The 72,089-nt window shown below is 44.3% G+C and overlaps 2 protein-coding genes across 2 annotated transcripts in view; one reads left to right on the top strand and one right to left on the bottom strand.

The window, feature by feature from the left end:
- The first annotated feature begins 28,368 nt into the window (after nucleotides 1-28,368).
- On the top strand, nucleotides 28,369-58,838 carry CLU (clusterin). Its single transcript, XM_040427099.1, has 9 exons — nucleotides 28,369-28,525; nucleotides 36,289-36,394; nucleotides 48,524-48,672; nucleotides 49,347-49,517; nucleotides 50,953-51,361; nucleotides 51,595-51,702; nucleotides 53,263-53,492; nucleotides 58,058-58,224; nucleotides 58,570-58,838. Exons 2-9 carry the CDS (start codon nucleotides 36,310-36,312, stop codon nucleotides 58,580-58,582), a joined length of 1,332 nt encoding a protein of 443 aa, XP_040283033.1. The 5' UTR covers nucleotides 28,369-28,525; nucleotides 36,289-36,309; the 3' UTR covers nucleotides 58,583-58,838.
- Nucleotides 58,839-66,352: 7,514 nt separating this feature from the next.
- The window catches only part of SLC35F6 (solute carrier family 35 member F6), a 15,116-nt gene continuing 9,379 nt past the window's right edge, over nucleotides 66,353-72,089 (bottom strand). Inside the window, exons 4-6 of the mRNA XM_040427095.1 lie at nucleotides 70,699-70,911; nucleotides 70,052-70,162; nucleotides 66,353-68,802 (exon numbers count right to left, since the gene is read on the bottom strand). Coding sequence (XP_040283029.1) covers nucleotides 68,345-68,802; nucleotides 70,052-70,162; nucleotides 70,699-70,911 — 782 coding nt within the window. The 3' untranslated portion in view covers nucleotides 66,353-68,344. The remainder of the gene's footprint in view (nucleotides 68,803-70,051; nucleotides 70,163-70,698; nucleotides 70,912-72,089) is intronic.

The following is a 72,089-nucleotide window of genomic DNA, read 5'->3' as shown; positions in this document are numbered from 1 at the left end:
GGGAATATCTTAGGAACGGTACGTCCTAGAGAGCTGTGACCCAGTCTAAAACCTTCCCGGACACCTGATCTACATGTGTGCCAAAATTGGTGAAGATCGGTCCAGTTGTTTGGTCGCGTATAAAGAACAGACGTCCAGACAGACAGACAGAAACTCATTTATATATATATAAGAGATAGATAGACTATATAGTCAATACAGTTGGACACTTAACGAACTTAAGATCCACAAACAACAGCTGGTTGACAAATAGAAACGACAGATTTTTTGTTAAAATTTTAAGAAAACAAGTTTATGAAGATTTTTTAAAAGCTGATGGCGTTTATATTTGTAAAGGGACTTTTCTGTCTTGCACAAAATGATACTGTATAATATCCAAAATAGAGGGAAAGGGGTGAGTTCCAGTGCACCCATAAATGTTATATTGGAAATTAAAACAAACCTCAAGCTGATAATCATTACCCATTGAGAGAACATACAAAAAATTGTGGCTATAAACTTGTTTTCTGCTCCCATTGTTGCACTTGCATTACCACCCCTGACCATATGGTGTGCTGTTCAGACAACATATAGTCCAATACTCTCAAGTTCCACATACATGAGCAAATATGTAGTCATTTGCATTTTTGCTCTGCATGGAAAACCCTACATCCTATACTCTAAAGATACACACCCCCAGCAGGACAACGTCAACTACTGGAAGGGCCTGAACAGATTATGAATGCAAATTTCCATTTTCTCTGAAATCTGGAAAAACTTCCAGTTTTGTGATGGTAAAGGTGATAAAATGAAACCATGTGTATGCCCACAGCTGACCCTGGCTATTTCATACATTCCATTCCTGAAAGCATGCAAGAATGGCGTTAGGATTCTACCAGGAGAAGCTAAGAACTAAGAACATCTGACTATATTCTTAAAAACACAATTGGCCGGGAGCTTTGTGAAAACACAGATTTGGAGGACAATTACAGAGGCAGCAGGTTGCCCATTGCCATACACAGTCAGGTCCATAAATATTGGGACATTGACACAATTCTAACATTTTTGGCTCTATACACCACCACAATGAATTTGAAATAAATCGAACAACAAGATGTGCTTTAACTGCAGACTGTCCGCTTTAATTTGAGGGTATTTACATCCAAATCAGGTGAACGGTGTAGGAATTACAACAGTTTGCATATGTGCCTCCCACTTGTTAAGGGACCAAAAGTAATGGGACAATTGTCTTCTCAGCTGTTCCATGGCCAGGTGTGTGTTATTCCCTCATTGTCCCAATTACAATGAGCAGATAAAAGGTCAAGAGTTCATTTCCAGTCTGCTATTTGCATTTGGAATCTGTTGCTGTCAACTCTCAAGATGAGATCCAAAGAGCTGTTCTATCAGTGAAGCAAGCCATCATTAGGCTGAAAAAACAAAACAAACCCATCAGAGAGATAGCAAAAACATTAGGTGTGGCCAAAACAACAGTTTGGAACATTCTTAAAAAGAAGGAACGCACCGGTGAGCTCAGCAACACCAAAAGACCCGGATGACCACGGAAAACAACTGTGGTGGATGACCCAAGAATTTTTTCCCTGGTGAAGAAAACACCCTTCACAACAGTTGGCCAGATCAAGAACACTCTCCAGCAGGTAGGTGTATGTGTGTCAAAGTCAACTATCACGGTCGGCGTGGCTATCACATACGTGACACAGAGGGAGGGAACGAGGAAGGCCCTGCCCAAGTGAGAGGGAAGGTGGTGACCCCTGACTCACCTGGCGGCTGGCACCTGGCTGCCCTGACGTCCCTAGACGGGTTCCTCACCCGTACGCCGATCACGTGCCTAAAGCCCTGGCTTTCCCTGAGCTGAGCCCTAGATAGTGAACAGGGCGATGGGAACACTAGTCCGCACCACTAGCTCTAAGGGAAAACACCAAGGGGAGGACAGACAACACAGACTCAACATATAATCCCAGGTGGGCGACAACAGGAGACAACAATAAGCCCAACAGGGATCCGGAGGGTAGCACTCTGGAACGACAACCAGGATTCACAACTCCAGTGGGTCAGTATAGATGTCCAGGCAGGAAGCTCTATAACTGGCAACTAGAGAAGTGTGAGGGGAGAATATAAGGAGGTTGGGAGTGGCAGACAAGAAACAGCTGAGGAGGAGAAGCTACGGATCCCTGAGTGAGACAAAAAGGATAGCAAGGCAAACACAGAAAACAATCACTAAGAAACAACGTGATCTTTAGATATAGAGCGCGCAGCCACCCGCTGCGACTTCCTGACCCCGGGTATAACGGAGTCAGACGTGGCTCTTGATACCCTCGTGACATCAACAATCAAGAGAAGACTTCATCAGAGTGAATACAGGGGGTTCACCACAAGATGTAAACCATTGGTGAGCCTCAAAAACAGGAAGGCCAGATTAGAGTTAGCCAAACGACATCTAAAAAAGCCTTCACAGTTCTGGAACAACATCCTATGGATAGATGAGACCAAGATCAACTTGTATTAGAGTGATGGGAAGAGAAGAGTATGGAGAAGGAAAGGAACTTCTCATGATCCTAAGCATACCACATCAGTGAAACATGGTGGTGGTATGTCATGGCGTGGGCATGTATGGCTGCCAATGGAACTGGTTCTCTTGTATTTATTGATGATGTGACTGCTGACAAAAGCAGCAGGATGAATTCTGAAGTGTTTCGGGCAATATTATCTGCTCATATTCAGCCAAATGCTTCAGAACTCATTGGACAGCGCTTCACAGTGCAGATGGACAATGACCAAAAGCATACTTCAAAAGCAACCAAAGAGTTTTTTAAGGGAAGGAAGTGGAATGTTATGCAATGGCCAAGTCAATCACCTGACCTGAATCCGATTGAGCATGCATTTCACTTGCTGAAGACAAAACTGAAGGGAAAATGCCCCAAGAACAAGAAGGAACTAAAGACAGTTGCACATTGGCTTAGCAGAGCATCACCAGGGATGAAACCCAGCGTCTGGTGATGTCTATGCGTTCCAGACTTCAGGCTGTAATTGACTGCAAAGGATTTGCAACCAAGTATTAAAAAGTGAAAGTTTGATTTATGATTATTATTCTGTGCCATTACTTTTGGTCCCTTAACAAGTGGGAGGCACATATGCAAACTGTTGTAATTCCTACACTGTTCACCTGATTTGGATGTAAATACCCTCAAATTAAAGCTGACAGTCTGCAGTTTTTTCATTTCAAATCCATTGTGGTGGTGTATAGAGCCACAAATGTTAGAATTATGTCGATGTCCCAATATTTATGGACCTGACTGTAGTTCTGACTGTAGTGCCAGTACAAAGACATTGACCAGTTGGCAACGTGTTACCGTAACACCCTGTCATCTGCAGGTACAACTGGCTATACATAGTTAATGAAGGTGTCATATGTTTACAATGCATTTATAAAATCTTCAGACCTCTTTGCTTACTTTTATATTTTGTTATGTTGGGTCCCAACATAACAAAATGTGCTACAATTTAAAAAAATTATAATAATTTTTTTCCCTATCATTCTGCACTCAGTGCTGTATAATGAGAAAATAAAAAAAATAATGTTTAAAATCTTTGCCAATTTTTTGAAAAAGAAAATCTAAAATCTTGCATTGACATAAGTATTCAGACCCTTTACTCAAGACTTAGTTGAAGCCACTCTGGCAGTGATTACAACCTCCAGTCTTGGGGATGACGCCACAAGGTTTCACAGCTGGATTTGGGGATTTTCTGCCATTCTTCTCTGCAGATCCTCTCAAGCTCTGTCAAGTTGGATGAGGACCTCCGGGGGAAGGCCATTTTCGGGTCTCTCCAGAGATGTTACATTGGGATCAAGTCAGGGCTCTGGCTGGGCCACTCAAGAACAATCACAGAGTTGTCCCTAAGCAGCTCTTTAGCTCCTTATCTTGGCTGTGAACTTAGCGTCATTATCTTGTAGGAAGGTAAACCTTTAGCCCAGTCTAATGTCCAGAGCTCTGGATCAGGTTTTCATTAAGAATTTCTCAGTTTATTTCTCCATTCAGCTTTTATTTAACTTTGAGCAGTCTCCCTGTCTGAGCCGCTGAAAAACACCCCATAGCATCATGCTGCCACCACCATGCTTCACTGTAGGGATGGTATTGGGCAGGTGATGAGTTCTTCCTGACATGACGCTTAGAATTGGGACCAAAATGTTCAAACTTGGTTTCATCAGACCAGAGAATCTTGTTTCTAACAAGAGAGTTATTGGGAGTCTTAGACATCAGGTGTTTTTTTTTTTGCAAACTTTCATGTGTCTTTTACTGAGGAGAGACTTCTTTCTGGCTACTCTGCCATAAAGCCCAAATTGGTGGAGGATGCAGTCATGGTTGAAATTCTGGAAGTTTCCTCCATCTGCACAAAGAACCTTTGGAGCTCAGCCATAGTGACCATTGGGTTCTTGGTCACCTCTCTTATCAAGGACCTTCTCCCCAATTACTTAGTAGGGTGGGGCAGCCAGTTCTAAGAAGAGTCCTGGTTGTTCCAAATGTCTTCCATTTAAGAATTATGGGGGCCACTGTGCTCTGAAGAACTTTCAGTGCAGCAGAAATTTCTTGTCACCTTCTCCAGATCTGCACCTCCACACAATCCTGACTCTGAGCTCTACAGGCAGTTTTATTTTCCTCATAGCTCGGTTTTTGCTCTGATATGCATAGTCAGCTTTGAGATCTTATATAGACAGAGATATGTATTACCAAATCATGTCCAATCCACTGAATTTACCACAGATGACTCCAATAAAAGTTTAGAAACATTTCAAAGATTATCCAGAGTAAAATGGGAAGTGTCATAGTAAAGGGTCAAAAATTCTAGTTTATCCTTTTAAATAAATTCTGTTTTCACTTTCTTATTTTGGGGTATGGAGTTCAGAATGATGGGGATAAATTTAGTACAAGGCCGCAACATAACAAAATGTGAAAAAAGTGAAGGAGTCAGAAGACTTTCCAAATGCATTGTATAGATTTATATATTTTCCATCAAAATAAAAATCATCCTCCAAAAATTTTTGAAAAATGTAAGATCGGCCGCTCTAATTGCTAACATACAGTTGCAAGAAAAAGTATGTGAACCCTTTGGAATGCTATGGATTTCTGCACAAATTGGTCATAAAATGTTATCGGATCTTCATGTAAGTCACAACAATAGACAATCACAATCTGCTTAAACTAATAACACACAAATAATTAAATGTTACCATGTTTTTATTGAACACACCATGTAAACATTCACAGTGCAGGTGGAAAAAGTATGTGAACCCTTGGATTTAATAACTGTCTGAACCTCCTTTGGCAGCAATAACTTCAACCAAACGTTTCCTGTAGTTGCAGATCAGACGTGCACAACGGTCAGGAGTAATTCTTGACCATCCCTCTTTACAGAACTGTTTCAGTTTAGCAATATTCTTGGGATGTCTGGTGTGAATCGCTTTCTTGAGGTCATGCCACAGAATCTCAATCGGGTTGAGGTCAGGACTCTGACTGGGCCACTCCAGAAGGCATATTTTCTTCTGTTTAAACCAGTCTGTTGTAGATTTACTTCTATGCTTTGGGTCGTTGTCCTGTTGCAACATCCATCTTCTGTTGAGCTTCAGCTGGTGGACAGATGGCCTTAAGTTCTCCTGCAAAATGTCTTGATAAACTTGGGAATTCATTTTTCCTTTGATGATAGCAATCCGTCCAGGCCCTGACGCAGCAAAGCAGCCCCAAACCATGATGCCCTCACCACCATACTTCACATTTGGGATGAGGTTTTGATGTTAGTGTGCTGTGCCTAATTTTCTCCACACATAGTGTTGTGTTTTTCTTCCAAACAACTCAACTTTGGTTTCATCTGTCCACAGAATATTTTGCCAGTACTGCTGTGGAACATCCAGGTGCTCTTGTGCAAACTGTAAACGTGCAGCAATGTTTTATTTGGACAGCAGTGGCTTCCTCTGTGGTATCCTCCCACGAAATCCATTCTTGCTTAGTGTTTTATGTATCGTAAATTCGCTAACAGGGATGTTAGCATATGCCAGAGACTTTTGTAAGTCTTTAGCTGACACTCTAGGATTCTTCTTTACCTCATTGAGCAGTCTGCACTGTGCTCTTGCAGTCATCTTTACAGGACGGCCACTCCTAGGGAGAGTAGCAGCAGTGCTGAACTTTCTTCATTTATAGACAATTTGTCTTACCGTGGACTGATGAACAGCAAGGCTTTTTGGAGATACTTTTATAACCCTTTCCAGCTTTATGCAAGTCAACAATTCTTAATCGTAGGTTTTCTGAGAGCTCTTTTGTGCGAGGCATCATTCACATCAGGCAATGCTTCTTGTGAAAAGCAAACCCAGAACTGGTGTGTGTTTTTTATAGGGCAGGGCAGCTGTAACCAACACCTCCAATCTCATCTCATTGATTGGACTCCAGTTGGCTGACACCTCACTCCAATTAGCTCTTGGAGATGTCATTAGTCTAGGGATTCACATACTTTTCCCACCTGCACTGTGAATGTTTACATGGTGTGTTCAATAAAAACATGGTAACATTTAATTATTTTTGTGTTATTAGTTTAAGCAGACTGTGATTGTCTATTGTTGTGACTTAGATGAAGATCAGATCACATTTTATGACCAATTAATGGTTAAATCAATTTCCTGGATTTAACCATTAAAATTCAGAATAACAAAATACTAACCCAAACTTACACAAAACCTACAGATAGCAATGGCTTCATCGCTCTAGATAGTTGCCACCTCCCAGTTTGGCTTACTAATATTCCACGTAGCCAATACATCCGCTTACGGAGGAATTGTACCCAGAATGAACGGTTCGAATACGAGGCAATTAACTTACAGCAAAAATTCCTGGAAAAGGGGTATAATGCCACCAAACTAGAAGAAATTAAAAACGAAGTTATGAAAATAGAGCGGCAATCACTAATTCAAAAACACCAAACAAAAGAAAAAAAGAAAGATACAATCTCTGATAGCGAAAAACACACACCGGAAGAAAATAGCGATTTTGATATACCCATAATAACCCAATATCATGAAAAAGAATACCAGTTCAGACAAATAATAAAAAAACATTGGGACATCCTCAAGCACGATAAAATCATTGGGGAGAAATTACCAAAGGCTCCTAAATTCATTTTTAGAAAATCAAAAAACTTGGGAAATTTAATAGCCCCATCAATTAGAACCACAACCAAAGGGAAAAACAAAATGGCAACCATACCAGACGATAAAAAGGTTTTTTTCCCCTGCAGAACATGTAAGGCCTGCCTAGCGTCCAAACAAAAAGACATTATTAAGGAAATTATTAGTGAAAATAATTCATACAAAATAAAAAAACACCTGTCCTGCTTTTCAAAGGGGGTCATTTACTATATCAAGTGCCCGTGCGGGAAGGTGTACGTAGGGAGAACGAAACGCGAGCTAAAGGTCCGAATATGGGAACATGTAAAAAACATAAGTAAAAAATTTGTGGGGCATCCACTATCACGTCACTTCTCGGAAAAACATAAGGGCAAATTCGAAGGCTCATCCTTCGGAGGTATAGAGCAAGTGAGGCATGATGCCAGAGGAGGTGACTATATAAAAGCAATGTCCTGCAAAGAAAGTGAGTGGATCTACAACCTAAATACCCTGGCCCCTACAGGCCTGAACCAAGAAATCGAATTGTTCGCATTTCTATAATTTCTTTATATATTAAGTAACAAGACACTACTATGTAAGGAAAATAATAATAACAAAAGGACTATTTAAATATTCAGGCCCTTTCCCTATACTAATTAATATATACCCCAACCACATTTTGGAGTCTGATAATTTGGGGAGTAATAGTTCAAAAGAACCAAAAGGACTTAAACTAACACTATATAGATTCTAAAACAACTGTATATGCCCTTTTTTCCTATGTCTCCTCATACTCCTTGAAGTTTTTATATCGCTTCTCTAGTGTCCTGTAAACAAAAAAGCTTAAAGATCGGCTGAACAGGCTCTACAATTATCCCTGAGGAAGGAATACGTCTATTCCGAAACGCGTCAGAGGAATTGTGGACCCTAGAGGCTTCCGTAGCTTCGGGTGTGACGTCACACTGCAGGTCTCCAGGACAACGAACCTAACAACGGCTGCTCTGTGCGCGCGCAAGCTACCGGCCGGAGCTGCGCACGCAACACAAAGCACGCTGAAGATAGAACGGGACAAGAGAAGAGGATCATCAGTATCTTTATCAACAACAGCAGATTTTTCAGGAACGGACTGAGCGGGGCACATAACAGTAAGTGCAAACTACTGCCACAGCAGACCGTAATAGTATTACAATATTGTGCAATATTCTCTGCATGTACTTTGAACAGGACAAATGCTCCAATTGACTAAGAACCAAGGAGAATAGAGGTACTCAAATAGCCACTAGAAATTATAAGGCAATATCTACCACATCCAGTGTGACATTAGTAATATACTCATAGGTAGAAACAAGGTCAGCGCGGGTTCTTTCTTCTTCTGTTTTCCATTACTAGGTCTTCTCCTATTCTGTGGGCTGTTTTTTGGCAATTAACCCCACAGCAGAACCCAGCAGCGACGGGGCGCACACATAGTCCGTTTGTGTGAGCTCACCTCCACCCCACTTTACCCAGACGGCAGCGCGAGTGTTTATTCATCGCTTCTGTACATTTTATGACCAATTTGTGCAGAAATCCATATCATTCCAAAGGGTTCACATACTTTGTCTTGCAACTGTACATACACTACTCACAAAAAGTTAGGGATATTTGGCTTTCAGGTGAAATTTATGGAAAACTTAAAAAGTTCCCGCTCCAGTGATATCATATCATGAAAGTCAGGCATTTAAGTAGAAGCAGCAATGAACAGTGTTGGGTATACCCCCACAAGATGTCAGTGTCTCAATAACTTGTCATGTGGCCTTGAGCACCAATTACAGCTTGACAATGACGTCTCCCACTGTTCACAAGTCGACTTATTGTCTGCTGAGGCATGGCATCCCACTCTTCTTGAAGAGTGGCCCTCAGATCATTGAGGTTCTGGGTTACAACATTACGAGCCTCTACACAGCAACTCAGCTGATTCCATAGGTTTTCAATGGGATTCAGGTCTGGAGAAAGTGCAAGCCACTCCATTTGAGGTCCCCCAGTCTTCAGCGGCCGTTCACTAATGATGTGACCTCGATGAGTTGGCACATAGTCCTCTATGAAGATGAAATTAGGCCTATGCTGTTTATGCAGAGGCACAATGACTGGATTACTGATATTAATCAAGTAGTATGGGCTTGTCACTGTACCATTCACAAAGTGTAGGGCAGTTCTGTATTGACTAGACACACCTGCCCACACTGTAACACCATTACCAACAAAGGCTCACTTGGTGACAACAGTGGCAGATGCATATCATTGTCCTTGACGTCTCCAATATCGTTGGTGGCCATAATTTCTGCTCAGCATATATCGACTTTCATCAGTGAACGGCACTTAGGTCCACTGGTTCCTCGTCCAGCGTAGATGCTCCCTGGCCCATGCAAGACGATGACGCCTGTGGTCAGGTACCCTTGCAGGTCGTCTAGCATGCAGACCATGCTGATGTAAACGGTTTCAAATGGTCTGACCTGACAGTTGAGTGCATCTCACCTCCCTTAAATGTGCCTGGAGTTTTGTTGCATTAATCATGCGGTTTCACAGGGCATTGAAGTGATCATCAGTGTGGGATGTGGCCAAAGAAAGTCTACTTCTAAGCTTTTCTATGATTCTACCAGTCTCTATGTATCTCTGTTGCAACCTTCTGATGACACTCTGTGACACTCTAAGCTCATTGGCCACTTCCGTCTGAGAACATCCTGCTTGAAGCCTCACAATGGTCAGATACCGTTGATCAATTGTTAGGTGTCTTCTTGGTCTTATGATGTCAAAATGTGAACAGCATGATGCTGGAGGACTGTTAAATACCAATTCTAATTGAACCAGGAAATGTATTGTGCGATTCATGGATCAAACACCTGTTGTGAATTTTGCTGTTAAATTCCTTGTTAGAGAACAGCAAGTTGTGCAAAAAGTACTGAAACATTGAACAGTTGGACATGTGCATTCAAGAGTTTAGAGAAGGTCACATTAAATTCAACTGTAAAGGTTAGAGTGCATTTTAGGTTCATCCTGAAATTTCACTCACATGCCAAATATCCCTAACTTTTTGTGAGTAGTGTATTTAGGTCCATTCTTTAGCTCTCAATAGCAGGAAATTTCTCTTTTTGACCTCACTCTATAACATGCCACAGGTCTGTGCCAACAGGCATCTACCCTCTCCTGGTAGGCATGGTTGCTGGAATATTGAGTCAGTGGTCCGTGCCTGCAGGCATCTCTATACTCCCAGGAGTATTTGTAGTTCTGTCTGCTCTATTCTCTGGGCCTCTTTTGGCCTCTCTGCCTCTTTTTCTCTGTTCCATTGGAATGTACGTGCTCTCCCCGACTTTTATCGGGCTGCGCTCCTAGCCTAATCAGTCCAAAACCAATTCTGGCCCTTAGTGGGTTATAGTAAAATGATCTTCTCTTCCGTGCCTGACCTCTGCCTGTTTGCTAGATTAACTCTGCACTGCCTATGCTGACTCCATACTGACCTTGTGCCACCTTCCCTGCTTGTTTACTGGATTGAATGAACTGTGCCTGACCTGAGTCTGTACTCTGACTTCTGCCTGACCTCAGCTTGTCCTCTGACCTCGTTCTAGTCTGTTCCTTAGGTGCCACTGAATGGAGATTACTCCAAGAGGTAGCTGCCTGGTGGTTACGCTGTATAAGGATGAAAGGTATGAGAAGCACATAGCAGCCCTAAGTCACAACCGTTCAGTGACACTGTGGATCCACATCCTGCCAATACTATTGTAAGGACCTGACTACATGCTGCTATATCTAGTCTTTTTTATAATAGAGGGGTCCGTAACACATGATAAGTATAGTATGAAACTACACTTTCTCTCCTAAACAACATTTTGTGTTCTGAGAACATACTGAGAAGATGATGTTAGCAGGAACCTAACTATGGACTACTCTAATTTTTATCTTCTGGAATAGTAATTCATTCTATAGTATTATTCTATTATCTGTATACCACCAGCTGTATGCTGAAAATATAGGTGGAACCTGACTTTAGGCTGCTCTAATTAATTTCTCTTATATTAGATTGGTTATATTATCTTATTATTTTGGTAGAACGCGACTACAGGCTATCAAGTAACATAGATGAGTTTTTACACTTACGTTATATCCTCTCCTTCTCTCTTTTTAGATACACGCACTTGCTTCATGACATAAGGCAGGTAATATTGCTGGTAACCTGCCTATAATGTCACAAAGCAGATGAAGACCCCCCTGTGTCCCTGAACAGATATGCCATAGAGCTACTGTACATCTAAGAGCATTATATGGGTGGCCCACTTGGTCTTCACCCTTTAACCCCAGCACAGGGATCTATACTCTGCTGCAGGGAAACCACCAGGTTGCTACATCTTGGAGAGATGGTTGGTCCACAGACTTCAAGAGACACCGGCCTATCGCACTGAGATGGACAGGCAGAACAGTAGTCAATAGAGGATCCGAGTTTGGGACAGGCAGAGTAGGTTTAATCAAATAATCAGGCCAAATGTCAGGGCAGGCAGCACGGGGTCAACACAAATATCAAGCAGAGGTCAGGTAAAGCAGCAGAGAGTTAAATCTAATAAACAGGCAGAGGTCAGGCTCAGGAAGTCAGAACAGAATATAGTGCACCTTTGCAGACACTAGCAAGTTAGAGAATCTGTTGCTCAGGCACTCTTCCATGGGTAAGGAGCCTTATAAACCCTAGGAAGGCTATCCATAAACTGGACAGATTACAGTGTGTGTGTTCATTGCATATGACCGACTAGGGCATGTTTAGGGCATTAAAGAAACATTCCAGACAAAACTGATAACTTTGTTTTGGCTGAGGGGGTGGAGCATGACACAGGGACTGTTGGTGCCATGCTGCTCCCCTATGGCCCTGCACTAGGAATAGCACATGATATCAGTGGTTGTACTGCTGTTCTTCACACACTCACACTGCCAGTTACAACTAATCAATGGGGATCCCAATTTATGAAAAAGAGGAACAAGGCAAAGTGGACAGGGGGTGCAAAAGCAGAAGCAAAACTGTCGGCAACGTAACTGATATTAGATTGTGGTAGATTAAGGGTTAAGTGGCCCATTTATTAAAGGATTGCACAATATTTTGAGGAATCGTCTGACCTTCCCTTTAATCCAGCTGAATCCACTTTCCTGCACCGCGGCGGCCGCCGTCTTCATTTATCACTCAGATATTTGGAAATAAAAAAGATTCTGCAAATCAGAACAACATTTTGAGGGTCACTGGGGTTCAAGGGCTTTCCGTTTCCTGTCTGGAGACTTAAAAACAAATGTGAACTGACCTTCCCTTTGGCTCAGGGCTTGCAGGCATTTGTGTAAGGCGTATACAGTGCATTAATCATCAGCGGCGTACTGCAAACTTAACATCTGTCCCAAGGGTCTCTGTAGATTGCAGATACAGGACCGATACTCTGACTCCTAGGCTATTTTTTTCAGCACACCATGTACATTCATGTAAATCCATACAGCCTTCCTCTAACAACATAGAACTCGTGTTCATCCTAATCTTCCTGGTTTATGAATAGAATGCCAAAGCGGCAGTGAAGCCTGACATAGGAGACATGCAGGACAGAGAAAACAGGTCTGATGTAGATCTTTATAACAAATCCCTGATATAAGCTATTCACCGTCTGTGGGTGACAAGAACTATGGGCACTGTAATGGGCACCATTGTTGGCCAGCAGGAAGGAGACAGAAGATAGAGAGAGATGGAGATGAAGAACTACTTAGATTAAGTAAAGGATGCCGAAGTCAAGATGGACTAGCCGAAGAATATCTTCAAATCTGATGGATACCAAAGCTGAGGAATTTTCTGTGGCTCTTTATCAAAGGAAATGGGGGGGGGGGGGGGAGAATCGGGCCAGGAAATGGCATAGTACCACATTAGCCACATAAGTAGAAAATGTGAGATGGGCAGGAGAGATGTCAAATCCCAGACAAGAACCTAAAGCAAAATCAGGCCCCTTAATGAATTCAGACTCCAGACCAAACCCATAAATCAGATTCCAGACCAGGCCAGGCTAGGATATGCCATCAAAGTCAGATAGGTGTGGGCCCTACATGCACTTATCTTCAAAGCAGGCGCCCAAAAGTGTGCATGCTAAGTCAGGGGCGCACCATTTTTTATTTTTATTTTTTATCACTCAGGGCTGAACCACCGATCACCACAGGCGGCGTCGCCATGAATCTAAGTGGCGGCGGGCAGTAGGAGATGAGCGCCTCCATTGTGGAAGCGCTCATATCCATATTCATCTGTATCGTTGTCCTCAGGACGGCGATACAGATGATTGCTGCGGTGGGACAGGGAGAGGCGTCTCACTTCGCCGTTCTTCACTAGTGCCTACAGCCTATCAGAGGCCAGCTCAGACGGCGCAATGACATCATTATCATCGCGCCGCCTGAGTCAGGCAGCATACAGCGCGGGACACAGGCCGGAAGAGGCCTGCATCACATCGCTGACAGCCGCATACAGATATATATTAGTGGTTGGGTTTTTATTTTTTATTTTATTTTTTTTATACATTGCATAGTATTAGAAGGAAGAACCATGGGGCATCTAGGGGCATTTTTTTTTTACTGGTACATTATAGGGGGCACCTGGTGGCACTAAAGGGGCATTTCTTACTGGCCCATTTGGGGGGGGCACTATGGGGGCATCTGGGGGCATTTCTTACTGGCACATTACAGGGGGGGCACTACGGGGGAGAGGAGCACTATGGGGGCATCTGGGGGCATTTCTTACTGGCCCATTCGGGGAGGAGGGCACTATGGGGTCATGTCTTACTGGCACATTATGGGGGGGGCATTTCTTACTGGCACATTATGGGGGAGAGGAGCACTATGGGGGCATATGGTGGCTCTAAAGGGGCATTTTTATTACTGGCACATTATCGGGGGCACCTGGTGGCACTAAAGGGGCATTTCTTACTGGCCCATTTGGAAGGGGCACTATGGGGGCATCTGGGGCATTTCTTAATGGCCCATTTGGGGGGGGCACTATGGGGGCATCTGGGTGCATTTCTTACTGGCACATTATGGGGGGACACTATGGGGAGAAGAGAACTATGGGGGCATCTGGGGGCATTTCTTACTGGCACATTACAGGGGGCACTATGGGGGAGAGGAGCACTATGGGGGAATCTGGGCACATTTCTTACTGGCACATTTGGGGAGGAGGGCACTATGGGGGCTTTGGCACATTATTTGGGGCACTATGGAGGCATACGGGGGCATTTCGTACTGGCATATTATGGGGGGCACTATAGGGGAGAGGAGCACTATGGGGCATCTGGTGGCTCTAAAGGGGCATTTTTTTACTGGCACCTTATAGGGGGCACTATGGCATCTGGTGGCACTAAGGGGGCATTTTTACTGGCACATTATGGGAGGCACTATGGGGCATCTGGTGGCACCATAGGGGCATTCTTTACTGGCATATTATAGAGGCACTATGCTCGCATCTGGTGGCATTAAAGGGACATATTTTTTACTGGCATATTATGGGGGCACTATGGGGGCATCTGGTGGCACTAAAGGGACATTTTTACTGGCATTTTATGAGGGAGAGAAGCACTTTGGGGGCATCTGGTGGCGCTAAGGGGGATATTTTTACTGGCACATTATGGGGGTGTCACGGTTATTTTAGTGTTTGACCGTGACGCGGTTGCCGTGCAGACTCGTTGCTTGTGGCAACGTGTAGTTTGTTGTTTACACGTGCACTTTCCTTTTATATGGTGTTTTCCCTGTTTTGGTTGGCACGAGGTTACTAGTGGTGTGGTGGGTGTGACCTCAGGCCTCCTTATATGTTGGTGTGTTGGAGCCTGAGGTCATAGTTTGTTGGTTGTCAGTCTGTGTAGGAGCTTTGCTCCCTGGCTGAATGTGGTGTCTGTGTGAGTCACCCTTATTTATTATATGGTTTACCTTGCCCTGGCTGTGTGTCCCCTCCGGTGTGTCTCCGTTATTCCTCCCCCACCTGGTGTATGTTGTTTTGGTGTGGTCTGTGTTTGGAGGTTTATATGTTGGTGTGCCTGCTCCGAAAGGGGCTTGCTTTCCCGGAGGGGTTTAAGCAATAGCAAGACTGTGGGCTTCCCAGCCTGGAGTCGTCCTTCCATCTCGGCTGCGGCAGGTAAGTGTGGATAGCATTTGTTTTGTTGCTGTGTTACTTACCTGCCGTACTGCTTATCCCATAGTCTTGCAACCTGCCAGCTACTGGGCCTCTGGGGACACCATTCATCCGTGGTGAAGTATGAATGGGTGGTCTCTGCCCTGTCATCAGGCCTAGGGCATAGCAGGGATACCTAGGGCACATTATGGGGGAGAGGAGCACTATAGGGGCATCTGCTGGGGGCACTAAGAAGCGACCTTTTTTCTTACTGGCATATTATGGGGGGCACTATAGGGAAGGGGGAGAGGAGCACAATGGAGGCATGTGCTGGGGGCACTTAGATGGGGTATTTTATACTGGCACATTATGGGGGGCACTATGGGGAAGGGGGAGAGGAGCACTATTGGGGGCATTTACTGGGGCACTATATAGGGGTATTTTATACTGGCACATTATAGAGACATTAGCTCAACTGCGGGCACTAAGAGGGGGTATTTCTTGTACTGTCATATTAAAAGAAGATTTATTACTACTTGGGACATTATGGTGAGCTTTACTACTACTACTACTAGGTGGCTATGGGGAACATGATTACTAGTATGGGCACTATAGGGCGCATTATTACTACCAAGTGTGCTCTGGCAGAGAATTATTTCTACTGGTGGGATTTTGGGGAGCACTGTTACTTTAGTGGGCACCCTGGCACAGTATCAGCTTAGCACAATTATTTTTGGGGGACATTATGTTTATACTATTAGTGTCGGGGACACTATTTGCTGGGTGCAGTTATATTTTTAGAGCACTGTGTGCCAATAATTGTTGAAGGGGGCACTATCTGTGTGGTACTAATATTTTCAGGGAGACAGTTTTTGCAGTATAGTATTGGGGAGCACAGCGGGCATGGTATCGGGGGAGGCAGGAAAGGGTGTTCAGAAGAGACGGGAGACGGCTGAAAAATCATCATGGCGGTCTGGTCTGAATGGGGAAAATGAGGAAAGAGAACATCAACATCAAAGGTGACATCACTGGATGTAAGAGGTGTGTGGCTCTATGTAGGAGAGGAGATGCTCCCCCCCCCCTTTCCCCCTGACATTTGCAGAAGGAGGATTCAGAGCTGGGCAGCTATAAGCATGGTGGTGGCTGGAAATGGGGCAGGGGGCTTCGGCCTGGTGAGGACGGCCGAAGTGGGCAGCTGATGGTGGGGGGAACCACAGGCCGCGAGCAGGATCCGGGGAGGAGCTTCCTGGCTGTAGCCTGCTGTTGTCTATTTTATAATGTGAAGCAGGCAGTGCAGCCAGGACACCCTCCCCTCTCTGTATGAAGTGTAGAGCCGGGTTCCTCCACCTGGACCTACACATCTTAAATCTCACGCAGCTCCTCCTCCACTCCTTTTTTGGCGCCTTCAGGACTAGGAGGGAGGAAGTGAAGCTGCAACAGCTCCTGCCACAGAGCTACGTGGTGGGCAGTGTGTGACACAGAACTGGGTGGTGATTCCTGTCACAACCAGGGAAGAAGAAAATTTTGAGTACAGGAACTTTACGTCGGGGCCTGGAGTATTGAGTACAGTGTGTCTATGTAGGATGAGGGTGAGACTCTTACCTTCATCTTCAACAATGTAATTTCAGCTGTACAGTGCTTGTTGGGTGTGGCCTATTAAATGTAGGAGTGGCTTATAACAATGGGCGGGGCCAAAAAATTGCGCAGCGCAATAAGCACACCCTATTTTTTTTTAACCTCGGGCCTCCCCTTTGCAAAATCTCTGGGTGCTCCCCTGTGCACAGTGTGCTCTTCGTTAATTTCTATGGGAGTTCCAAAACCAAAGCTAAGCAAATGCACTTAGCCATTTTCGGAATTACCATAGAAATGAATAGAGAGCTGAAAATTGGAGATAGCTGAGCCAACGCTTGGCTATTTTTGACAGTCCCATAGAAATTAGCGGAGGGTAGCTGCGCATGCACTGCTGCTCTCTGTTCACTTTGAGAGTCCCTCTCTGGAGATAGGTGCTGGTCCCAGAAGTGGGACAACCCCTTTAAATTTAGCTCCTCGACTGGGAATGCAAAATTGATTATGTGCCAATCATGTCCCTAAATCAGACCCAAGACCAGGCCCCTTACCAGACCACTAAGTCCACTTTCAAATGCAAACCTAAACCAAACTAAAAATCTTATCTTTTTCTAGGAATAAAATGATCAGTGAGGGTTTGGCTGTTTCACCAAGCATCTTCCAGGCTTTGACACATTATTAGGCCACAAATATCCAGTGGAAGACAATCCTTTTGCAGCTATGTCTTTAAGGATGAGTCACAAAGAACCTATTGGACCTTAGTGGTCACAATTTCTGTCTGTGGACATGTTCTGTATAGTTGGAGGGTGGCCCTTAGAATCAGCACCTATGGTGGGCCCAAGGAACTTCACTCCGACACTGATAGGAAGAGATGAAGGCTAAAGAGGAGAACCAGCAAACAATGGGTAGAGAAATTTACAGGAGTCATAAAGACAAAGGCCGAAGAACCGAGGAACATGAATCATATGGTCCCAGGGGCCCAAACTGTATTAACATCATGTAGTTGTGGTTGTTACTACTATGGGATAAATCAAGAGATGTCTTTGCTGCTAAAATATGAGGTTGATCTTTGATCTTTGATATTGACTCAGATATTAATATTGGGATGGAGTAACTCTCCATCTGAATGACCACCACTGCTACATCTCTATAAGATCTATTACTATCTTTTCTACACTTAAAGGGGATTCCTGTTTAAGCATTTTTTTGGAATATCCACTTCTAAGACACTTTTAAGACTATTTCTAGAACATGTGTGGCCACCTCTCCATACACTGCAGCATGCAAACAGAGCCCCGTTCTGAAGATAGATGCTCATCCCAGTGGTGAAACCCGCATCTATGGGACAAGACATGTTTAGTGAACTCTGTTTTGTTCCAGTAAAAAGTAAAATGTTAAATAATATCGAGAATGTGGACCTGACATAAAAATAAAATAGACCTCTAGTGTCATCTGGTGGCCAAGTATGGTTACGATTTAAAAGAAACAAACATTGGGACCCATGTGATCCAACTGCCTTGCAGGCCCACTTCTACTTTGTACCTAAACAGGTGGATAGTACGAATATTTATCCTCAGCATTAGGAATAGGTTTCTGCTGTAGGCAGTTGGTCGGGAAATTCCTGAGGAGTCACAGCCCACCTGGACAACCAGAGTAGATCAGAGTTACAGGGACAATTTGGGGCAGTCTATGTAATCCCACCCTGATCCTCTGTCTTTTGGAATAATACTGCTAGAAACCAACGGACTGGGTAAGATCGCATCGTTTTGCATCTTCGAGCACAGGGAACTGATTTATCACTTTCACTATGTTCAATTTTTTTAACCTTTTAATGATACTAATAAAAGTTAAGTCTTAATTAAGATTGTCCTTCCAGTGGTGGCATGCTTCTGGTTCATTGTATCTGAGAATGATGTAGGATACCATTGTGATTCTGGTGCCATTGGACCATTGGCTGCGGCAGAATACAGTCAGTACTTTTTGTAAAAAGAAATATTGCAGCTACGCATTTCATGGCAAAAAAGAGAAGCACAAACATAACAAGTAAGACACAGGTTTTATCAGCATGTTTCAGAACTTGGAGAACTAAAGTTTTATCTGGTTCATCAGGACCTGGAACTGAAGGAAAGCCATGGTCTTGGCCACCATTTCAGTTGCTCATGACTTTGAGAATGTGGGGCAGTTATCAAGGGAGTTTGCAACGGACAGGGTACTACCTGGGGTCCCTTTAAGGTGTTATAAGAGTTTTTGTTGTGACGCCAGTTGCATTTCAACAACGAGGGACGGAATCCCTCTAAGTAGATGGTGATAGTGGTACCCAGGTGTAGGAATGCCAGAGTGGTGTAAGGGTTGCCTATAATGTCCCTTAAGGTGTGGCTGTGCACTTGTCATGGTGCTCCTACCTGGATATCCTGGAACCCCAGGCAGTGCAAATAGGGTGAATGGTTGGTGAAGGGGATGATGAAAAGAATTGAGTCCAAACTTGGCAAAACGTTGAACAGCAGCTTTACTTGAATAAACTTGCATCAGAGAACAATCTTCCAACTTTATCTTGGTCACTAGCAGGCTTTGGCTTAACTTCTGGCAGGCAAACACTTTATGCTCTGCTACATCTGTCACTTTCTCTAGCTTTGCTGTGCCGACAGGATTAAATAGAAACTTTTCCTTTCTGCTGTACTTAACTTTTTGTAGTCTGGTCTGTCTTTATCTTTATCCAGTGAACTTAACTCCTGGATTGTGAGGCTTGTTGCTTGGGCCTCTATGCCCAGCAGGGCTGAAGGTGTGCTCTTCTGGCTTGCACACACCCTTCCCCTTGCCGGGGGTACTCTAAACTCAACCTATTCCCTAGGAAGGGTAGGTTAGACTGACCTTCACTAACTAACACTCCTCCGTCTATAGAGAGGGCTAGAATGGGTAGAAGGTTCCATTACAGGCAAAGTAACTCTGCCATATCTGCCGCCATCTGCTGGTGAACCAGGTACATTACATGTTAACAGTTGCAATATCAGAACTACAAATACACAATATGCAGGACCTGGCAATAAATACACTGATGACAATATACTAACCATAGAAGAAAGAAAAGGGGCACAAAAGGTGGTAATGCCACTCTGGGGCGTTACAAGTTGTCCAGCATATTCTTCAGGAGAGTCCATCACTATCTGATAGGTGGGGGACCAACAACCGGCACCTCAGCTGTTTCAGTGTGTTCTGCCATTGACATGGCACCAATCACTACTATTTACTTCAGTAGGAACAGTGGATGAAGCTGTGTAGTTTTGGTGCTGGTGGATGGGGTGCCAGGTGTGGAAACCCTGCAGATCAGATAGTGATGGCTTAACTTGAGGATACGCCATTGCTTGTAAAATCCTGGGCAAACCCTTTAAAGGCTATGGACACCTTTGGGGCAATTACTTTATGATTGCTTTTTACTCGTTTTGGGAAAATGATTTTTGGAATTGGTCTTTATTAAAAATGCTCAGCCGTTTCTGAGAAACAGGGGTTAAAAATCAGTCTATTTGCAAGCTGTCACAGTCTGCTGTCTTTGACTCCCATCATCTCCTGACCTCATAGACACTCATGATAGTTCAATTCTGATGAAACTGATACAAATATGGCTTAAATAAGTGTTTATGAGGTCAGGAGATTACAGATAAGAGCTACACATGAGCTATCAGACGAAGGGATTAAAAAAAAAACGCTTGCAAACTGGCTGATTTTTAACCTTTGTACCTCAGAAACGGCTGAACATTAGAGATGAGCGAATTGAAGTTTACAAAGTGGAATTCGATTCGAATTTCAGGAAAAAATTTGATCGGCTCCGAATTTCCTCACGCTTCGTGGTAATGAATCGCATTTTTTTACTAAAATGGCTGCTGCATGTGTGAGGACATGGAGCAAAGAGCTCTGGGAAGGCGGAATCACCCACAATGCCATGCATGCAGCCAATCAGCAGCCAGCCAGCCCTGTGATGTCACAGCCCTATAAATAGCCTCAGCCACCGTGGATTCAGCCATTTTCCAGTGTACTTAGTGCAGGGAGAGACGTCAGCAGGCGCTAGGGACAGTGCTAGGAAAGACTTCATTGTGCTAAAAAAAAGATTTACAAGTGCAGGAAAAGGATAGGGAGGAATCATTCCACAGCATTTATGTTGAACAGGGTTCAGTAGGAGAGGTTACAGCCTGGGTAATAGGAACAATCCTATTACACCTTGCTGCACTGACTGGGGACCCAAATTACCATTATACAGCTCTGTAATTCCAGCAAACTGTTCTTGTTATTGGGGTGCAAGTGCTGTGTGATACAGCCATTATTAACATTCGAAAGCTCAATCAAATCCAGGATCTGCCATCCAGTTAATCTGTAGCAAATCTACCTTACAGCAAAATGAAAAAGCTGCTAGAAATGTAGCTTAAAGGGAACCTGTCACTGGGATTTTGTGTATAGAGCTGAGGACATGGGTTGCTAGATGGCCGCTAGCACGTCCGCAATACCCAGTCCCCATAGCTCTGTGTGCTTTTATTGTGTAAAAAAAAAAAAAAATATTTGATACATATGCAAATTATTCTGAGATGTGTCCTGTCCCTGACTTATCTCACGTACAGGACACATCTCAGGTTAATTTGCATATGTATCAAATCGTTGTTTTTTTTTACACAATAAAAGCACACAGAGCTATGGGGACTGGGTATTGCGGATGTGCTAGCGGCCATCCAGCAACCCATGTCCTCAGCTCTATACACAAAATCCCGGTGACAGGTTCCCTTTAACAGAATGAAAGCTATTACTGAAGCAGAATATGCTTCTACCAAGCAGTAGCCTGGGGTTGAATACTTATGCAAGTATCATAGGACTCTCCAAAAATTTGCTGACAATAAATATACAGCATGCAACCATCTGAGTGTCATTTGTAATTCATCGAGGGTAAACCTGTTGACTTACTGGGGGTGTTGAATAATTATGCAATGCCCTGTATATGTCGTGCAGATAGCCTCTGGGTTGTCTGTATGTGACTGGCAATCCTTGCAGTACGTTTGCAGGTCTCAGCTCGGCCTGAGGTTACCATTGATCAGGGAAGTTCATGGAGGTCAGCGCCTCGTTAAATATAAATGAGTGACTAGATTCATGCAGACAGCTGATGGCCAAATGTCAGCGGGGAAGCGGCCGCTCCATGTGACGCAACTGCGGCTGCCGGCTATTAATCGAGTTCCTCTTTTTATTTCTGGACTGGCTGGGGGCCAAAATACCAACTCATTATGCAGATGTTGGATGAGTCCTGGAAGTGATGAAAAGCTGGCGTTCCTCATTGTCATCAAACTTTCTCCTTCTCAAGTCCTTTCTGCTGTTCATGATAGTTCAGTACTGGTGATGTAGCAGTGCTGAGTGTGCGGTACTGTAGCAGGTAGTTCAAGATGGTAGTCAGATGAGTCAGAGGGTTTACCAACACTGATGTGGCAGAGCTGAATATGTGGTGCAGAGGTGATGAAGCTGATGAGCCGTCAAACAATATGCAGCAAGTAACCGGCAAAGACAAGCCTTGCCAAATTAAAAGGGCTTTCCCGGGGTACAGTACTGATCGCCTCTCCTTGAGATAGGTCATCAATATCAGACCTGAGATGTTGGAAAGGGATGAGCGCTGCGGCCTCCTCACAGCTTACCGAGCACAGCACCATCCATTGGAGAGTGGCAGTGCTTGGTATTGCAGCCCAGGCCCATCCACTTAAATGGGACAAAACTTCACATAGGCCACATGACTGATGAATGTTATGTCACTGGCCTAGAAAGAGGAAAAAGCTTCAGCCTCTTCAAACAGCTGATCGGTGGGGGTGCGGGGAGACAGACCCCCCCCCATCGATCTCTGAGGATAGGTCACCAATAATATACTCCCAGAAAGCCCCTTTAAACGCAAGCCTTTAATTCTGATTGGCCAGGCACTAAGTCCATGTGCCTGGTTCTGGAATGAACAAGTACTTGACAGCACCTTGGCAGTGTAAAGTGTAAATAGAAGATTTAGGGCCCCAATGCAAAATCTGTAACAGGGCCTCCACCTGACATCTATCATTTATGGTTCTGGTGTCTTTTTAGGTAGTAGAGGGGCATTTGGCCCCAGAGCTCCAGTGTGATTACCACCTCCACGCCCTTTATAACCATGCTCCCTGCACCTGGAGAAATATCCACCTCTAGAGCCAGTGCACTGAATACACGGAGATCTGCTGTTCAAGAGATACGCGGGAAATGGGGAGAAGATTGATAAAAAAATTTGCGGAAATTTAGCTAGCTTCTATAAATAAGCAAAAAATTAGGACACGTAACATGACTATAATAATGTAAGGTATAAGCATCACTGAGTATGTAGATGATTTCTACTTGCCCAGCTACCGACAATAGGGAAGGCTATGGGGTCCCCCACCACCCCTGGCTATGTAAATTGATGGAGCTCATAAAGTAGAGGCTGATAGTGAAAGTAATCGTGAGAAGGGAAAAGAGATGAAAAAATGAGAAATAAGAGAGAGAAAATAAAATACATATATGAGAAAGAGAAAAGAAAGGCTATGGGGTCCTCCCCCACCTCTGGTTATGTTACTTGATTTAGGTCATGAAGTAAAGGCTAAGATGAGAGAAAGCAAGAGGAAAATGAAAAAGACAAGAGAGAGAGAAGAGATGAGAGAAATAAAGGAATGACTATGGGGTCCTCTTCATCCCTTGGTTAATTTGCTTTATATAGGTCGTAAGTTAGAGGCTGGGATGAAAGTAATCAAGGAAAGGTGAAAAAATAGGGCGAGAGAGAAATGAGAAAGGAGAGAGAGAAAGTAATAGTATGAGAGTGATGACAAAAGGAAGGCTATGGGTCCTCCACCAACTCTGGTTATATTACTTGATATAGGTCATTAAGTAGAGGCTGAAGGTGAGGGAAAAGAAGGGGAGAGGGAGAAAGAGAGAGGGAGAGAAATGATAGACAGAGAGATATGAGAAAGTAATAGAAAGTAATAGCTTTGGGGTCCTCCATCACCCCTGGTTATTGTAATCGATATAGGTCATAAAGTAGAGGCTGAGATGGGAGTGCTTAAGTAGAGAAAAAAGAGTGCTGGGGAAAAAAACTTAAGAAAGGAAATACATAGACGTGAGAGAAACAGAGGGATAAGAAGGGGAAGGCTATGGGGTCCTCCACCACCCCTGGTTATTGTAATTGATATAGGTCATAAAGTAGAGGATGAGATGGGAGTGCTTAAGTAGAGAAAAAAGAGTGCTGGGGAAAAAAACTTAAGAAAGGAAATACATAGACGTGAGAGAAACAGAGGGATGAGAAGGGGAAGGCTATGGGGTCCTCCACCACCCCTGGTGGTTTTACTTAGTGTAGGTTATTTGTAAGAGGCAGAAGGTGAGAAATGAAAGGGCCAGGCTGAGGGCAAAAAAAGAGAGTAAGAGAAAACACAGGAGAGAGAAAATGAAAATGAAAGAGCATAAGTAAGAAAGAGAAGAGCGAGAAGGAAGGCAATAGGGTCTGCCATTGTGTTGCTTCCCTTTAAGTAGGGGATAAAGGCTGTGGGGTCCTCCACTTCGCAATGTTGTTTTTCATAATGTAGATGATGAGGTAGAGGCTGCGGGTGAAAAAGCAAGTGGAAAGTAAGAGTAAGAAAGGAGGGAAAGAAAAGAGAAACTGAGAGAAAAGGGGAAAGAGGAGTGGAAAACACAGAGACAAGGAGAAGAGCCATGTGCATCAGTCAGCAACTCCACTGATCAAACTGTGAGCAGCAGGAGCATAGCCAGGCCTGGTGATCTGCATGGTCGCCATACCTCACAACTTTTTGGATGGTCAAAGATGGACACTTATGGTTCATTATGTGAAAGATCCATTTTTCCTGCATCTCTACAGACTTCAATGGTTTCTTTTACACTAGCGCACTAATTATCTAAATATAGAAATTTCTAAAACCCAAATCGCATCAAATAATGAAATAATATACAAGGCTCTAATATACAGAGGTGAACTAAACACTTTCTGGATCAATATTGTAGATGTATTTATGTAAATCTATACCTTAGATCAAAAAGAGGGACATTTATTGAACAAAGAGGGACAGAGGGACTTGGGTTAAAAACTAGGGACTGTCCCTCCAAAAGAGGGACCTTTGGGAGGTCTGGGTTTCCATAGGCGAGGGACCTCCTACAGAGGCCACCATGGGTCTCTGCTCTATATCACAGCCCCTGCCTGTTTTCACTTGTGGGGTTGAGCCAGTCACTTAGTTACTCTGCATCTTCATAGGCCCTCGTAGATGCTACTGGAGGGAGGGAATTATACTGTTTACATGGGACTGTATGTTGGAGGGGGCTGGAGAGAGGGAATTATGTAATTTATATGGGAGGCGGCGGTAGATAGCGAGTGATTTCATGTGCATGGGACTGTATATTGGAGGTGGCTGGAGGAGGGAGTGATGTTATTTACATGGGACTGTGTTTTAGAGGAGGATGAAGGCAGGGGAGTAATGTTATGTACATGGGACTGTGTTTTAGAGGTGGCTGGAGGAGGGAGTGATGTTATTTACATGGGACTGTGTTTTAGAGGAGGATGAAGGCAGGGGAGTAATGTTATGTACTTGGGACTGTATATTGGAGGTGGCTGGGGGAGGGAGTGATGTTGTTTACATGGGACTGTGTTTTAGAGGAGGATGAAGGCAGGGGAGTAATGTTATGTACATGGGACTGTGTTTTAGAGGTGGCTGGAGGAGGGAGTGATGTTATTTACATGGGACTGTGTTTTAGAGGAGGATGAAGGCAGGGGAGTAATGTTTTTCACATGGGACTGTATATTGGAGGTGGGTGGGGGAGGGAGTGATGTTGTTTACATGGGACTGGGTTTTAGAGGAGGATGAAGGCAGGGGAGTAATGTTATGTACTTGGGACTGTATATTGGAGGTGGGTGGGGGAGGGAGTGATGTTGTTTACATGGGACTATATCCAAAAAGAAGAGCAGAGATCCAGCTTCCAATACAAACGTGGCAGCTTTTATTGAAATAGTGCATTAAAAACCAAAAAGGAAGTCCATGTTTACGCGTTTCGGATCATAGCATACTGATTCTTACTCATGACAAGGATAGACTTACACAGGCTTGGATTTCTACAGTGACCATCTGAAAGAATCAGGTGACCACAATTAACCTTTGCCTCACCTTCGTGCAAATAAAGCACGCAATGTTCTTCTGCTTTAACGTTTCAATAAAAAAACAATCCTAAAAACAATGTTGCACAAAAGAGTCAATAATGAAGAATCAAGTCGTGTCCGCGATTTAATCCCTTGGGAATGCATGAGCCCATACAAAAGATCCAAAAGGATTCCCTATTCAACAATTTCCTCCTCGAACTGGGGGATTAACTCTTTCAAGTCCCTGAACACCCGCATTCCCGTAGCATCACCTCCATGAACAGCCGCATAGTATGAACTGACCGCAGACAAATTTCTCACTCTAGAATGAGGAATGTCCGAAATGTGTCTGCAGATTCTAACCTTGAGGCTGTTGGTGGTGCAACCCACATATTGGAGGTGGCACAGGGAGCATGTAATGCAGTAAACCACAAAATTAGTATTGCAATTGATGTATTGCTTTAATTCAAAAGATTGTTGGTTGGCAGTAGAGACGATGTGACACCCAGTTTGAATTACATACCCCATGGCCACATTTGAAATTCCCTTATGTCTCAGCCAAGTGGGTCGACAACGCTTTATATCAGAAAACAGGGAAGGACTCACTTTCTGTGCCAGAGTAGGTGCTCGACGAGCTACACATTTAACACTGGCAATGTCAGCCCACTGCTCGTCACAACTAAGAACAGGTAAATGCTTCCTAATTATTTGGCAGATACATGAGCATTCCAAGCTGTAGCTAGCGGCGAAGACCGGGACTGACCGATTCTTGTGATAGCGGGACTTATTTACAGGGAAAATCAGGTCGGATCGGGATTTACTGAGGGCATACTCTCTGGCTGATTTTAGTGCATAACCAGAGAATTGTCAGAGAGGTCAGAGAGGCTGCACCATTGGAGCAATTACGTCTTGCTCGAATAAACTCGCCCTTAGGTATGTTTTGAATAACATGGCGGGGATGGCCGGATGTCGCTAAGAGTGTGGTGTTGCCTGCTGCCTCCTCGCGGAAAGTGTGGGTGACTACGATTGATTTTTCCGCAGAGCCTGTTAATAAAAGGTCCAAAAATGGGATGGTGGAAGCGTCGTCACTGAGAGTGAATTTAAGATTGCCTATATTATCGAAGAGCGGCACGGCCGTCCGATCGCCCGACCATACAAACAGCAAATCGTCGATATAACGGCCGTACCACTCCAAGGAGGCCCCCCCCATAGATTGCTAGATGAAAATAAATAGAGGCCAGATAGATATTGGCCATGGATGGTGAACATTTGGCTCCCATCGAGTTGCAGAAAAAAACGGCGATTGAACAGGAACACGTTGTGTTTTAACAAGAAAAGGACAACTTGACAGATGTATTCCCGAAAATTAACAGAAAAAATCTGAGTAGATACTGAGAAACCATTTGATGGAAGTTATAACTAAATCATGTGGCATCACAGTATAAAGTGCAGCAACATCAGCCGTGATACAAATCAATTCCGGCTTCCAAGCTTGTAAAACAGCTGTGGTATCACGCAGGAATGGTTTGAACCAAGGGTTGGAAAATACCTTTAACCCAAGCAGATAGTTTCTCAGTAAAATAGCCGAAGCCGGACACTATCAGGCGCATGGGAGGGGGAGAACTTCCCTTATGAATTTTGCGTAGGGAATGAAAAATAGGGATAACAGGATGGGGAACATGGATGAAATCAACCTGCTTCTGGCTCACGTCCCCTCCCTGTAAACCAAGAGACAGAAGATCCCTTTGATAGAGGGGCGTGGGGTCATGGGCAAGCTCAAGATAAGTACTGGAATCCTACAGCATGTTAAGGTTTTGGGGATTTATATATGAGCTTGTCCATGACAACAACAGCCTTGATCAGCCTGCTTTATCACAATATCAGGCAGCCTCTCCGATTCCTGCAAAGAAGTGCGTTCTGGAAATGATAAATTGTTATCAGGAAGAATGGATAGACGCACGAAGGTCAAACAAATCCCGCTCTATCAGATCCTGAAACCAGTCCAATGCAAACGAATGTGACAAAATTATGTAAAAAAAAAAAATCTAAATTTTTTTTTTGTTTGTTTTTTTAAAAGACAGAGCAGAAGCGAGTCATCCATTGCTCAATCCACATAAAAGGTTGAAATTTAGAATGCGGCTGTGACATTTAGTTACCGCTCATGTTTTTGCACACATCCTAATCCTGCAGACCTCACCCACGTGACTACAACACAAATAGAAGGTTTCTCAAGACCTTTTCTGAGAAGTGATGCATAAAAATGACTTTCTCCTGTCTGCCATCTAGTGGCGTTCTGGTGCTGCTGCAGCCATAGGAATCATTACAATGGTGTTTATGTACAGTCTCTAGAGCGCCCTCTGGCGGCCAGCTGGCTGTACTGCTGCTGTGAGCTCAGACTCTCTTCCAGAAAGCTCTGCAGACTGTTTGCTGCTGGTGGTACATTCCTTGCTGATGACTCAGGATCCTGCATAGGAGGCCCTGCATATATATCTGAGCATCTCAGGACTGTCTGCAGACCCTGCACATCAGGCGGCCGGACAGCATCCAGGTAAGAGGCTCTGCCTTGTGGCACCACCAGTCTTCATGGAGAAGAACCTGTTCAGGACCAGGTCACCATATGTATCAGTAATATGATATGTCATGGCTAGGAGATTTCTTAGTCATTATTTATGTGGCGCTGACATATTCTGTAGCCATGTACACAGCCTGCCTCCCATCACTGATACATTGTGCATCATTACATAAGACACATCAAAGATGGAGTTATAGAAACCTATTCAATGTTTTCAACTTTAGTTTGGAGAACTACTTACAGATGTAGCAGTGCTCAACTTGTCATATGTCAGTTTTCTGTGTGCACTATAATGAATGATGTTACCTGCAGTCCTATGTAACACCACAGATAACACGGTGATAACTCTCTGAGTACAGATAATGTAGTAGATGTCACCTGCAGTCCTATGTAACACCACAGATAACACGGTGATAACTCTCTGAGTACAGATAATGTAGTAGATGTCACCTGCAGTCCTATGTAACACCACAGATAACACGGTGATAACTCTCTGAGTACAGATAATGTAGTAGATATTACCGGCAGTCCTATGTAACACCACAGATAACACAGTGATAGCTCTCTGAGTACAGATAATGTAGTAGATGTCACCTGCAGTCCTATGTAACACCACAGATAACACAGTGATATCTCTCTGAGTACAGATAATGTAGTAGATGTTACCTGCAGTCCTATGTAACACCACAGATAACACAATGATAACTCTCCGACTACAGATAATGTAGTAGATGTCACCTGCAGTCCTATGTAACACCACAGATAACACAGTGATATCTCTCTGAGTACAGATAATGTAGTAGATGTCACCTGCAGTCCTATGTAACACCACAGATAACAAAGTGATAACTCTCTGAGTACAGATAATGTAGTAGATGTTACCTGCAGTCCTATGTAACACCACAGATAACACAGAGATATCTCTCTGAGTACAGATAATGGAGTAGATGTCACCTGCAGTCCTATGTAACACCACAGATAACAGTGATAGCTCTCTGAGTACAGATAATGTAGTAGATGTCACCTGCAGTCCTATGTAACACCACAAATAACACAGTGATAGTTCTCTGTGTACAGATAATGTAGTAGATGTCACCTGCAGTCCTATGTAACACCACAGATAACACAGTGATAACTCTCTGTGTACAGATAATGTAGTAGATGTCACCTGCAGTCCTATGTAACACCACAGATAACACAGTGATAACTCTCTGAGTACAGATAATGTAGTAGATGTTACCTGCAGTCCCATGTAACATCACAGGTAACACAGTGATATCTCTCTGAGTACAGATAATGTAGATGTCACCTGCAGTCCTATGTAACATCATAGATAATACAGTGATATCTCTCTGAGTACAGATAATGTAGTAGATGTCACCTGCAGTCCTATGTAACACCACAGATAACAGTGATAGCTCTCTGAGTACAGATAATGTAGTAGATGTCACCTGCAGTCCTATGTAACACCACAGATAACACAGGATAACTCTCTGAGTACAGATAATGTAGTAGATGTTACCTGCAGTCCCATGTAACATCACAGGTAACACAGTGATATCTCTCTGAGTACAGATAATTTAGTAGATGTCACCTGCAGTCCTATGTAACACCACAGATAACACGGTGATAACTCTCTGAGTACAGATAATGTAGTAAATGTCACCTGCAGTCCTATGTAACACCACAGATAACACAGAGATAACTCTCTGAGTACAGATAATGTAGTAGATGTCACCTGCAGTCCTATGTAACACCACAGATAATACAGTGATAACTCTGAGTACAGATAATGTAGTAGATGTCTCCTGCAGTCCTATGTAACACCACAGATAATACAGTAATAACTCTCTGAGTACAGATAATGCAGTAGATGTCACCTGCAGTCCTATGTAACACCACAGATAATACAGTAATAACTCTCTGAGTACTGGTTATGAATAGATACACAGTGGGCCAAATGAACTCACCTCCGCCATCTTCACCTTTTTTACCTGAATGGGAGGTTAGTGTGACATTAAGGGGCCATGGGGGGGGGGGGCTATAGATTTTTTTCCTGTTTTGTGGATCAGGATGCGGATTGCCTTGTTCCCAGTGGTGTAACTAGAGTTCTATGGGCCCCAGGGCAAACTATGAATTGGGCCCCCCACCCCCATTAACCCGCAACCCCATTACCCCGCCCCCCCCCGCCACTCGTTCTGTATATATATCATTAGGCCCCCACCCAGACTGTATATATTTCATTTTGACCCCTGTATATAATTGAATGATTAGCTGCCCCTGCCCCCCTCTCACTCTGTATATATTTTATTTATCTGTGGCCCCCTCTTATAATGGCTGGTGCGGCCCCCTTTTCTAAATTCAGTTCATAGGGCCACTACCAGGTGCCCCCGCCAGGCTACCACCCTCTCTGTATCGATTTTACTTTCTTTTTGTGCCTCCCCCCCCCCTCCTTGGCACTTTCTAAATTCAATTCATAGTGCATACCTAAAATAAAATAAATAAATACTTACCTCCACAGTACCCCAGGTCTCTGTTAAGGGAGCGGGGTACTGTGGAGGTCACTGTTAAGGGAGCGGGGTACTGTGGAGGTCACTGTTAAGGGAGCGGGGTACTGTGGAGGTCACTGTTAAGGGAGCGGGGTACTGTGGAGGTCACTGTTAAGGGAGCGGGGTACTGTGGAGGTCACTGTTAAGGGAGCGGGGTACTGTGGAGGTCACTGTTAAGGGAGCGGGGTACTGTGGAGGTCACTGTTAAGGGGGCAGGTTACTGTGAGGTCACTGTTAAGGGAGCGGGGTACTGTGGCAGTCACTGTTAAAGGGGTGGGGGACTGTGGAGTTAACTGTTAAGGGGGCAGGGTGCTGTAGAGGTCACTAATGTCGATATCTTCTAACGACACACAGAAACACTAAATCAAATAGATGAAATATAACCCGTGTGAAGCCGGGTACTTCTGCTAGTCATTAATAAAAAAAAAAGCTAGAGCATTTCTGACAACATTTTATTGTCTTCTATGCTTTTAATGTGTCAGACACTTATAATGATATAGTGATTACACTATCATCAGTCTCCGATGTCCAGCGGTTGTGCAACGTCTCGTCAGATCTCTGACTGAGGCAGAAGTCTCTGCCTCAGCAGCCAAGGTCACCCGCAGCCCCCTCAGGGAGAACATCTGTGGATCACCCCCACCCGCCTGCAGACTGTAATAGTAAAAAAAACAAACAGCATAAAAATAATAGACTCCCTGTGGTGCAGCTCATTCTTAAAGGAACAGTGACACTTCATATTCTTCTATCCTGCTGTCATCCTCTCCCCGGCCTGAAATGACTGATAACAGGGAGCAATAGATTGTATTCTCCTTTAATTATGAAATTGTTTTAAAACATAACAAAAAGTAAAAACAAACTAAAATATAACCACATAATAATTGCATATAAATATAATTCAAAACATATCCTTCCCTTCCAGCCAGTCCATACCTCCTACATATACCACACACCTCTCATCTCCGACACACATAATATATACACTATATACAAAACAGTCCACGCGATCACTATCCCCTTCACCCGAAGTCCCCCACCAAACCTAACCAGAGAATAATATAATATAAACATTATCTACAATATATACAATCACTTACCATAAACCCTAAACACTGACTTCTCAGTCAGTGCACACACCAGGCCCCGTTCGGCTCCCGAAAGCCCTTTTTTCTTCATTGCAAAACAAAAACTACCAGTGTAAGATCAGCCCATCACTAGGAGGAACTGGAGGTTTAGTCAGCTAAGGCACCCCAAAGCAAAAACCCCTTAAAAATTGGGAGGCTCTGGCAGCACCCAGCCTTCCACACTCCAGAGAGGGAACTTCCCCAGATCACCCTCTTCCTCAGGGAGGATTTTATGACGCGTCGAGACTAGACACCTCGCGTTCCACGTGTGGTACCTAAACACTATACTAACTAAGAAAGAAGTGCAGCGGACCCTACCACCTAGGTCTCTGAACGCCCCGTAGACCCACTCTGCATAGGATAGAGCAGCCAGCTGACGCCAGCCGATGGAAGCCCCCACCCTGTGGTAAACCCCTGTATAAAAGGGGCTCTGAAGCAGGAAGTGGTCCATGCTCTCCAGCACTTCGCCACACTACTACCGGGGACACCTTTCCTCGAGTTTCCTATATTTCACATTGCCCCTCACATATAGCTTACCATGGAAGCAGAGCCAGGTGAAATCCCAAAATTTCATAGGGATCCTTACTGGATTCAAAAGCAACAACCCTACCTCCAAATCCCAACCTGGGCAGTCCCTGAGGGCCGGCAGGACCTGGAAATGAGAAGACAGGACCCTACTGTCAAGGAATCTCTTCAATATGGTCCTAATCTCCCTCACTCCCAAGCCCTACCGCCGGATGATCTTCAGAGTCAGGGAGATGCCCGTGTGGTGTATGGAGATCCTTCACTCACCCACCTGTCTCCCATTCATGGAAGAAAGGCTGAAACCATCCTTTACAAGAAACTACCCACAAAGGAGCCCTCTCTTTCCAGAGGTTTGCAATGTTTGCTTTAAGAAAGGTATTCAGCAAGAAAACCACTGGGTTGACCATACCCAACCTGCCTTGTATCCTTGTGTGGTATGTGATCTCTCTCCTGAATAGGTTCAGTCTGTTCCCCCATACTAGCTGGAAAAGCAGACTGTAAACCTGCGGCCAGAGAGGATCTGGCAAGATACAGACACTGCCCAAGTATATCAACAAAGGGATCAGGTAAGTTTTGTTCAGGTTGACCCTTTCCCAAAGGGTTAAAGACCAACCCTTCCATTGGTCCACCTTTTGGGTGGCATCCTTCAACCTGCTTTCCCAATTTGTCTGATGATAATCATTGGGGCTGAATTTAATGCCTAGAATCCCTGAGTGGTTAATTGCCGCAGATCGCAGCGCCCTGTCAGAGGCAGGGTGCCGGCAATGTGTTTCTGCCGCCGGCTGTATTTGTATATTAAATGTTAATTATCATTGGTGCGCCCTCCTTTCAACAGTATTAAAAACATTGGTGGCGCAGTGCGTGCCCCCCCCCCACAGTATTAAAAACATTGGTGGTGCAGTGCGCCCTCCCCCCAACAGTATTAAAAACATTGGTGGTGCAGTACGCCCCCCCCCCAGTATTAAAATCATTGGTGGCAGTGGCCACAGAGTCCCCTCACCTCCTCTCATTGATGGTGCAGTGGCAGCCTCTGATCGGAGCCCCAGCATTGTAATCCTGGGGCTCCGATCGGTTACCATGGCAGCCAGGACGCTACTGAAGCCCTGGCTGCCATGGTCAGCTCCCTGCTGCTACGTGTGCTATGCACAGGGCAACAGGAAGAGTGTGAAGTTCTATTCACCCTATCAGGGTGAATAGGACAAGGGATTAAAAGATCTCAGGTTCTGGCCCCTAAGGGGGGAAATAGTTATTAAATAAAAAGTGTAAAAAGAAAATAAAAAAAAGTAAAAAAAACCACACCAAAATATTAAGTATAAATCACCCCCTTTCCCAATTTTACATATAAAATATATAAACAATAAATAAATAAATAAAATATTACATATCGCCACGTCCGAAAAGTTCAAACTATTAAAATATTTTAAAATATCTCCTATGCGGTGAACGCCATAAAAGAAAAAAAAAAAAAAAGAAAAGCTGCGCGATTCGCCATTTTTTTTAGTCACCTTGTCCCCCCAAAAAATAGGATAAGACTGTTCGATTATGGCCCGGACGTTCCATAAAATGCGGAATGCACGCGGCTTTTTTTGGCACTTTATTTTTTTTGTGCGGTATCGAATGATATCGAGTATCGCAATACTTTTTTATGGTATCGAAACCGAATCAAAATTTTGGTATCGAAACAACCCTAAATGCCAATTCTCAATATGGCACGGATCTTTTCCCTTTGATAGAATAATGCAAATTGCGGTCTGCAATGCACAGGCACCGACCGTGGTGCAGAAGCATGCGGATCGCGGACCCATTCACTTGAATGGGGTCAGCAATCTGTCCGTTCCGCAAAAATATAGAACAAGTTCTATTTTTTTGCGCAACTGAAGCACAGAACGGAACACCACAGAAGCACTCCGTACTCCATCATTCACACCTTCAGCAACAACATCCACACTTCCAGCCACTGCAGTCACACATACTGCACCATTCACACTGCCTGCGACTTTGGCTGCGGTTTTTGCAGGTCCCGCGCCCTTCACTCCATCACCTTTCTTGCTCGTTGGCCTCACACCAGTCTCCCGCAGCTGCATTCACAGCACCATTCACACTACCTGCGTTATCTGACGCAGTTTTTGCAGGATACACCCCATTCACACCATCACCGTTTTCACTCCAACACTCAATCCCTCGCTTCCTGGACTGGCTGGAGCATGAACCACCACGTGGGCGGCCATAGTGTTGCCGGTTAGCCCTTTCTGGGCCATAACAACACTATCGCCAGCCCTAGCAGAGTCCGCCATTACAGAGTTCACACGGGCAGAGTCCTCCTTTGACTCGGCAGTTGTGCTCGCCACAGAGATCTTCCCGTCACCTGCACCAGTACCAGCAAGTTTTAACCCTTCACCGGACCGGCTACCAAGGGCCTCTGCACCAACTCTTATGCTTATGACAGCTGGGATATTCTGTTCAGAGATATTAATTATAAGCCTTGGGACCGTCCCCGAGACCTCAGCACCCCCTCCCCTCGCCTGCAGAGGGGCGCTTTTCCACCACATTAGCCCCGGATACCGCACCCAAGGCCCCAGATACAGCATCGACCTTCTTGTTCAGTCTTTTGTACAAAACTGCACTGGCACTACCACCGCTACTACAACCGGGGATACTGCTACTCACCTCAGCCTTCACCTCACTCTCCCGACATGTCCACTACAGTACCACATTAGAGACCGGGCTAGGATTGATATTGGGCTCTGTGCGTCCATGCTGCACGACCTCCTCCACCACCGTCTGTTTTAGAGGGACATAGGAGAACATCACCTCTTCCCGGCTGGTTGCCTTGATCTTCTTCACCATCTTTTGGTCAGGAACCTCATTGTCTCCAAAATAAAACTGGCTGAGGTCGGGGGACTCCAGCCTGTGGATCTCAGCCATTAACTGGCTCCTGGGCCGGAGGGATGGAAGTTCCTCCTCTCTGGTTCTCACTCCGGAGCTCAACTTTAGAGCGACCACACCCAGGATTGTGTTCTCCTGTCCTACAGTCATCCTCACCCCGACCTGAAATGGCTGATGGGAATACTCTCCCTCCGGAACACCAGTGCGGCCGTAGCTTTCCCTCCGGTGCCGATGATCGGACTTTTCCACACATGGTACCAGTAACAATGTTACATAAGATTTTGGGAAGCACTTACACAATCCACATCTGTTTTCCCTCCATTGTGACATGCTCCCAGGAGGCGTGCCCTCTGCTGGACCTCATGCATAAGTGTATGAATCGGGGGTGATAACTTCTGTATCAACGTAATAGTGATTGGTGCTTTGGTGAGCCTTCTGTGTAGAGCCCACCACTGTAACTGCTCTGACTGTGTGTATGTCAGTTTTCACTGTAGTTCTTGCATTCTATTCATGGACCTGGTAACCCTGGCAGAACAATACTGCTGAGCCCACCTATATAAAGGAAGTTAACGTATTACATCGGCAGTATGTATCGTCACATTGACTCCCGATCCCGGACGTGCTGCTCTTTCTTTCATCTCTGTTTTCTTGTTCTCAGAGCTGGACTCCAGAGCCGGAGATGAAGTCGTTTGCTCTCTACCTCCTCCCGGTGGTCATTCTATTCAGTGCCACTGAGGCTTTTCTGCCCCCTGAGACCCTGAAACGTGAGTACAGTGCATTCTGCCATACAGTGCCATATAATACCCTCATAGAGTACCCTAATAACACCTTTATATGTTGTCCATATACTGTAATACCTCCATAAAGTGCCCACAGGGTGAATGGGATTAATACAGGACTAGTGGTCTAGGGTAGTGAAGGGGTTTACAATTACAAAGTGGTAAAAGCAGGAATGTTGTTAAAGCCATAAAAACATCCCCATCATCCGCTTCAGCACGGCGGTCCTTGCTTACATGACTGCAACAGTGATATGCCTGGACAGTACATGAATGTTGCAGCCATCATCGGTGGTCTTGTGCAGTATACAAAATGAAGACTTCTCTCCTGCCATTGGAGCAAGATGTAATCTGGGAAGAGAGGGTGAGGCTGACTCTGCGCACCTCTCCCTCACTTAAATCCAATTTACGCGCAAAAGTCTTGACATCTCTCGACCAGTTCAAAGTCCTGTGGCGATAGGCGAGCGATGAAGCAGCAGGTGTGGAATCACTGGGAGCTGTGGACGTGGACCTGCACATAGGCGGCTCGGGTCTAATGGTCGTCTTCATGTTGACAGCTCTGGTAGCTAGAGAGCTTGCAAGGTTCGACATCGACATTGCGGCCCTGTGGGAAACTCGCTTAGAAAATGAAGGTCAACTCACAAAAAATGGGAGGAGGCTACACATTCTTTGGTGTGGACGTGGCAGTGACCAACATTGCGAGTCTGGAGTTGGCTTTGCGGTTAAAAGTCTTCTTGTTTGCCAACATTTCAATCTTCCTTAGGGTGTAAACGATCGGCTCATGTCACTGCAACTTCCATTACTACGTGCAAAACAAGCTACGCTGATCAGTGCCTAGGCGCCCACTATGACAAATCCAGATGAAGTAAAGAACAAGTTTTACAATGATCTCGATGCCCTACTTTCTTCTGTGAAGCGCAGTGAAAAAATGATTCTACTTGGTGGTTTTTATGCGAGAGTTGGATCAGATCACTCCACCTGGGATGGTGTCAGCACATGTAACAGCAATGGTCTGTTACTATTGAGGACATGGGCTGCTCATGACTTGGTCATTACTCACACCATCTTCCGCCTACCAACTCGTAAAAAGACGTCCTGGATGCACCCACGCTCCAAGCACTGGCATCTAATTGATTATGTCATAGTGCGGAGGAAAGACATACCAGATGTAAGAGTAACTAAGGCCGTGCCGAGTGCTGACTGCTGGACTGACCATAGACTCATCATTTCTGAACTAAATATCCACATCAAACCTAAGAAGCGGCCACAGGGAAATATAATTGTGATAAAGAAGATCAATGTCAATGCGTTGGCAAATCCCAATATTGGTAGAAGATCTTGATAATCAACTCACGAACCTACAGATGCAGGAAAGTGCTGAGAAGGACTGGGAATGCTTCCAGAACATCTTGCATTCGTCTGCACTTAAGGCTCTCGGGACTGGTTTGATGAAAGTGATGAAGAGATTAAGGCCTTGCTAGCCGAAAAACATTGCCTTCACCGTGCTCACCAAAATGACCCGTCGTCAACTGCAAAGAAAAATGCTTTTATTGATGCAGGACTCCTGGCTGAGTGCCAAAGCAGATGAAATTCTGAAGTTTGCTGATATAAATGATACCAAACATTATTATGAAGCCATCAGATCCCTGTATGGACCTCAGTCTTCAGGAAGCTCTCCTCTACTGGATTTGAATGGTACAACTCTCATCACCGAGAGAACTCTGATTCTACATCGTTGGGCTGAACATTTTCACTCTGAGGCAATTGACAGAATACCCCAGGTGGATATCAACTATAGCCTGGATGTCCCACCATCAGAGGCTGAAAACCTTACAGGCCATCAGTCAACTGTCCAGCGGTAAGGCGCCAGGATCTGATGAAATTCCGGCGGAAGTCTATAAGGCTGGTGGTTCAGTGCTTGTTAAAAAAAAACCTCATCCAATTGTTCCAGTCTTTCTGGAATTAAGGTTCCATACCTCAGGAACTGAAAGACGTGTCCATCGTATACCTGTATAAGAGGAAAGGAAGTAGACAAGTCTGCGATAATTGTAGAGGAATATCACTTGCAGGCAAGATCTTGGCATAAATGTTGCTAAATCGTCTGATTGATCATCTGGAAAGAGGTCTCCTACCTGAGACACAGTGTGGTTTTCTCAAAAAGCGTGGCACGGTGGACATGATATTTGCAACTGGACAGCTTCAGGAGAAATGTCAGGAGCAAAATAGTGACCTATACACCACCTTTATCGATCTTACCAAGGCTTTTGACACAGTTAGTCACGAAGGCTTATGGTGCATCATGTCGAAATTTAGATGCCCAGACAGATTCATCCTGATGGTACGGCAATTCCACGATGGTATGGCGGCCCGTGTTCTGAGCAATGGTGAATCTTCAGAGGACTTCCCTGTTACAAATGGCGTGAAACAAGGGTGTGTGCTCCCACCAACCCTGTTCAGCATAATGCTGCCAGAACAGTTCACCGGGAATCAATCTGAGGTATAGAACCGATGGCAAACTGTTCAATCTACGAAGACTCCAGGCTGTCACCAAGGTAGAAGAGACTGTGCTTCGTGAGTTTCTTTTTGCTGACGATTGTGCCCTTAATGTGGAATCAGAGCAGGAAATGCAAGCCAGTATGGACAAATTTGCAGCAGTATGTGACAACTTTGGCCTCATCATCAACGCGAAGAAAACCGAAGTGATGTACCAGCCAGCTCCGAAAGCTCAATATCAAGAACCTATCAGTGAAAGGACAGAAGCTGCATGCAGCGGACCAATATACGTGTCTTGGCAGTACCCTCTACCGTGCGGTGACTATTGATATTGAGGTCAAATGCAGAATTGCAAAGGCAAGTTCTGCATTCGGCAGACTGCGGACCATTGTGTGGGACCGCCGTGGAGTAAGCCTTGCTACAAAGCTTAAAGTCTAACCACCCTGATGTATGCTAGTGAGACCTGGACAGTATACAGAAGACATGCTAGACAGCTGAACCACTTTCACATGACTTGTTTCAGGCAGGATAAGTTGCCAGATACAGAAGTCCTCTCAAGAGCAGGCTTACCATCAGTTTACACCTTACTGATGAAAGCCTAGATGCGCTGGGCAGGCCACGTCGTAAGGATGTCAGACCATCGCATCCCTACCCAGATCTTCTATGGTGAGCTGGCTAAGGGCAAGCGATCGCACGGGGGGCAAAAGAAGTGATACAAAGATACACTGAAAACCTCTCTTAAGTCCCTGGATATCAACATCACCTCGTGGGAATCTTTGGCGCATGATCGTTATACATGGCGTTCCCTGATCTATCAGGGTTGCCAGACATATGAATCCAGAAGGACAATTCTAGCACAGGAGAAGCGTACACTTCGTAAACACAAAGCTGAAAATGCAATGCTGAAACAAAAACATCCATATTTGTCTGTTCAGTATGCAACAAAACATTTAGTGCCAACATAGGCCTTAGTAGCCATCTAAGGATACATTGCTAATGGCCGAAGATTTATCTGTCAGATGTCAAGGTCCTCAGCGAAAGCAATGGACAAACAACACTTACCGATGAGGTGAGAGATTTGCTGTAACTGTCACGTGCAATATACAGGACATCATCACTATGCCTTTAATGGGGACATCCCTGGTGGTCTAGGGCAGTGAAAGGGATTAGTGCAGACATGTGTAATGGTGGAGTTTAGTGAACAAGTTAATTGCAGAAATTCCTTGTGGTCTAGTGTGGTTAATCGAGATATCCATGGTGGTCTAGAGCAGTAAATGGGGATAATGTAGTCAAGCCTGGTGGTCTAAGGGGGTAATCGAGATATAGATGGTGGTCTAGGGAAGTAAATGGGGTTAATGTAGGCAAGCCTGGTGGTCTACTGTGGTTAATCAATATATCCCTGGTGGTCTAGGGCAGTAAAAGGGGTTAATGTAGGCAAGCCTGGTGGTCTAGGGTAGTAATTGGAGCTGGAGGGACATTCCTGTAAGTCTATGGTAGTAAATGTGGGTTATTGAACCTGGTGGTCTAGGGCAGTAATTAGAAAATATGTTGCAATCCTGGTGATGTAGGTTAGTAAATTTAATGATTTTCCTAGTTTATGACGTAAAGTCATGATTTTATTAAAGACACGGAGGCGAGTATTGCAATCTCTTCCTTTACTAAATTCCATAGCAGCAAGAAGAGTAACCATGGTAACAAAAGAACCACCCCTAAGGGTAACCCCTCCCTCCCATCAGTCCATAAGTAGCCAATCCTCAGAGACCACTTCCTCTTTCTTTGTCAACTGCAACATAAACGAACGTCCACAAGCCACTGGAATCTCTCAAACCGGTTCACTCCAACGGGAGACGACCATAACTCCGAACCAAACTTGCCAGGAGCTGCACAGATACGCACCATGATCGTGAGCATCAACCTAGGAGAAAAGGGAAACAAACAGCATGGTAATCTCAGTTCAAAGAATAATGTAAAAATAACAATTGCACAAAAGCCAAAATAAAATTGGCCAATACCAAATGAAATAAATACATAATCCACAAGGGAAAAAATAATCTCAGATACATACAATAGCATATACTGTATAAAATTATATAAAAAGGAAAACCACACTTAAAGGGAGGGAAGGGAGGGCAATACTCGCCTCCGTGTCTTTAATAAAATCATGACTTTACGTCATAAACTAGGAAAATCATTAAATTTTATCACAAGACACGGAGGCTTCATATTGCAAGTTCAAAGCGAAGAAATAACTGACGAAAAAGAATGAGGACCAGGCCTAAAATAAAAATCCCTAAAAGTAGAGGCCCTGGACCAGTCCGCTAGTCTCAATATATCTTCCAAACGGGCTCCCGAGACTGCCATAGACGTAGCGGAAACCCCTCGCACCAAATGAGCTGTAAAGACAGAAGTATCGATGCCCGCCAGAGACAGAATCCACTTGACCCAACGAGACAGAGTAACACTTGTAACCGGAGCAAAAGGTCTGCGAAAGGACACAAAGAGTTGTGGCGAGTCCCTAGGCCGAAGGGGAGAAGTCCGAGAGAGGTACTCCCTAAAACAGGAAACCGGACAAACCGCGGGAGAATCAGAAAAAGAAGGATAGGAGACAGAAGTAATACCCGTCTTGGTACGTCGAGAGATATTGAACGACACCCCATCAGGGGTGAACGAAACCGCATCAAAGTCCAAGGCACGGACATCCGAAACGCGCTTACAAGACACCAGGCAAAATAAAGTGACAAGTTTTGCCGAAAGCTGACGTAACGAAAGTTCCGAATTAGAAGGCCAACGAGAGAAGAATTCAAGGACCAAGGACACATCCCAAAGAGAGGAGAACCGAGGTCTAGGAGGCCTAGAGAGACGAGAACCCTTAAGCAACCGGCGTACCAGAGGGTGCTGGCCTGCCGGAAGACCCGAGAAACCCAGGTGACGGGAAGAAATAGCTGACCTGTACAAATTAATCGTACGATAGGCCTTGCCATCCTCGAAGAGGGAGGACAGAAACTGTAAAACATCCTCTACAGCAGCTGTAACGGGATCCAGGTTCCGTTCCAAGCACCAACGAGACCAAGATCCCCAAGCTGCCCGGTAGGCCCGAATGGTACCGGGGGCCCAAGCACTCTCCAGGAGGAATCTAGTTGTCTCCGATATTCCAGCGATGTCCCAGCGACACCCGAGATCCTGCACGCCAGAAGACGAAGCGTGCCGTCCAACAGAAGGGGATGGTGCTGACCCAGTGGACCTAACAAAAGATCCGGCCGTGACGGAAGAAGATGTGGGTCCGCAATCAACAACTCCAACAGCTGTGGGAACCAAGTCTGTGGACGCCAAAATGAGACTACCAGAACCAATTCCGCCACCTGGCGACGCACCTGAGATAACACCCGGGGTATCAAGGCGAAAGGAGGAAAGGCATATGAGAGGGTGCCTGACCAATCCTGGAGAAGGGCGTCCACTGCCTCCGACCGAGGATCCGGCCTCCATCTGTAATACCTGGGCAGCTGGGCGTTCCAACGAGAAGCAAAGAGGTCCAAGGAGAACGGGCCCCAAAGGGATTTGATGCAGGAGAACACCGTCGAATCCAACTTCCAGTCGCTGAAGTCCGAGATGTAACGAGAACTCCAATCTGCGTGGACATTGAGAAGACCTGGAATATACTCCGCCACCACCGTGACTCCTTTGTCCAGACAATAGGACCAGAACTCCTTCGCCAGATGTGTCAACATTGCTGACCGAGTGCCGCCCATGGAGTTCACATAACGCACGGCCGAAACGTTGTCCATCCTGAGCCGTACACAAGCCTTGACCTTGCCGTTGACGAAGCTCTGAATCGCAAAGGACCCCGCCAGAAGTTCCAACGTGTTGATGTGCAGAAAAGATTCCGACGTTGACCAAGGTCCTCCGGTGGACACGCCATTGCAGCGAGCACCCCATCCCTGCAGGCTGGCGTCCGACTCTATTACCACGTCCGGCTGAGGGCCCACGATCGCCTTGCCATTCCACGCGTCGAGATTGTGGATCCACCACGTCAGCTCGTCTCTGGTGTCTTGATCCAGGATCACCGACTCCCCATAGGAGGCACCCGCCTGTAGATGGGCAATCTTTAGACGTTGAAGCGCTCGATAATGGAGCGGAGCTGGAAAAACCGCCTGAATTGAGGCAGAAAGAAGACCCAAAACACGGGCCAAGTGACGAAGGGAAACCTGAGGCAATCGAAGGGTGTGGCGCAACTCCTTGCGGATGGAACGCACCTTGGCCATCGGAAGACAAAGAGTGCGAGTGACAGAGTCCACCCGGAACCCCAAGAACTCCATGGACCTGGATGGTTGAAGACAAGATTTCTCTTGATTGATAACAAACCCCAGATCGGTGAGAAGGGAGATGGACAACCGCAGATGTGCTAGAAGAGTGGGTGGATCCTGGGCAATAAGGAGCATGTCGTCCAGATAGATTATCAGACGGACACCCTGACCCCGAAGCCATGAAACCACCGGCTTCATAAGTTTGGTGAAACACCATGGGGCCGACGACAGGCCAAACGGGAGGCAAGTGAACCGCCATATCTGCTCCCCCCACAGAAAACGTAGGAGGTCCCTGGACTGACTGGCAACCGGTACCGTGAGGTAGGCATCCTTCAAATCGAGTTTGACCATCCACTCCCCTGGAAGGAGAAGGTCCCTGAGAAGATGTATGCCTTCCATTTTGAAGTGGCGGTAACGTACATAAACGTTCAGATTCTTCAAATTTATCACCGGCCGAAACTGTCCCCCTTTCTTTTCCACTAGGAAAATATCGCTGATCACTCCCCCATGGGGGCATGGAGCTCTTTCTATGGCTCCTTTTTCCAGAAGGGACAAGAGTTCCGCGGCTATGAGCTTGCGAGACTCTAGAGAGCATGCTCGTGGCCTGAAGGGAGGAAGGCAAAGTGGAACGTCTATCAGCTCGATCTGAAAACCCCTGATGGTGGACAACACCCATGGGTCGGAGGTGATGTGAGTCCAAGCATGTAAAAAATGTTGGAGCCTGCCCCCTATGCATAGGGAAGAAGACAGAGGATAAACATGAGGACTTACCAAACGGACGTCGGGAACCAGGAGCTCCCCTGAAACCTCTGGACCTCCCGAAGGCGCCTCTGGACGGGAAGAATGACGACTGCTGTCTCTGGTCTTGAAAACCTTGGCGCTGATTAAAGGGACCTCGACCGGTGTTACGGGTCTGAAAGTGTGACCGGCCGGACAGACGGCCCCTAGTACTGCCGGCCCTGGTAGAGACCCTACCATGAAAGACTTTGCGCATATTTGATTGCGCCTTATCCAAGGCAGTGAAGGCCCCAACAAATTTTCCTAATTCTTTGATAAAGGAATCGCCAAAAAGGAGCCCTTGCGCATTTTTGCCAGATTCGGATAAGGCCATGTTAGTTAGCTTCGGCTCTATTTTCATGAGGATAGCCTTCCTCCGCTCAATTGCTAGGGATGTATTCACATTTCCCGTAACACAGATGGCACGTTGCACCCAGCCCCTGAGCTCTTCTGGATCAATCTGTGTGCCATCCGCCCTAGCAAACTCCGCTAGATCAAAGATCTTGGTAAGTGGCCCTAAGATATCCAAGAGCTTATCTTGGCAAGCGCGCAGTGCCGAGTCAAGGCCCCTGCGAGGGTTAAAGCCAGTTTTGGCCAAAAATTGGACCATTTTAGGATCCACATTAGGGGTCTCGGCTACTTTATTGGGAACCACAGGGCGCGGACACTCAGCCCTAAGCTTATTGCGGGTCTCTTTACACAATGGTGTCCTAATCCTGGCCTCCAGGTATTGAGCCACATGTGGGGAGGGAACCCACTCGGCCGACCTAGGATGGTGTAGACTGTCGGGGTCAAACATGGGTTCCCCAGACGGGTCAGTAAGGGGAGCGTCACCTACAGTGATAGCCCCAGAGGCCCCACTAGTAGACGGCCGGGACACAGGGACGTAATCGTCCACATCGGGGTCCACCCTGACACCCTCAATATCATCATCCGAACCACTCGGATGGAAACTCAAAGCCTCCTCATCAGACTCCATTTCAGAGTTATCACTAGGCTCGTGCTGAGTGCGAGCAGACTTCCACCGACGCAACTTTTCTGCCTGGCGTGGACAGGCTCGTTTGCGTGAGCTAAGCACGCTTTCATGTGATAGAACAGTGCTATCATTAACTGGGTTTCTGGAGGCAGTAGCCGCAGGTGGCGGCGCGCTGGGTGAGCTCAGAGGGATAAGGGCCTGCGAGATGGACTGGGTGACAATAGAGGACATGGATCCCATTGCAGATGCAATAGCTTGGGATATAGCCTGCTGAAAGGCCTGGGCCTGAAGATCAACAGGGGGCACAGTAAAAGCACCAGGAGCAGGGGAAGATCCCTGGGGCATGGGGACCAGAGAACTGGCTGCAGGAGGGATCGGATCCTGTGTAGGGCGAGACATACTGAATGTGAAGGAGTTAGTCACTCCAAAGAACTAATTAGGGAAAGAGAAGGGGCCGACAGAAATACCTGACCTATTTGCAGAGAGAACTCTAAAATGGCGACCGGACAAGAACGCGGCAGGGAACGTTATAATGATACGCCCCCCACTCCGAAAAGCGTCAATAGGAGCGGAGAGGAATAGAGAGGTGCCGCCCCCAGGAGGGACCGCCCCGGGTGGCGAACCCGAATGCGGCCGAGGACACCAAGATGGTGTCGAGACAGTACGCTAGGACTACCAAGATGGCGCCCGAAATCCCGCAACTCGCGAGACTTCGGGCGCCGCAAGAAGAAGACCGCACGAACAAACCTGAAAAGGAAAGATGGCGCTGACCGAACCGAGGAGAGGAGAAAGACCGGAGCAGGAACCCGGTGAGAGGGGAAAAAGGCCAAGAAGGGGGGGGGGGGCTTTTGGGGTGGCAGTGATATGGGGAAGGCAAGAAACAAGGAGAGATCAGAAGAACGAATAAAGAAACCCCTATATAAATATATATATATATATATATGAATAACAAAATTCGTCAGACAGAGGGCAGAAGGAACCCTTAATAAAGAAGGGAGAGACTGCCCAGAGCGGGAAAAAACACCAAATACTTATGAAAACATGGTAAAACACACAAAATGACAATTCTCAGAACACTTATCTGCCATGGAGCAGCAAAGAAAGAGGAAGTGGTCTCTGAGGATGGGCTACTTATGGACTGATGGGAGGGAGGGGTTACCCTTAGGGGTGTTTCTTTTGTTACCATGGTTACTCTTCTTGCTGCTATGGAATTTAGTAAAGGAAGAGATTGCAATATGAAGCCTCCGTGTCTTGTGATAAAATCTGGCTAAATGGGACATTCCCGGAGGTCTAGGGTAGTACACACATGGGATTATTGAAGACATCCCTGGAGGGCAGTAATTGGGGTTAATGGAGACATATCTGGTGGTCTAGGGCAGTTAAAGGGATTAGTGCAGACATTCCAAATGGTTGGGTTTAGTGAATGGGTTAATTGGAGAGATTCCTGGTGGTCTAGTGTGGTTATTTGAGATATGCATGGTGGTTTAGTGTGGTTAATCGAGATGTCCATGGTGGTCTAGGGTAGTAAATGGGGTTAATTAAGCAAGCCGGGTGATCTAGTCTGGTTAATCGAGATATCCATGGTGGTCTAATGTGGTTAATCGAGATATCCATTGAGGTCTAGGGCAGTAAATGGAGTTAATGCAGGCATACCTGGTGGTCTAATGTGCTTAATCGAGATACCCATGGTGGTCTAGGGCAGAAAATGGGGTTGATATAGGCAAGCTTGGTGGTCTATGGTAGTAAATTGTGATATCCATGGTGGTCTAGGGCAGTAAATGGGGTTATTCTAGGTAAGCTTGGTGGTCTAGGCTAGTAATTGGAGCTGGAGGGGCATTCCTGGATCTCTATGGTAGTAAATGTGGGTTAATGAAGACAGCCCTGGTGGTTTACGGGAGTAATTAGGATATGTGTTGCAAACCTGGTGGTCTAGGGTAGTGAATCTGGACATTCCCGGAGGACTAAGGGATCAAATGGTGATAATGTAGACATCCCTGGAGGTCTAGGGCAGTGACTGTGGTTAATGAAGACATCTCTGGTGGTCTAGGAGAGGGATTTGGACAAATGGAGACATCCCTGGTGGTCTAGGGTAGTGGATGGGGTTAATAGAGACATTCTCGATGGTCTAGGGCAGTGTTGGCGAACCTATGGCACGGGTGCCAGAGGTGGCACTCAGAGCCCTCTCTGTGGGCACCCACACCCTGGAAAAAGTCTATGGTGTACCAATATGCCTTAGACTTTTCCTGCCATTCATCAGCGCAGGGTGCACTATGAACAGCACAGGCAGTGAATTGAATGTAGGCAGGCTATTATAGCTAAATGATAAAGTACATGGAAGATATACTACAGGGTGGGCCATTTATATGGATACACCTTAATAAAATGGGAATGGTTGGTGATATTAACTTCCTGTTGGTGGCACATTAGTATATGTGAGGGGGGGAACTTTCAAAATGTGTTCAATGTGCTGCCCATTGTGTTGGATTGTCAATGCAACCCTCTTCTCCCACTCTTCACACACTGATAGCAACATCGCAGGAGAAATGCTAGCACAGGCTTCCAGTATGCGAAATTGCTACATGGTGATGTGTTTCCCTCTTTATGCACTGAAGCTGGCACGTTCCCTGAGTTTTTCCAGCAAGATGGTGCACCACCACATTATGGGTGTCAGGTCCGAGCATTCCTAGATGAACAGTTTCCTGGAAAGTGGAATGGTCGTCGTGGGCCTGTTAAATGGCCCCCAAGGTCTCCCGATCTGACCCCCTTAGACTTTTATCTTTGGGGTCATCTGAAGGCAATCGTCTATGCTGTGAAGATACGAGATGTGCAGCTCCTGAAACTACGGATACTGGAAGCCTGTGCTAGCATTTCTCCTACGGTGTTGCTATCAGTGTGTGAAGAGTGGGAGAAGAGGGTTGCATTGACAATCCAACACAATGGGCAGCACATTGAACACATTTTATAAGTGGTCAGAAACTTGTAAATAACTCAGCACACCATTGCTTTTCTTGTGAAATTCCCAATAAGTTTGATGTGTCATATGACCCTCTTCCTATTGAAAAAAAAACATAAGTTGGATTCAAAATGTCCGACTTCAAAATGGCCGCCATGGTCACCAACCATCTTGAAAAGTTTCCCCCCTCACATATACTAATGTGCCACAAACAGGAAGTTAATATCACCAACCATTCCCATTTTATTAAAGTGTATCCATATAAATGGCCCACCCTGTAGATTGGACTGTTGTATTCAGGGTAAATTGCTGTGTTGGCACTTTACGATAAATAAGTGGGTTTTGGGTTACAGTTTGGGCACTCGGTCTTAAAAAGGTTCACCATCACTGGTCTAGGGTAAAGAAGGAATTAATGGAGACATCTCTGGAGGACTAAGGGTTAAATAGTCCTGGTGTCTAGGGGTTACTTACCTGTCTGGCTCTCAAACCCTGCCAGTAACATCTGCCATATTATTTACATCTCCAAAGTGATAGATGACAAATTCAGTTCTGCTACATCAGTAATGTTCTGTGCAGTGATAACTGAGATTTCCGATCGTTTCTCGCTCGCTGTGCAGAGATCTCGCAGGAGGGCGGTAAGTACGTCACCGCCCAGTTTGAGAACGCCCTGAATGGAGTGACACAGATGAAGCTGCTCATGGACCAAGCCGCGCGGGAGCACCAGGAGATCCTGCGCTCTCTGGAGGAGACCAAGAGGCATAAGGAGGTCAGTGTTTTATGTGACATTACTCTCCTGGTGGTCACAGCAGCACAGAGGATTTCTAGCATTTTACTAGTGTTACAGGGTAAGAATATAACAGCAGCACAGAGAATTTCCAGGATTTACATGGTGAAAGTAATAGGCAGCACTAGAGATGAATGCGCTGATCATGTGCGAGGTCATAGACTGATAATTACATAGTGAAAGCAGCAGCATCCTCCCAGCAGTACAGAGTATTTCAGGAGTGCAGTGTGCTGATCTTGTGGAGGTCACAGGATTAGGGATACATAGTGGAAGGAGCAGCCCCAGCAGCACAGAGTATTTCAGGAGAGGAGTGTGCTGATCCTGTGGCGGTCACAGGCTGAGAGTTAATAGTAGTGGACGGAGCAGTGCCCTCCCAGCAGCACAGAGGATTTCTAGCATTTTACTAGTGTTACAGGGTGAAAATATAACAGCAGCACAGAGGATTTCCAGGATTTACTGGCGTTATATAGTGAAAGTAATAGGCAGCACTAGAGATGAATGTGCTGATCACGTTGGAGGTCACAGACTGGGGGTAACATAGTAGAAGGAGCAGGGTCCCCGCACAGAGTATTTCAGGAGAGGAGTCTGCTGATCTTGTGGGGGTCAGTAGTGACGCTGGTGATGATGCCCGTATGCTCCTATTACATTGTCTCCAGGGTGCCATGAAAGATGCGCTAGAATCGGAGCAGCAGCTTTCGGACTCTCAGGAGATCTGCAACGACACGGTGCTTGCGCTGTGGGAGGAGTGTAAACCCTGCTTAAAGCAAAGCTGTGTCCGGTTCTACTCCAAGACCTGCCGGAGCGGCTCGGGACTGGTCGGACGCCAGGTCAGTTTCTAATATGTATACCGTCATAATGGTGTCTTTCCGTACATTATGTAGCAGAGCTAATTATGTCATTTCACACAACTCACTGTGACATAGAAACAGGTAAAAGCACCCTCGGCTCTGCTACATCCACGTATGTATCGTAGCGCTAGTGTGACATAGGCTTTCTCCGCTGGTATTCCAAGTAGTTAGCACAGGAAGAACAGCATCAGTAGTAAATAAAAACTATCCAAGAATATCCCATCACTCTTCCCAATAACTGGATGACGCACAGTATCAGGAGCAGGACCCGGTTTAATGCCGCATACCCTGCTTTTATGCCCCTCTCCCATGCACGGGAGACACCCACAGAAAATGATCCATTCTTCAATCACAGACTGGTTACAGCCCACACATCCCCTCCCCTCAGCCTGAGAAGTGATCCAATCAACAGTCCGGTTGAGACATCCGTTGTAGCCATTGTGTTTCTACCGAACAACCAGACGAATGCTCAGCAGGTCACTGATTACATTTTGTCTTACAAGTAACGAACCATAGGGAATTGAACATAATATTGCAACAATAAATGTTATGGACAGCCAAAATTAAGGACGGTGGATAGTAGCCAAACGCAATCCTCTACAACGTATAAATCAGCACTGCACAATTGCCATTCTGACCTCTAGGAAAGCTGGGTTGCAGCCCTCCTCAGCCACAGGCTTTGTATCATATTGTCTACTGTGCTATATGTGGTGACATGGCATAAGATGAACACAGCGCCACCTACTGGAGGACATTGATGCTACTGTACCAGTGTACTACTTTTGTTTAAAGAAGTACTCCAAGCTTAATATACTGTATCTCTGGCAAGATATGCCACTAATGTATGACAAGTGATGGTCCCATCAGTGGAGAAGACATGGGTCCAGTGACTCCCATTAGTTGACTCTGTGTGCCTACGTAACCCATTGAATTCAGTGGAGAGGTGACCATGTTGTGTGCAGCCCTCTCTGAGTCTATAAACTGTTACAGATAGACTCTCCATTGAAATCAATGGGGAAAGCTGCCCCACAGAGTAAAGGAATGGGGGTCACGGGCCCCCTTCTTCTGATCTAGGTGGGATCACATCTATATTGCATGGGTAAAGCGCCTTAGATGTGTGAGATGGGAGATTCCATCTGGTGATTCTTCAAAATTGCTCCTTAGTCTATGATAATATTTCACCTTTCACTTGTAATACCACTCCTGACCACAGGGTTTGCTGTCAAGTAGAGTGCAGTGCTCTGCAGTGTCATCTAGTGGTCATAAAGGGAAGTGCACTTCCATGTATTTCCTGGTCTGAAAACCCTTCCAGTATGTTTTCTGATGGGGGAAACACAACTGGAGAACAAGATCCCTGTCCACCAGTCACAGAAGTAGTCCTTGGTTGTAGTTCCATGTTTTCTTCTCTCCATAGTTTGAAGACTTCCTGAACCGATCATCTCCATTTTCCATTTTTATCAATGGAGAGAAGGTGGATGCTTTGAGCAAGCAGGACGAGCAGCAGCACATGACGCTCGAAGACCTGGAGGACGGCTACAGCATTGTGGAGGACAGTGTGGATGAGCTCTTCCAGGAGAGCATGAAAGCCTTCGCCCACATGAAACCCTTTGTCACCAGTGCTTTCCAGGGTACGCCCAATTTCCCAAGATGGAACCCATTTCCTTTCGATAGACTCAACTTCCCCTTCCATCAACCATCCCGCAGGGAGCGCTCCACTCTCTTCGACCCATTTTTTCCAGGCAACTTTGAGTCTCTTTTTGATGCTGCAAAGAAGATCATGGAAAGACACAACCAGCTGGCACGACAACCCACCCAGGGCCAAGGTAAGTGTGCCTACCAGATATAGTCCTGTAACCCCTTAATCACACTTGGTGGAATAGTCCAGGCGGGCAGGTCATCTGAGGGTCTGATCACATGGGCACTGGGCAGACCTCTCTGCTACAATGTATCAGTCTGGAGTCTGGGTGTTTACAGCATTGTCTACACTTGCCCTTTAAGTTCCAGCGTCGCTATGATTTTATTGGTGGAACTTTTTTTTAAAATCTTTTCTGAGCAGGGAATTCAACAGATGATAAAGTAGTCTGCCGGGAGCTGAGGAGGAACTCCGCCGGGTGCCTGAAGATGAAGGAGAAGTGTGAAAAGTGCAAGGAGATCCTAGCGATTGGTAAGATCCAAGGTGTAACCGATCAGAAATTAAGGAAGAAGGGGTTTTAATACGATGAAGGTACAACTCTAGTGATGATGATACCTTCAGAAGACATGGGCCCTGATTTATCTTTGCTTTACTCCAGAATTATGGCTTCAAAAAGTTGCAAAATAGGGCTTTTTGCACTCACTCAATAATCTTGCACCTTTTTGCATTCTTACACCAGTCACTCCAGTTTGGCAATGTGGATGGATAAGTGAACGTGGTCAGTTTAATTTCGGATCAGTGACACTTTTTAAAATAAAGTCACAAAAAAGTGGCACTCTCACTCCAGGAGGGCGGAGTAGGAAAACTGGAGGAGTTTTCTTAGATAACAGTGTTAGGTTTAAGGATGAGACAAATTTATCAAACAAAAATTGTGCCCCTTCATAGTAGCTTTGCCCATATTGTGCCCGTTGGAGTAGTTATGACCACATTGTGCCATCTTCCAGTAGTTATGCCAACATTGTGCCCCCCTTTCAATAGTTATGCCCACATTATGCCCCCCCTTTTACTGGTTATGTCCCTATTGTGCCACCTTTTAGTAGTTATGCCCACATTTTGCCCTCTCACAGTAGCTATTCCAAAATTGTGCCCTCTTTCAATAGTCATTCCCACATTGTGCCCCCTTTTATTAAGACCACATTGTGCCCCCTTTCAGTACTTATGCCCGCATTGTGCCCCCTTTCAGTAGTTATGCCCACATTGTGCCCCCTTTCAGTAGTTAGGCCTACGTTGTGCCCTCTCACAGTAGCTATGCCCACATTGTGCTCCCTTTTAGTAGTTAAGCCCACATTGCACCCCCTTTCAGTAGTTATGCCCACATTGTGCCCCCATTTCAGTAGTTATGCCCACATTGTGCCCCCCTTCAGCAGTTAGGCCCACATTGTGCCCTCTCACAGTAGCTATGCCCACATTGTGCTTCCTCTTAGTAGTTATGCCCACATTGTGGCCTCTTTCAATAGTTATGCCCACATTATGCCCCCTTTTATTAGATAAGCCCACATTGCACCCTATTTCAGTAGCTATGCCCACATTGCACACCGTTTCAGTAGTTATGCCCACATTGTACCCCCCTTTTAGTAGTTATGCCCACATTGCGCCTCTTTCAGTAGTTATGCCCACATTGTGCCCCCTTTCAGTAGTTATGCCCATGTTGTGCCCTCTCACAGTAGCTATGCCCACAATGTGCACCTTTTTCAGTAGTAATGCCCACATGGTACCCCCCTTTCAGTAGTTATCACCATATTGTGCTCTATTGCTGTAGTCATGACCCATTGTGCCCCTCTTTTAGGACCGCCACTTCTGTTAATAAAATAAAGTAAATACTCACCTAGGCCGTTCCCAGATGATCGGAGGACATTCTGATCTCCCCAGCAGGCACAATGTGATCTCACCTCAGCTCTCCTGGGACTGCGGGACAGCCAGTGAAATCCAGGACTGTCCAGTTGGTTCTGGGGAGGTTGGGAAGATTGCTGATGGTGGTGATGATGACACAACTAGGATGTGGTTAATGATGGAACGTTTCTTCCACTGCAGACTGTACCAACAGAAATCAAGTGCAAGAGAAATTAAAGGAGAAGTTTGAGGAATCCATTCGTGTGGCTGAGAAGTTTACCCGGCAGTATGAAGACTTACTGCAGAGGTTCCGGGAGAAGATGCTAAATGCGACCAGTGTGCTGGAAGACTTAAGTCAGCAATATGGATGGGTGTCCAAGCTCGCAAACCTCACCCAGGGTGACAGGAACGGAATATTCCAAGTATCTACAGTGAGTTCTGGGGATAAAGGGGTCCAAGGTATTCTTATTAGGGGAAACTGTCAGGATCCTGATCAAATATAAAAAAGCAGGAGGCAGCTGAGGCCAGTGATTGCCTGCAGCAGTGTACAGGATGTCACCACTGCAGCCAACACAATATAGCAGCCTGTGGAAGAGGAAGAAGTAGTGGCGCTGGATCGGGGGATGATGGGAGGGTGAGCTTAAGAGTTTTTATTATTTTATCTGGTTCCCCACAATTTCCCCTGGTAGAAAATATCTCAGATCGTATTAATGAAACCAGATCAACTTAAGGAAGAGCAGTATTCATATGGGTGGTATTATACTAGCGATATTTGTGTACATAAAGACAGTATTATATCAGTTATACTCTTGTACATAGGAGCAGTATTATACTAGCGATATTTGTGTACATAAAGGCAGTATTATATCAGTTATATTCTTGTACATAGGAGCAGTATTATAGTAGTTATATTCTTGTACATAGGAGCAGTATTATAGTAGTTATATTCTTGTACATAGGAGCAGTATTATAGTAGTTATATTCTTGTACATAGGAGCAGTATTATACTAGCGATATTTGTGTACATAAAGGCAGTATTATATCAGTTATATTCTTGTACATAGGAGGCAGTATTATAGTAGTTATATTCTTGTACATAGGATCAGTATTATAGTAGTTATATTCTTGTACATAGGAGCAGTATTATAGTAGTTATATTCTTGTACATAGGAGCAGTATTATAGTAGTTATATTTTTGTACATAGGAACAGTATTATAGTAGTTATATTCTTGTACATAGGAGCAGTATTATAGTAGTTATATTCTTGTACATAGGAGCAGTATTATAGTAGTTATATTCTTGTACATAGGGGCAGTATTATAGTAGTTATATTCTTGTACATAGGAGCAGTATTATAGTAGTTATATTCTTGTACATAGGAGGCAGTATTATAGTAGTTATAGTCTTGTACATAGGAGGCAGTATTATAGTAGTTATATTCTTGTACATAGGAGGCAGTATTATAGTAGTTATATTTTTGTACATAGGAACAGTATTATAGTAGTTATATTCTTGTACAGAGGAGGCAGTATTATAGTAGTTATATTCTTGTACATAGGAGCAGTATTATAGTAGTTATATTCTTGTACATAGGAGCAGTATTATAGTAGTTATATTCTTGTACATAGGAGGCAGTATTATAGTAGTTATATTCTTGTACATAGGAGCAGTATTATAGTAGTTATATTCTTGTACATAGGAGCAGTATTATAGTAGTTATATTCTTGTACATAGGCGCAGTATTATAGTAGTTATATTCTTGTACATAGGAGGCAGTATTATAGTAGTTATATTCTTGTACATAGGAGCAGTATTATAGTAGTTATATTCTTGTACATAAGAGCAGTATTATAGTAGTTATATTCTTGTACATAGGAGTAGTATTATAGAAGTTATACTCTTGTACATAGGAGCAGTATTATAGTAGTTATATTCTTATACATAGAAGCAGTATTATAGTAGTTATATTCTTGTACATAGGAGCAGTAGTATAGTAGTTATATTCTTGTACATAGGAGCAGTATTATAGTAGTTATATTCTTGTACATAGGAGCAGTATTATAGTAGTTATACTCTGGTACATAGGAGCAGTATTATAGTAGTTATATTCTTGTACCTAAGAGGCAGTATTATAGTAGTTATATTCTTGTACATAGGAGCAGTATTATAGTAGTTATATTCTTGTACATAGGAGCAGTATTATAGTAGTTATACTCTTGTACATAGGAGCAGTATTATAGTAGTTATATTCTTGTACATGGGAGGCAGTATTATAGTAGTTATATTCTTGTACATAGGAGCAGTATTATAGTAGTTGTATTCTTGTACATAGGAGCAGTATTATAGTAGTTATATTCTTGTACATAGAAGCAGTATTATAGTAGTTATGTTCTTGTACATAGGAGGCAGTATTATAGTAGTTATATTCTTGTACATAGGAGCAGTATTATAGTAGTTATATTCTTGTACATAGGAGCAGTATTATAGTAGTTATATTCTTGTACATAGGAGCAGTATTATAGTAGTTATATTCTTGTACATAGGAGCAGTATTATAGTAGTTATATTTTTGTACATAGGAGCAGTATTATAGTAGTTATACTCTGGTACATAGGAGCAGTATTATAGTAGTTATATTCTTGTACCTAAGAGGCAGTATTATAGTAGTTATATTCTTGTACATAGGAGCAGTATTATAGTTGTTATATTCTTGTACATAGGAGCAGTATTATAGTAGTTATACTCTTGTACATAGGAGCAGTATTATAGTAGTTATATTCTTGTACATGGGAGGCAGTATTATAGTAGTTATATTCTTGTACATAGGAGCAGTATTATAGTAGTTGTATTCTTGTACATAGGAGCAGTATTATAGTAGTTATATTCTTGTACATAGAAGCAGTATTATAGTAGTTATGTTCTTGTACATAGGAGGCAGTATTATAGTAGTTATATTCTTGTACATAGGAGCAGTATTATAGTAGTTATATTCTTGTACATAGGAGCAGTATTATAGTAGTTATATTCTTGTACATAGGAGCAGTATTATAGTAGTTATATTCTTGTACATAGGAGCAGTATTATAGTAGTTATATTTTTGTACATAGGAGCAGTATTATAGTAGTTATATTCTTGTACATAGGAGGCAGTATTATAGTAGTTATATTCTTGTACATAGGAGCAGTATTATAGTAGTTATATTCTTGTACATAAGAGCAGTATTATAGTAGTTATATTCTTGTACATAGGAGCAGTATTATAGTAGTTATATTCTTGTACATAGGAGGCAGTATTATAGTAGCTATATTCTTGTACATATGAGGCAGTATTATAGTATTTATATTTTTGTACATAGGAGGCAGTATTATAGTAGTTATATTCTTGTACATAGGAGGCAGTATTATAGTAGTTATATTCTTGTACATATGAGGCAGTATTATAGTATTTATATTTTTGTACATAGGAGGCAGTATTATAGTAGTTATATTCTTGTACATAGGAGGCAGTATTATAGCAGTTATATTCTTGTACATAGGAGCAGTATTATAGTAGTTATATTCCTGTACATAGGAGCAGTATTATAGTAGTTATATTCTTGTACATAGGAGGCAGTATTATAGTATTTATATTTTTGTACATAGGAGGCAGTATTATAGTAGTTATAGTCTTGTACATAGGAGCAGTATTATAGTAGTTATAGTCTTGTACATAGGAGCAGTACTATAGTAGTTATATTCTTGTACATAGGAGCAGTATTATAGTAGTTATATTCTTGTACATAGGAGCAGTATTATAGTAGTTATAGTCTTGTATATAGGAGCAGTATTATAGTAGTTATATTCTTGTACATAGGGAGCAGTATTATAGTAGTTATAGTCTTGTACATAGGAGCAGTATTATAGTAGTTATAGTCTTGTACATAGGAGGCAGTATTATAGTAGTTATATTTTTGTACATAGGAGGCAGTATTATAGCAGTTATATTCTTGTACATAGGAGCAGTATTATAGTAGTTATAGTCTTGTACATAGGAGCAGCTTTATAGTAGTTATATTCTTGTACATAGGAGCAGTATTATAGTAGTTATATTCTTGTACATAGGAGCAGTATTATAGTAGTTATATTCTTGTACATAGGAGGCAGTATTATAGTAGTTATATTCTTGTACATAGGAGGCAGTATTATAGTAGTTATATTCTTGTACATAGGAGCAGTATTATAGTAGTTATATTCTTGTACATAGAGCAGTATTATAGTAGTTATATTCTTGTACATAGGAGGCAGTATTATAGTAGTTATATTCTTGTACACAGGATCAGTATTATAGTAGTTATATTCTTGTATATAGGAGCAGTATTATAGTAGTTATATTCTTGTACATAGGAGCAGTATTATAGTAGTTATATTCTTGTACATAGGAGCAGTATTATAGTAGTTATATTCTTGTACATAGGAGCAGTATTGTAGTAGTTATATTCTTGTACATAGGAGCAGTATTATAGTAGTTATATTCTAGTACATAGGAGGCAGTATTATAGTAGTTATATTCTTGTACATAGGAGGCAGTATTATAGTAGTTATATTCTTGTACATAGGAGGCAGTATTATAGTAGTTATATTTTTGTACATAGGAGGCAGTATTATAGCAGTTATATTCTTGTACATAGGAGCAGTATTATAGTAGTTATAGTCTTGTACATAGGAGCAGCTTTATAGTAGTTATATTCTTGCACATAGGAGGCATTATTATAGTAGTTATATTCTTGTACATAGGAGGCAGTATTATATTAGATATATTCTTGTACATAGGAGGCAGTATTATAGTAGCTATATTTTTGTACATAGGAGGCAGTATTATAGTACTAATATTTTTGTACATAGGAGGCAGTATTATAGTACTTATATTTCTGTACATAGGAAGCAGTATTATATCAGCTATATTTTTCTTTATAGGGTATATCAATCAACATGGTGTAATATAGTTCCCCCTTTTTCAGGCATATTCCAGCAGTGGTGGGGAACCATCTGAGACGACTGTAACAGTGAACCTTTTTGACTCTGAGCCTTTCACCTTTACTGTACCGGGCAATATCAGTATTGAGGATCCAAAATTAGCAGAGCTCATAGCTGAGGAGGCTTTGAAGAGATACAAGAAAGAAGTCATGTAAGATTTATTCCATGGTGACTATAAACTGCTTGCGTTATGGCATATCCGAGTCTTCACCATAACGTGGGAGACTTGTCCTTTTACTCACTCATCTGGGGAATTGATCTCAGCATTTTCTTGATAAATCCACAATTTATTGCACAGGTTTCTTTTGCTCTTTGGTGATAGATTAGATTTCTGATGGGAATATTTTGGAATTGGAGTTGTCCTTTAAAATACAGAATATGTGTATATTTAGTGATACTGCGACCACTTACCTGTGTGAACTGCTGCCTGCTATGATATAATGAAACGTTCTTACCTTGATGATATCTAATCGTGTCTTTGCTTCTCGTCCCGCAGTGAGGCCGCCTGATTGGACACAATGAGCTTCGTAGCCGCATGCTTCCTCCTAAAGCCACCACTCTCCATAACCCACTAGAAATCAGCCTTGACTGTTCTGATCCAGATCTCTAGAGATTCATGGACAATCATCTACATAACTCTCCTCGTCCGGCGCTGAAACCCAGTCTAACTACTGTCACGGTATTACTACTGGTTGTAATGTTTGCTGCTCTTTTTTTGTGGGGACCAAAAATGTAAAAAAAATTATAAAAATAGCCTTTAACGGATGTGTTTTGTGTCTTGCATTGTCTTTGCTAATAAAGGTATTATGCCGTCGGCCATGTGTAAGTTCTGTAGGGATTTGAATTGCTCGGACCCTATGGAGACACCTTACAATAGATGTATAACACTGCCATATAGTGGTAAAAATACTCCTCCTACTGTGTGGGGACACGAAGGGAGCGTACAGGGACCGGACATCATACTGTACGGTGAACTCTCGACTCTTCCGCCTGTCCAGCGCTAGTAAAGCCTTTATTTTCATTTTTTTACATGACTAATGGGTGGGAAGTTGTCTGGCAAACATGGACGGTCTCGACCACCCGCAGGAGAGGGTTACGGCGAAGTTGCTGGGGGGCCTTGTTTAAAAAAAATTGCTATGGGGCCCGGCCTTTTCTACATATGCCCCATCATGCGAACAAAGTATGCTGCTCAAATAATAGTCCCATACCGTGTAGCCCGATGATGGTGGTGTTGAGCAAATCAAAGCATTGACTTCGATCCGAATGTCAGGAAAAATATGATTCACCGCAAAGCCGGATTACCTCGCGTTTCATGGTAACAAATCTCACCTGAAAGCACATACTCGCCTCATCCATTTGCTCGCAGGGAGGCCGTGGTGGTCATCTTGATGTGTGACGTCACCACGCCTGGCCAGAAGTGATGATGTCATCACCGTGTGAGATTTTGCGCAGTGCATTCAATCAAGATGGCCGCGATAGCCTCTCCGCAAGCAAATGGATAAGGAGACTATGTATTTTATATATATATATATATATATTTTTTTTTTACTGATTAACCTCTGAAATCCCACAATTGTAGCATCAGATGCTGCGATCAGTGATGAATCTGAGGGGTTCATCGACGGGTGGAGGTGCGATGGCCGTTCCCTGTTATTGCGCCTGCTTCATACAAAGTAATTAGTCACAAATCGAATTTCTTCGTGAAATTGAATAGAATTTTTCATAAGTTCGCTCATCTCTACCGATGACCCAAATTTGTCCCTTCAAAGAAAGTTTATTTCATCCTATTTTACCATAATCGCCAAAAGCAATAAATAGTAGTAAACATCTGACACAGTCCAAAACGGCGAGGGGATGGGCGGTATTTTAAAACGAACTAACATCCTTAACGAGGCGTAAGCCACCGTGTGCCTCATCCTGTCAGCACTGTCTTTAGCTATTCTTGCATCGGAGAATACCTCCCTCAGCTCCATTCACTGCGTTACTCCTATCTTTTCTTTGTTCACCTGTACGTCCTGGGTGAAGAACAGAATTCCAGAACTGCAGTGAAGACTGACACATATACGTACACACATTACATTTTGAAGAAAGGGATGTGAATGGAATGGAACTCAACAAACATTGGCATTCGGGATCAGCGGGCTGACACCCTTGTACTGGTGACCATCAAAATATTTTCACAAGGCTGATTCAAGGACTTTGCAGATCGGTTTTGGATTTCAGAGGCATCAGGTTTTCTGCAATTGGGGCATGAAGATAAAATCAAGCCTGGCTACGACTGTACAGGCAGAGGTTCTCCTGCCAGCACTTACACCACAGATCTTCAAGGTGCAAGAAAATCTCTTTGTTTTGACAAAAACCCTTTGGAAATTTCTAAGATCTGATTTCTAGTTCCCGGCCAAAGAGTCCGTGAAGAGGAAACTAAACACCTCGCGCCTCGTTCCTTCTCACTAAGCTGGAGCGCGGGAGGAGCTGAGGGAACCTGAGAAGGAATTTGGCAAAGACCAAGTGATAATTTGTGCAGCAGAATTTGTGAAAAGGGCATCGGCTTCTCAGGTCTTTGTAAGAGGAGGACACTGGAGACCTCCTGGAGGAGAAGGACACAAGTGTCTCCTGAAATACAGAAGGATCAGTTTCTGGTCATGTCGTACCACGTTCTACTCTACTGTTACCATTCCCAATAGTCATACATACAACTCATGTAATACCACCAGATAATGTCCACGTGATCTGCAGTAGCATTATCCAAGTAATACTGCCTTAAAAAGCACATATAATACTGCTATATGGTTCCAAATAATATTATAATACCGTTCAAAAATAATACCGTATTATGCCACTACTGGTTTGAGTTTGGTATTCTTGCCCTTGGGGCTTCCAAGGAAACAGTTGTCTTAGACCTAATTTGTCACCCCCCCCCCCCCAAAAAAAAACAAAACAGACCCATACCTTGCTTTGCAAAAAATAAGCCGACCTCTTGACAAGATCTTTAGACCATATTTCTGGTATCGACATGTCCCGTTATATAAATAATTCTTAAAGAAGCACATTTGCAGGAAAAGGCCCAGGAGAGGCATCAGACTGTGCTGTGCGCAGCAGCGTGCGTGTCACAGGTAGTGCATGAACTCCATCCACTGCAGGGAGGTAGAGATGTTTGGTTGGTAATAGTCATGCGCCCTCTACAGGAAGCCATCTGGACGGGATTCAGAATACACAAGACTAGAGATGGCCTTGCGGTTCACCCGGCGGTCGTTTCGCGGCAAACTTTGCTCGTTCGCTGTTCGCTGAACGGGCGAACATATGGCGATATTCGCGCCCGCCATATTCTTTTACATTGTGAAGAACTTTGACCCATGGCACATCCATAAGGTGGGACAGGACAGCCAATTGAGACGTTTCAGCACATGGACATACCCCCTACCTTATAAATAGACCCGATCTGGACGCCATTTTACATTCAGTGTTTTGCCAGTGTAGGGAGAGGTTGTTGTGTGGAGCAGGGACTGTTAGGGACACCAAACGCTAGCTAATAGGGCCACAAAAGTCCTATTAAGGACTGGTATAGGTGTGCTATCGATAGGTGTGATATACAGAGGGGTGGGATAGACTTATTTTATATACTTTCTAACATAGAAAGTATATTATAGTGCATTTGTATTGTGCAGCAGTTGTGTGCGGTTCTGCTGCGATACCGCTTTTATACAGAGGGACAAACGTTATTGGAGCAAATAATTTCTACTGGTGTGATTTACCAGTTGCCCCCCCAAAAAAGTGAAGCTGGGGTGTAATATACCAATAATATACTTTCTATATAGTGCATTTCGTTAGTGCAGCAGCATTTGTTTGCGGTTTTGCTGCATTACCGCATCTACACAGAGTGACGAACACTATTGGAACAAATAATTTCTACTGGTGTGATTTACCAGTGATATACTTTGTATATAGTGCATTTACCTTCTAATGTCACAGGGTCATGTGACTGTGCCCCCCACCCTGTACTGTGCCCCTCACCCCGTACTGTGCCCCCTTATACCCTGCATTGTGCCCTCTTACCACACCCTGTGCAGTGCCCCTAGTCATTCCCTGTGCCCTCTTATACTCTTTTATCCGGTCACGGTATGGCGGTGTTATCCGGTCAATTTTTTTTAGGTGTTTTCCCATCAATGTATGGCGGTGTTATCCGGTCACAGTATGGCGGTGCTATCCGGTCAATGTATGGCGTGGTATACAATAACTCGATGGCCATAACTGTATCCCTTTCCCTGCCCACGCCATCCTTTTTTAGACCTGCCATGAGCGGGATAAATCTGCAGATTGCGGTGCTAAGGACCTTTGCGCCACAATCTGTGTCAGAAATACACCTGACATAGACGTATTTCTATATAATAAATGACCCCCTAATTGTATTATTATTCGGGGGTAGGGCTAATATCTTTATATTATATAGATTCTAGTGTATTATACTGTGCCCTGTATTTCCCAGTAGAAAATGATCCTTGGGAAGCACAGTCCTCATCCCAGACCACCAGGCCCAGGTAGCGCTCTGTCAGTACATGGCGGCCTCCCTTCTCCGCTGTGTACTGGGGCTTATTCTGACACTAGGGCTGGCTTCACATCCCAATTTTGCCATCCATTTAATGCATAGCAAAAATGTATACGTTAACAGATGCCTCAGACTGATGCCGTACAGTGGCGTCCGTTCACCATACAGTTCCATGGTAGAAAAAGAATTTACGTTAACGTATGCATTTTTTTAATAGACTCTGCAGGATACAAAAACGTGGAGTGCTGCACACTTGTATACATCAAACCGATAGGAAATAAAAAATTTCTAGGCTCCAGCAGGGCCCATTTTTGAGAATTTCCCTTTAAGATGCATAAAAATGGCCCCTGGTATATGGACTATTTGTGCACTTCTAGTAAGTGTTTGCTGGCTGCAATTAAAGTCTGCCTGCCATTAAAGTGAATGGGGCCCACCGCGAACTTGCGGTTCGCGAACATTTGATCGCGTTCGCGAACCGTCCTGGCCGATGTTCGTCCATCACTACACAAGACCATGCAGCTTTCTGGTTGCCACCCATAAATTCCAGGCCCAGCCATTACACTTGAGATTCGATTACAGAGAGACATGCAAGATACTGCTGTGATATTCAGAGGCAGAGTTCAGAATGGGGAGCTACAGCTTACACCAGCAATGAACTGAGCTGTTTCGTTTTTGTTGGGTAATGAACAATCAAGAAGACCAAAAACACAAGACTTAGCTACTCATCGGTGGTACATGAACTTGGGCCTTTAGCAATTTGCAATACTTTAGCTCGCACGAGAACCTTCTTTCAAAATTCAACAAAGGGCTCCAAGTGTTCTACAGAGTCATTCTAGAAATGAACCATAGTCTGAGCTCATAAACTCCACCAATGTGACTGTCTAAAGCACATACAGCCAGGTCCATAAATATTGGGACATTGACACAATTCTAACATTTTTGGCTCTATACACCACCACAATGGATTTGAAATGAAATGAACAAGATGTGCTTTAACTGCAGACTGTCAGCTTTAATTTGAGGGTATTTACATCCAAATCAGGTGAACGGTGTAGGAATTACAACAGTTTGTATATGTGCCTCCCACTTGTTAAGGGGCCAAAAGTAATGGGACAGAATAATAATCATAAATCAAACTTTCACTTTTTAATACTTGGTTGCAAATCCTTTGCAGTCAATTACAGCCTGAAGTCTGGAACGCATAGACATCACCAGACGCTGGGTTTCATCCCTGGTGATGCTCTGCCAGGCCTCTACTGCAACTGTCTTCAGTTCCTGCTTGTTCTTGGGGCATTTTCCCTTCAGTTTTGTCTTCAGCAAGTGAAATGTATGCTCAATCGGATTCAGGTCCGGTGATTGACTTGGCCATTGCATAACATTTCACTTCTTTCCCTTAAAAAACTCTTTGGTTGCTTTTGCAGTATGCTTTGGGTCATTGTCCATCTGCACTGTGAAGCGCCTGTCCAATGAGTTCTGAAGCATTTGGCTGAATATGAGCAGATAATATTGCCTGAAACACTTCAGAATTCATCCTGCTGCTTTTGTCAGCAGTCACATCATCAATAAATACAAGAGAACCAGTTCCACTGACAGCCATACATGCCCACACCATGACACTACCACCACCATGCTTCACTGATGAGGCGGTATGCTTAGGATCATGAGCAGTTCCTTTCCTTCTCCATACTCTTCTCTTCCCATCACTCTGGTACAAGTTGATCTTGGTCTCATCTGTCCATAAGATGTTGTTCCAGAACTGTGAAGGCTTTTTTAGATGTTGTTTTTGAGGCTCACCAATGGTTTACATCTTGTGGTGAACCCTCTGTATTCACTCTGGTGAAGTCTTCTCTTGATTGTTGACTTTGACACACATACACCTACCTCCTGGAGAGTGTTCTTAATCTGGCCAACTGTTATGAAGGGTGTTTTCTTTACCAGGGAAAGAATTCTTTGGTCTTCCGGGTCTTTTGGTGTTGCTGAGCTCACCGTTGCGTTCCTTCTTTTTAAGAATGTTGCAAACAGTTGTTTTGGCCACGCCTAATGTTTTTGCTATCTCTCTGATGGGTTTGCTTTGTTTTTTTTCAGCCTAATGATGGCTTGCTTCACTGATAGTGACAGCTCTTTGGATCTCATCTTGAGAGTTGACAGAAACAGATTCCAAATGCAAATAGCAGACTTGAAATGAACTCTGGACCTTTTATCTGCTCATTGTAATTGGGATAATGAGCGAATAACACACACCTGGCCATGGAACAGCTGAGAAGCCAATTGTCCCATTACTTTTGGTCCCTTAACAAGTGGGCGGCACATATGCAAACTGTTGTAATTCCTACACCTGATTTGGATGTAAATACCCTCAAATTAAAGCTGACAATCTGCAGTTGAAGCACATCTTGTTCGTTTCATTTCAAATCCATTGTGGAGGTGTATAGAGCCACAAATTTTAGAATTATGTCAATGTCCCAATATTTATGGACATATGGTGAGTTGACCACATGGACTGAAGCTTCACTATGACTCTCAAGCACGGGTCGTTTGATTTAAATATCCCCTTATGTCCAATGCTTAACTTTGAGGTATTTTGAGATAATAGGGTTGCATCCTTTATTGCGCCTCATTTCTAAGAGCTGGAGCAGAGGACAGTAGCTAGCACATCTCTAAAAGATCGATCAGAGGACAGTTACTGGCACATCTCTGAGAGATAAAGCTGAGGACAGTGACTAGCACATCTCTAAGAACTAGAGCAGGGGACATTGGCTACCAAATTGTTAAGAGCTAGAACAGAGGATATTGACTAGTACATCTCTAAGAGCTAGAGGATAGTGACTAGCACATCTCTACGAGCTACAAAAGACATTAGCTAAAACATCTCTAAGAGCTAGAGGTAGAGGACAGTGGCTAACTCATCTCTAAGAGCTAGAGGACAGTGGCTAGCACATCTCTAAGAGCTAGAGCAGAGGATAGCATATCTCTAAGAGCTAGAGAAAGGATAGTGGATAGCACATCTCTAAGAGCTAGAGCAGAGGATAGTGGATAGCATATCTCTAATAGCTAGAGCAGAGGATAGTAGTTAGCACATCTCTAAGAGCTAGAGAAGAGGATAGTGGATAGCATATCTTTGAGAGCTAGAGCATAGGACCATGGCTAGCTCTACCCTGTCCTACAGAACAACTGATGCCCACTAAAATGTGCAGATGTCATTAATTTTGGTGGACATGTAATGTTCCGGTCTCCCAACAGCACCACCAATAAACAATTTTTCCAAAGACAACCTTCAGTTCAACTGGACAATCCCTTTAATAAAAGTTAATTTATAAAATAACATCCTTATTGTATTTGCAATTGTGCATTGTACATGTCCTCCCCTATCTCCAACATCCCAAAAATCAGTTACCTTGCTAGATGAGACTAAAGTTGGTAACAATTAATCAATTTTTGGAAGACCTATACTTGTAGAGGAGCAACTAAGGCAGCAGGAGAGCAACAATATAATATGTGTTGTATTTGTAAAAGAATAAGAAGGACAAGAAGTTTATGTTAGAACCGTGAGGAGTATTTCCACCACAGAAGGTGTAGACTGTGCAGTCCAGGCCTCCACCAAACCCAGGACCTAGTGAAAACCTTCATGGATACCATTTGTGGTGCCCATATTAGTTATATCATGGTTTTCCTGACAACTTGGTTGAAGATCCACTCCTGAGGAGATGTAGGATGACTTTGGGGAATTTTTTTAACAAAAACTTCCCAATACAGTATTTATTTAGCATGGAAATAGTCTTTACAATAATGGAAGGATATCAGAAATTTAGAAGAAGGATCGGAAGGAGCTATATTGTGTCTAACTATAATTGATACACTATATGGAGAAAACCTATATGGAGGAGCATAGTGCATAAACGTCATGACCGCTCTGCTGACTCTATAACTGCAGAGTGACAAACCTCCTCTGCCATGAACATCAGCACAAAAACTGTGCTATGCCAGGAGCTTCATGGCATGAGTTTCCATGGCTGAGCAGCTGCATGCAACCCTCACATCACCAAGCACAATGCCAAGATTGGGATGTAGTGATGTAAATTATGGCGCCACTGGACTCTGGAGCAGTGGACATGTCTTCTGTGGAGTGACCAATCACACTTCTCTATCTGGCGATCTGATGGACAAGTCTGGGTTTGGTGAATGCTAGAAGAACATTTCCTGTTTGACTGCATTGTGCCAGCTGTAAAGTCTGGTGGAGGAGGGATAATGATATGGGTGGGTTTTCAGGGGCCGTGCTCAGCCCAGTTTGGGGAAGACCCCCAGTGCACAAAGCAAGCTCCATAAAGGCATGGTTGGGGGAGTTTGATGTGGAAGAACTTGACTGGCTGCACAGGACTATCCCCTCAACCCCATCCAGCAACTTTGGGATGAACTACAATGGAGATTGCGAGCCAGGCCCTCTCCTCCAACATATGTCTGACCTCACAAATTCTCTTCTGGATGAATAAGCAAAAATTCCCACACACGCACTTCAAAATCTTGTAGAAAGCCCAGCTCCATATTAATGCTGTGTTCCAACTAACCGCTTTGGCTTTGTGCTAAAACTAAAGGAGGTGTCTTGGCGGTCCCCTGGTAGTCACCCTTTAACCCCTATATAAGGATTTAGACTTCACTGAAGGAAAACAAACAGGCTCAGTGTAGTTGAAAGCTGACCCACGGGGATCAGAGTCCCTGGTGCAAGTCACTGAGGAGTCAGGCAATATATGCAATCAGGAGACAGGCCAAGGTCAGAGCAGGCAGCTTACTAGCATATACGAGAAAGCATTCCAAGGTCGGGGCTGGCTGGGAAGAATCAGAGTTGAGAACCAGGCATACCTTCACTAGGGCTAGCAAAGTCTAAACTACCCAAAGCTCAGGCAAGGAGGCGGAACCACCAGCCCAGCTAAATAGGAAGGCTGATCAGCACCTTAGCCAGCAGGTGGACAGAAAGCAAGCCTTAACAAGCAAGAAAGCAAGATTAATTCTAGCAGCGCTGAAGATAAGTTCACTGAGCACTGGTCCCAATACATACACACAGGGAAAGTGGAGGGACGCCTGTGCCCGGCCAGGAGAGCAGGACAGCGGTAGACATGGGCCCAGCAACCTAACAATGGGATGTCATGAAAGCTCATTTAGGTGTAACGTGTAGATGTCCCAATACTTATGTCCATACAATGTAGGTTCTTCACAAAGTTCTTTAGGAGGATAAGTGTCGTCTTCCATGAAAAAAACAGAAGAAAGCTCTAGATTTCTCATTTATCCTAGAATTACTGTAGTAAGAAATCTATACTGTATTAGGACTAATTTCTCAACCCTTTTCTACAAGGTCATGTAAAGATTCCCGTTGCCTACAGGCCTACGAAGACTATAAGGGCATCCTGGAAAACCTTATATTTTCATTTAGATACATTCTTCGAGGAGTTCATACTACACTGACACTGGTAGTTGGTGAGTCGTCTGCCCATCCTTGACAGCAGATTAGACCACAGTATGGCCAGCAAAGCTCATTCTTCAGCGAATTTGATTTCATTAATATTTTGTAACTCTCTTGGGACTATAATCCACCAAGAAAACGTCCATCCAAATTGTTGTCAAGAGATGGCGGTACACATGCAAGATGTATAGTCCATTCAGTAAAAACAGTTCCGATAAATTCTAGATCTGAAGATGTCCATGCCATATTTTTCCCAAAAACATCTATTAATGGCCATTAGGAGTCTGCATTGATGGGTGTCCGTTCCCCTTGTAGAAGACTTTGCGTCTCCTCGCTCTGTTCTTTACAACGTCCACACATCAATGGTTTGTGCAACCCATTGTAAAGCCCGGTGCCTATTAACAGAATAATGAAGCCCAGTATCTGCAGGGCATGAAACCTCTCCCACCCCACCGCGAGGCTGACCACCCAGATGACCACAGTCCGGAGGCTGTCGAGCACCATACGAGTGGTGGCGCTGATTTCTTTTGTGACACTGATACCAGCAAAGTTGAAGAAGGCGATGCTGCTGATGTTGCCCAGCAGAGCCAAAATGATCAGAGGTTGATTCCCCATTTGGCAAAAGGCGTCCAAGGAATCTTCCAGTACGCCACGGTCGCTGCCGCTGAACTCGCCGGCTGGAATGTAGTAGAAGGGGATCAACAGCAAAGTGAGGATGCAAAATCCAAACAGACCTGCGGAAGACAAACAAACCACTGTTAAATCAGTCGCCCCGCCCACCTGTCTTCAAGGGGATGTCCACTTTGGACTATCATTCTCGAGGCTGTGGCCCATAAAAATCAAGCCACAGGTGGAGCTTTCTTGTATTTTTTTGTAGTATGCTCAGTAGTTACACTGGAGATAGAGGTGGTCAAGCCTGGTTCATTGCATTGTGGGCATCACCCTATTTTTCTTTGTAAAAAAAAAACCTGCATCTTCCACAATGCACCACTGCAGGACATGCGTCTACAACCATTCAAATGGCAAGGTGCTTCAGAGCTAACAGGAAACCTGCAAAATTGTGTATGCAGATCTGGAGGTGACTGCAGCATAGGACATGATCTTAAAGCGTACCTGCGTTTTCAAACAAAGGGGGTCATTTGTGCCACAACCTGCAACTTTTCCCCGCTCATGCCAGGTCTAAAAAAAGGGGACCGTGATGTAGGCGGGGAAGGGGAGGCCTGCTCCTCTTCATAACTTTAGCTTATCCACCACCAGCTATAGGGGTTATTAAGACCTGTGTCTAAAACGCCAGTCTTAATAATTGACAACCAAAGTTTGCATAATGGCTGTGCTTCATTGTACAATCATAACTGTGAATGAAAAATTATGTTTGGGCTTCCCTAAAGTCTCTTTCAGCCATATTATCTCCTGTTTCAGCTGCACAGCTAGATGCATTTCTCTCAGATGTAGGGGCAAAGTTTGCATAATGGATGTGCTTCATTGTACAATCATAACTGTGAATGAACAATTATGTTTGGGCTTCCCTAAAGTCTCTTTCAGCCATAGTATCTCCTGTTTCAGCTGCACAGCTAGATGCATTTCTCTCAGAAGCAGGGGATATCTCCCTTCTGCCAGTACTGTATGAAGTAACCTCACTTCCTTTACTTACCACTATGTTTATTTTCTTCTAGGGAGCTCAGAAAGCTAATAAGGAGTGAGAGATTACACTCACAGACACACAGGAGCTAGCTAGCTCTGACATGCCCCCACTTTCTGCTACCAGGGACGGATCTTGTCCAACAACAGGCAGTGCATTGCAACTTAGGTGGGAGTGAGACCCCTAGTGGCCATGACTTTACCACTTGTTTTCAGGAGGAAATTTGCTACGGTAGTTACACGACTATTAAATGAAATTAAATTGTGTGAAAGTACAGTGACTCTTTAATGGTGTTTTCTGGCCAGCTCTGATACTATAATACATATAGTGTACCCTGCACTTACCTTCTGTACCCACTGCCCGGAGCGGGTGCACGTTATGCTTGTAGACAAACTTCTCTTCTAAGACCATCTGGATGGCTACAATGATTTGGGCCATGATGATTAGCAGGTCCCCTGCACAGTGGAGAAGACGAGAAGATGAACGATTTGCATTTGCCCTTCGTCAGATCATGGGGTGGTGCCCCTGGACTTTCACCAGTTAGTTACGGTACTTGTGATCTATGCCACAGGCTGGCATCCAGATTCAGGAGATTTCTGGAAATAGTGGGGTCCAACCCTGAGAACCTCTTTCCAATCATGGGCTGGGCATTTAGCTCAGACTCTACTTCTTACAACGCTGGTATTGAACTTCAATCATGGAAGATTGGGAATGACTGCTGATGATTTGGGCATAGTCGGCACTATTATTTGGGCGCCGTATGGCAGTAATATTTTTTCACTTTGAGGCAGTATTGTTGGGCACAGTTAGGGGGTTTATTAGGGTAATGTTATTAGCCTGAATCTTGGGGCAATCAAGTTCAGTACAGGAGACCGAGATGTGTCAGTCACATTCCAGGACATGGTCGTGGCTTCTTCAGGATGCGATGCTTCTCGGGCAGTTTTAGGAGGCTGTACCAATGTTAAAGGGACGGTACACCAGAATACCCTACCTGTAATAACATCGCTGAGATTCTTCCCACTGCCAGAACCGCTTAATAAGTCGGCCAGCCCCACGATGATCAGTCCGGCAATGGTGACGAAGATTCCCACCCACTGATTGCATTCCAGCTTCCTCCCCAAAAAGGCAACAGAAAGAAGGCCGGTGAAGATGATGACGGCTCCTCGTAGCATCTGGAAGCTGGAGGCGCTGGTCATGTTCAAAGCTGGAATGTGAAAAATAATACATACATGGAAGTCCGGGGCCCTCGTCCTGCAATGTCTAATGGGGAGGGATTCAGTACAAGGTGAAGCACCTGAATCTCCAGGACTGGCATGTGCTTCACCACTCCAAATCTCTACTTGCTGTCAGTGAACTGGGAACATTCTTCTTGTAAGCTAAAACAGCTCTCTCTCTCGCTCTCTCTCCCTCACTAGCTCTCTCTAGTTCTATCTCTATAGCTCCTTACCTAACTCTATATCTTTCTCTCTCCAGCTCTCTCTCCAGCTCTCTCTATTTCTCTCACTCTAGGTCTTTCTCTCTAGCTCTCTGTCCAGCTCTCTCTCTAGCTCCCTCTCCCTAGTTCTCTCTCTCTAGCTCTATCTCTCTATCCAACTCTCTCTCTCTCTATGTCTCTCTCTAGCTTTATATCTCTCTATCCAGCTCTCTCTCTCTCTCTAGCTCCCTTTCTCTAGTTCTCTCTGTATGTCTCTTTCTATCTCTAGCTCTCTCTATATCTCCCTCTTTAGCTTTCTCTCTGTAGCTATTTCTTTTTTATCTCTAGCTCTCTCTCTAGTCCCCTCTCGCTATGTCTAGCTCCCTCTCTTTAGCTCTCTATCTCTCTTTTTAGCTCTCTGTCTCTAGCTCCCTTTCCCTAGCTCTCTCTCTATGTAGCTCCCTCTCTCTAGCTCTCTTTCTATCTCTAGCTCTCTCCTCAGCTCCCTCTGTCTAGCTCTCTATCTCTCTTTTTAGCTCTCTCTCTGTGTAGCTCCTTCTCTCTATCTCTCTTTTTATCTCTAGCTCTGTCTTCAGCTCCCTCTCTCTAGCTCTCTCCCGCTCTAGCTCCCTTTCTCTAGTTCTCTCTGTATGTCTCTTTCTATCTCTAGCTCTCTCTATATCTCCCTCTTTAGCTTTCTCTCTGTAGCTATCTCTTTTTTATCTCTAGCTCTCTCTCTAGTCCCCTCTCGCTATGTCTAGCTCCCTCTCTTTAGCTCTCTATCTCTCTTTTTAGCTCTCTGTCATTAGCTCCCTCTCCCTAGCTCTCTCTCTGTAGCTCCCTCTCTCTAGCTCTCTTTCTATCTCTAGCTCTCTCCTCAGCTCCCTCTGTCTAGCTCTCTATCTCTCTTTTTAGCTCTCTCTCTGTGTAGCTCCTTCTCTCTATATCTCTTTTTATCTCTAGCTCTG

The sequence above is a fragment of the Bufo bufo genome, chromosome 4, assembly GCF_905171765.1.
Source record: "Bufo bufo chromosome 4, aBufBuf1.1, whole genome shotgun sequence".
Taxonomy (NCBI): domain Eukaryota; kingdom Metazoa; phylum Chordata; class Amphibia; order Anura; family Bufonidae; genus Bufo; species Bufo bufo.
The sequence above is the reverse complement of the archived record's forward strand: the minus strand, read 5'-3'. Positions and strand labels throughout refer to the sequence as shown.

Excerpts from the sequence above, each read along its gene's own strand:
- CLU (XM_040427099.1), top strand. The coding sequence starts at position 36,310 with ATGAAGTCGTTTGCTCTCTACCTCCTCCCGGTGGTCATTCTATTCAGT. Across the intron at positions 51,362-51,594 it reads ACAACCCACCCAGGGCCAAG|GGAATTCAACAGATGATAAA; the intron begins GTAAGTGTGCCT and ends TTTTCTGAGCAG. Across the intron at positions 51,703-53,262 it reads CAAGGAGATCCTAGCGATTG|ACTGTACCAACAGAAATCAA; the intron begins GTAAGATCCAAG and ends CTTCCACTGCAG.